Source organism: Haliotis rufescens, unplaced genomic scaffold (assembly GCF_023055435.1).
Source record: "Haliotis rufescens isolate VD_foot unplaced genomic scaffold, xgHalRufe1.0.p SCAF_14, whole genome shotgun sequence".
Taxonomy (NCBI): Eukaryota; Metazoa; Mollusca; class Gastropoda; order Lepetellida; family Haliotidae; genus Haliotis; species Haliotis rufescens.
Genome location: NW_025963824.1, coordinates 36,651,460 through 36,706,157, shown reverse-complemented (window position 1 = coordinate 36,706,157; position 54,698 = coordinate 36,651,460). Strand labels below are relative to the sequence as shown.

General features: G+C 38.5%; 1 protein-coding gene and 1 pseudogene across 3 annotated transcripts; one reads left to right on the top strand and one right to left on the bottom strand.

Annotated features, from left to right (window-relative positions):
* The first annotated feature begins 9,159 nt into the window (after nt 1-9,159).
* Nucleotides 9,160-37,201, top strand: LOC124113197. 3 transcript variants are annotated; one of them, XM_048395382.1, is made up of 13 exons: nt 19,364-19,578; nt 25,171-25,237; nt 26,433-27,516; nt 27,828-27,911; nt 28,217-28,336; nt 28,502-29,225; nt 29,339-29,520; nt 29,842-29,913; nt 30,756-30,791; nt 31,042-32,159; nt 33,180-35,045; nt 35,079-35,954; nt 36,171-37,201. In XM_048395382.1, the coding sequence occupies exons 4-13, from the start codon at nt 27,872-27,874 to the stop codon at nt 36,852-36,854; spliced, it is 5,718 nt and encodes a 1,905-aa protein (XP_048251339.1). In that variant the 5' UTR covers nt 19,364-19,578; nt 25,171-25,237; nt 26,433-27,516; nt 27,828-27,871; the 3' UTR covers nt 36,855-37,201. The 3 variants fall into 3 exon arrangements, with proteins under 3 accessions (XP_048251338.1, XP_048251339.1, XP_046329423.2); XM_048395381.1 differs by lacking the exon at nt 19,364-19,578 and adding an exon at nt 9,160-9,431 and having other exon boundaries at nt 33,180-35,954; XM_046473467.2 differs by having other exon boundaries at nt 33,180-35,954.
* Nucleotides 15,062-16,868, bottom strand: LOC125379245 (annotated as a pseudogene).
* Nucleotides 37,202-54,698: the final 17,497 nt, after the last annotated feature.

Sequence of the window (54,698 nt, the reverse complement as noted above, 5' to 3'; positions counted from 1 at the left end):
CGTTCAAGCTGTCTTTGACACAGAACTAAGGTACATCACACTTCACAGACGTTAACAACAACAACCGGCAACATCCTTATTTAACAAATGATAGGGTCAGTATGAATCAATCATTCGTATACAGATGTAATAACAACATTATTCAGGGAAACATCGAAGGATACACACCTTGTTTACTCTCTTTAATGACCTTGACAATGACTAGTGGTGCCACCTACTCGTTTTGTTGACCAATCATTACGTAAGGCCCAACATGGGTTTTGTCATGAGGTCTAATACAGGTTTCTTTACCGTGCGGAATTACCATTGTGATAAAGGACGATTGTTTTAATACTTAAAGCAATGCTCACTGCTGAATAAAGAAAGAATAAAGAAAACTGTAAACAGCCAGTTTGACTATCACACACACACACACACACACACACACACACACACACACACACACACACACACACACACACACAGGGACTCGAGAATATAACTTGAATATCGATTTATGAATGCATGGCTGATGGAAGAATTATATGTATATTAAACCAAAGGTTTACAAGTGTGGTTTCCAAGTGGCCTGGTTCAACTCATGATTCGTTCATGCTACAAAACAGCAAGATTGGGCAGTATATGGAGACTGCTGGGAATGACGGATGGCTGCTAGGCAATTCAGGGTAACAGCAAATCATTTGTGTAAATATAAGTTGTATTGTAACCACTACAGAGATATGAAAACATATAAACAAGAAGTTGATATTTTGTAACTTGGCACACAGAAGACCATACTGTAATCATAATGTGATTTTCAAATTCCAATGTTTATTTCATATTAGTCACTTTAAAATATATTGATCATAAATTGAAAGCAGCGCCCATAAAATCTAGCTTTGAGTGAAAGTGATTTCCCCTTGTTCTTAAACCCAAATTTCACAATGTAAACTGACACCAATTAAATTGTCACGAAATGAAATAACATTTGAAGTGAAATATATAAGCTGGTATTTTAAGTTGTCTTTCAATATTTAATGGTATGGTCAGTATGTTTAACAGAATTACAATTTTCCATCACACATGCATGTTGCCCATGGCTGCTTACGATAATACTCATACTTTAAAGTAAATCAGAGATATGATCTTTTTAGAATATTTCAAGTTTTACACAAATAATGTGACTAGTCTATCTTATCTGCATTCTGAACAAAGGGTAATGTTTGCGTTTATATACATTATTAGGTAAATTACATTTTTTCTCTTTCTATCATTTCAAATTTGATGTATTGCTGTACATACCAGTGAGAGTCTCTGTGGCCTTCACGTGTGAAACTGCATCAACTGTAGTAAAGAAACAAATCATTTAACTGAGACATGTGAATGTTATATTTAAAACATATCCACAGGAATATTAAGTAAACACCTCTCTCCCTATAATACATAATAAATAAACACATACAGAGATTGGAGTTTCAGGCATACAATTAATACATAAACACATACAGAGATTGGAGTTTCAGGCATACAATTAATACATAAACACATACAGAGATTGGAGTTTCAGGCATACAATTAATACATAAACACATACAGAGATTGGAGTTTCAGGCATACAATTAATACATAAACACATACAGAGATTGGAGTTTCAGGCATACAATTAATACATAAACACATACAGAGATTGGAGTTTCAGGCATACAATTAATACATAAACACATAACGAGATTGGAGTTTCAGGCATACAGTTAAAATCCATGAACTGTATTTCTAAGACCTGTGATGTTGTATACATGATTTCATCTTATCTTGTGGTAGGTATACCTGCAATAAACTATCACAGTTGCAAATCTCTCCCCACCCAGAACACTTAAAAGTTGTATTAAATTTATTGTGCAGAATTTCCATTATGTACATGGTAATACCTTGAGGAACATCATCTGCTGACATCACACTCTCTGAGTACATGTATGTAGGTGTCACAAAGGCCCCATCACAAGGCAAATTCTGCAGGGCTTGAAGAGTCACTGGAAAAACTGGAGTTGCTGGGGTAGTGTCTGTAAGTAATAAGATACATGTAGTTCCAATTTACCAATTTCTCTGCAATGAAAAAAGGCAAAATCTACAAAATGTATGGTTATTAATGGAACTATTAATTAAATTTCAAAATCAACTTTAAGTTTATACTTCATCTTTTATCTTACATGATCACAATTACCTTTACTGTATGAGATAATCTATAATATGTCTGACATATGGTCATTTACATAAACTATGAGACCGGTTAAGTTAACAACTGCACATACAGCCATTCACACAACCAATTACGCAACTTACTTTCATATTCTTCACTTTCAAGGCCACCCTCACAACCTTGAATCGAGCAGGGAAGTATGAATGATACAACCTGAAATCAATATTTCTTTCAATGCATGTTACAATGTTAATGTTCTCTGTAATAAGGAATGAAGTACTTTACCTAATAACTTATTGGTCAAAAGATGACTTGTTTGTTATAATTACAATCTAACTGCTCCTTTAAGAGCTTTTCATATAAATTGTAAAATTACAATTCAACAGCAACAATATTCATTTGTACTTGTTGAGTACTCAATATGCCCAAATATAAAAAAAACACCCAATGATATAGCATTTATAAAATTCAAGATTGAAAAAAAAACTGTAGGCTCACTCGCTGTTCCATTTCAGTGAGGTTGGATGGTGGAGGCTCCCCGCCAGTTCTCGTTGCCTCCCTCTTTTTTTCAGCTTCTTTTTTCCTTGTTTGACTCCTGATGGAACCAAATCAGTATAAATGAGCAAACACACCTCGGATTATCTATAAAAAAAGTACCAGTATAAACAATTTTAATCTATATTTAATAACAGCTAAATATGAATGTTTCACTGAACATGTATGTCAGGACAAGCACATCTTTTATACCATGCAATGAGTATTTGTTTACATAAAATAATATTATGTTCAAAATTGTTCTGTGTGTACACACATACTTGTAGTCCATCCACTTCTTTTTAACATCTTTGGTCAGTCTTTTGACACCATGCACTGTTTGCACTGATGCTGAAACAAGATCAGTGAACTTTAATAAATTGTCAAGAAAGAAAAGTAATAGAGTGAAGGGTTAGAACTCCAAAATCCCAGCAACATAATGTATCGAGAGAATGTCTCGTCCAAAATCCGGATAGAGTGGTGTCCCTTTCTAAGTGTCAAAATGGCTGCAGCGCTAGTTCAAGCTTATGTATATCCTTTGCATCAAGTTATTACCAAAGACGGGTTGATGAAGTAACACCCTGTTGACAGGTTGGTGAGATATTTACCATCAGAACGCTTTCCTCGCCCTGCAATATTCAACATTAAACATCGATGTTTTACGTGATCATTATTTACACACACACACACACACACACACACACACACACACACACACATTTCATTAAATCACTCACCTCTGTGAAATGTCCTCCCATGCTTTCTTCTTCATGCTGTTCGTCAACACTTCAATGAACCCATCCAAACTGACGTTCAATTCTTAAATATACTCGGCTATAGTACACAGGCTATTTTTAGGTGGCAGCCTAAGTTATTATTAATCTGATGTGAGTTATTCTGCTGCCTATATACAAGCCGAACGTGTACGCCCAACACAACTTCACGTTATTGACCTTTTTCACACTTTTGCCATCTTGGATCGAAAACGAGGCTTGGAGAGCATAGCTCCATGCAGTGAGAGTCGCATCAGCTCATAGGGAACAGACAGCATGTTGTGCATTTCACTGATGGACATTTTAAACAAACAAAAATAGTATCCTCTGTATCTAATACAGAAGATATTTCACATTAAATCATGAGGTCCAACTAAAATATGCCTGTAATACACTGGAATTAGCATTTTGCTGTCAGGATCCCGGAAGTGAATCGAAAGGTGCATTTCGAGATACGTATTTCAGAAATAGATTGTTTTATCATAACCTCGTCGGCATATAGAGACAATGTGACAGTACATTCAATGACAGAAGTTTTGTATCGTAAATAAACCGCATAACATGAAACACGTCAGTTTCCTTTTGCAAAATTGCTCAGTCAATGCGTGGCTTGGCGAACTCTAGATCAAGATTGAGATATGTTTTTTTCACGTTTCATAGTGGTGTTTGCTGCACAACGCACCATCGTTTTGCCATGAGTCCAGTTGACGAAAGACACTTTTTCTGCTAAGATTTTCATTTTAACATATTACAATGTTAATTATGAAAATAATTCGTGTGTCAAAATGAATATTCAGAAGGGGCGATAACTCTATGCAGTGTGTACAATGACAGATGATACTTTCAAACATCACTTACTTAACTGATTATTGCCGATTGAGATTGCACCGTGCACGTCAAAAGTAATAATGTGTGAACTGTTTAAAATAAGTTCAAGGGAAACTAAAAATTGATAAATATAAATAATGTATGAAATTGAAGAAATATAAGAATTGATACAACTACCAACTTCTTGAACACCCTCACCTAATCCTGTATGATGATAGGTAATTGTATATCAAAAGGAAGCTACTAGTACATTTATCCTGAATAGTTTGAAAATGTCTTGATCAGATATGAGTACAGATAAAATAACAAAAGATAAAAAGGAATCAACTAGTAATCAAGCCAAGATAAAATATATGTATCGGTACAAATTATGTTGATGGAACAATCTGGATTTCTCATATTTAACAAAGAGAAACAAACCAAAATTTTCATATCTTTATTTCTCACAATATAAGTTTTCAAAACTTAACATGGACTGGGTGTCTTTGTCAGTCAAAAGCACCTAATTAATTTCCAGGAGATAATAATTTTCTTCCTTGTAAACAAATGGTACAATGTGCTTTTTCAGTGTCCGATAAATATTGGCCATGTTGATTTGTGAGTGAATAAGGCTTTTCACTTCCTCGTCCTATTTAAGTGAAATATGACAGGAAGCACATTTGTTGATTAAATGATTATGGCTTTACATTTCCTCGTCCTTTGACAGGACGCACATTGTAACCATTGTGTTACTGTCAGCAGAAAGCTCCTCCAGACATCCGTCACCGGATACTAGTACTTCATTGTGTTGACTCGCTGGCCTGAAATGAATAATTCAATAATATTGTAATAATATTCCTACTTCAATAACATTTTTTATAAACAATGCATATTCACCTTCTCTCAAAATATTGCTTATTTAGAAAACAACATTCTTCTGAAATAGAGAAGTTTAAGGAAATTTAATCACAGTGTGTAACGTTGAGTTTGCACCTCCTGTAATCCATATGGATAATATAACCAAGACCTAACGAGCAAATACGTTAACGACAAGGCTACCCAGTGCTTCCTGCTATGAGTGAGTGAGTTAGGTTTAACACCGCTTTTAACATTATTCCAGTTTTATCACGGCGTGTCAGCTTAATGTGGGAGGAAAGCCCGAAGTGACGCAGGTCTCAGACGTTTACCACTTCGGTGAAACCCAAGAGCACGGATATGGTGCTGAAAAACCTAGAAACATAATCGGGGCGAACCGGGATTCGAACCCACAATCATAGGTTTCTGGTGTGCCCAAGGGAAGCAACTCTGCACAGCGAATCGCGGCGCCTTAGACGACTGGGCCACCCGTGCCCCCCTTCCTGCTATGAACTTACATGCTCCCAAGTGTGTTATCATAATTAACCTTTTACATTCTAGGAACTACAAGTTTTCGTTTGCGGTACAACCGCTTCATCTGCGATATGTGGGCTATCCCATGTCGCGGAAACCATGGTTGGTTGCTGTTCGGAGGAGCGACGAATCAAACCAGAGCAATATTGGGTAGCCGTCAACTCAAAGTGTTTTTGTCATTCCCACACAGACCGTCAGATTATATTGCTGTAACTAGTTATAGTAGAGATATTTGGTTACTTGTTATGTTACCAAATACGTTTGTACCACGTAGCATTAGTGTCAATTATTTTTGTTACATTTATCGTATTGAAATTACTGAGAGGGTTTTACAACGTCGACATGCGCCTACAGTACGCACAGATGTGTATAATAGACGCAGGTAAACACATATGTTCCGTTCCGAGAGGCACACAATAATGTTCACTGTACTAAATTCTTCACAGGAAGTTTAAAGGGCATCTAATTGTCAAATCTTACAGTATATTTATTTACACGGGTTGCAGGCTACAAAATCACCTGAGCAAAATGCCATAGATTTCATCTAGCGAAAATGGCCATTGTGGGGCAGGCGAAATGGCACCTTATATTTTGGAATTAGGATTAAAACGATTTATGAATTAGTTTGACGCTATATTCACTGGTAACATTGATTCACTTTAGTCACCACACCACAGCTACTTGATTATCTATTGATTCTATTTTTGTCACTATATTTCCTCCATATATGAGCACAGGATTCAACATTCATCACTAGACACGGCATGTAGATCTGTCCTGTCCGTCTTCGTCCATACAGCACATCGATATGACAGTACCCGGTCTGGCATTAAAAACGTTTCAGTTTGAGTAAATTGAGTAGCTATTTACAATTATTTGTGAACCTGTGAGTTTAATTCCGTTGTTGCAAATTTAGCTTTGTTTGACCATAACCATGTCTTAGTTTGAATAATTTCCTTCTTAAGTAATTGGATTGAAGTTTACCAGGACTGTTACTACATATTTGATATTTTGCCTTCAGTGCATCATATTACATCTTCCAACAGGTGCTCGTTTCCACAGAGATGAGACGCAGGTGAGTCAAGACTACAGGTTCATGTTAATTAGTTCACTTTTAGCTTGAATTTGTCAGAATACTGCCTCGTGTACTTGGCGAAGACACTGCCTTGAATCAGGCATCGTTACGTTGAGACTATATATTAGAAATTGTCCGCATACTTCAATTGTAATCGTCCATAATTGAAACGTTTTCAAGTATATCGATGTGTACCACTATAAGTATAACATTTTCCACCTCTTTGACTTATGTCAACTATTCCTGTGATTATGATGCGACACAAGGTATAGTACCCTCAGATTAAATAATTATCTCATAACTGGTAGTCATAAAAAAGACTGTCCTACATCAATTTCGATAATAAAACTCTATTGCTGTTTTTCCAAGATCTACAATGCTGAGGAAACAGATTTTACCCTGAGGTGGATCAGCTGCCACACTGAAGTCAGACGAAAGCTTAGTAAGTCCCGCATTGAAAGACGTGAGAGCAACAAGAGGGCATTTGAAACAGATTGTGATATTGAACGTGACATCAATGAGGAAGCTGGGGAGGAAACACTTGACGATGTTGAGTTTGATCGATGTTGAGGCCGAATATCAAAGTACAGCAACCCAGACAATCAAATCGGGACATATGAACATAGATGAACAAATGAGCCATTTGATATTCAAAACTATCGAAGGGTCTGCTTGCTGTTAACCGTGGATTAGAGGGTACTCACAAAATTCCACCTGGACCAGGCGCGTCATCAATTTCTAGTTCTTCATCCACACTGTACAGTTGATTGCCAACATGTATACCAAAGGAGCTCATAACACCCGACGTGTACTGTAAGTTTTAATAGGGCCCTGGCCATTCGGGGGTGGTATCCTGAAGGGTACCCTTGCTCCGATCAAAATCGTATCTTAGGGGATTGGCGTAAGAAGGCCATTACAAAGCGGAAGACCTTTTTTGGGGTAGGCGAATGTGATGACAAAACCTCGTCCATCAGATTGAATGAAACTTGATGCATCCCTCAGCATCTGTACCTTACGTGCGCCCCGTGAAGATCCGGGTTGGAATCTTGGTGGTGTTTGTGTTTACAAACATGTTTTAGCATCAGAATCTAAGCTTTCATTGTTATTGATCGCGAGAAAGCCCGCACCCTATCGCCAGGTTGCTCCTTGACAAGACAGTCGAAGGTTGTATTCAAACGTCAACCTACAACCAGCAATGGCTTTTTGTCAATGTTGAATGTCGATAGCATGCAAAGTTCAAGTAGGAATGTACACGTTACTCGACTCGTGACCCGTGAAGATCCGGGATAGAATAGGTCTTCAGCAACCCATGCTTGCCGTAAAAGGCGACTGTGCTTGTCGTAAGAGGTGACTAACGGGATTGGGTTGTCAGGCTCGCTGACTTGGTTGATGCATGTAATTGATCCCAATTGCGTGGATCGATGTTCATGATGTAAATCACTGGATTGTCTGGTCCAGACTATTATTTACAGACCGCCGTCCAAAAAAAACCACTCGCCTCCCTCGATGGATTGAAATACACTCGTTGTGATATGAATTGTATCCAAGGTTCTGATACACATGTTGGTCCTGGTAGCTTTGAAATCACGCCTGTTTTACAACATACACAAGATATTGATTGACATGTTGCGTATTGAATGCATATGTTACACTGCCTTTAAGCAGGTCACGACATGTACGTTAATCATTCGCAGTACAATGAATGAGCGATCAATGTTCAGTGTTGTGTTGGCACGCTATCAAGAAAATGTACCAGGTTTGATTTTTGTTTTACGCCGCACTCAGCAATGTTGAGGATCGATATTGGGATACGATGACGTTTAACCCTATTTCACCTCACCATAATCATATGAATTTTCATTCTCACAGTTCATTCTACGATTCCGACTATATGATAATCTTGTGTTTATGAATCACTATCAGCAAGTTGCTTGTTGGATTATTTACATTCACTTATCACGTTGTGTTAAAATACAACCCCATTTTAAAAAAAAATATTAGCTATACCGAGGCTTTCTTTATATAATTTTGCATTCATGACTCATTCATATATATATATGAGTGAGTGAGTTGGGTTTAACGCCGCTTTAAACAGTATTCCAGTTATATTTACGTCGTGTCAGCTTAATGTGGGAGGAAAGCCCGAAGTGATGCAGTTTACCACTTCGGTGAAACCCACGAGCATGGGTATGGTGCTGACAAACCTAGAAACATAATTGGGGCGAACCACAATCATAGGTTCCAGGCATGCCCATGGGACGCAACTCTGCACGGTGAATCGCGGCGCCTTAGACGACTGCCCCCCCCCGTATATATACTTGTTCTCGTCGCTATGTGGATGAAATAATGCCGATGCCACGTTATATTTTAACTCACCCACTCACTATATCGAGGCTTTGTTTACAAGGCACTCCCACAGCACAGCGGGACGATTATAACAGCGTAGAAACTGTGCACACTGCAGAGATATCATTGTCCCTTACTGGTACGGATGTAAAGTGACTCTATCGATCGCAACCCGACAACGGCAGGCGCACTGTTTATTTATAGCGACGTAAGCAGTGTGACTGCCAGCACATACGGATATCTGACACTTCCTTCTCGTAAAGAGTTGTGCGCAGATATACAGTTCAGTTACAAGTACGACTGAGGATTTTGATGTTGCCGAGAGCCACAGGTAAATTAGAAACTTTTGATTTGTACTCTTGTAGATTAATGCAGAGTCTTAAGAACCCGTTGTATTGAATACCTGCTCTATGGTGTTGTGATATAGGATGTCGGTGTTGATACAATACAGTGACTACAAGGAACTGGATGTGACGATCCGGGTTAAAGGTCTTCGTAAGAGGCGACTAACGGGCACGGTTGTAAGGCTCGCTGACTTGGTTGATGCATGTCATCGTATCCCAACTGCGTGGATCGATGCTCATGATGTCAATCACTGGATTGTCTGGTCCACCCTCGATTATTTACAGACTGCCGTCATATAGCTGGAATGTTGCTGAGTGCGGCGTTAAACAACAAACAAACGAAACGAAACGAGACGTGACGACCAAATACAACAATATAGAGAATATTCACGATATCTTACCAAACATAATTTTGTATATTGTGGTGCGTTGTCCGTTAATCCGTGCGTTGTCCATATCCGAAATTACTATTACTAGTATGAAATCTGCATCAGGTTTATGAAGAAATTATGTGGCGCAGAAAAGTTTCTGTCAATACAGGTCTTTCACGCTTCATGCTAATACATGCAAAGCTTACTCACCATATATTATGGCAACTAGCATCTATGTATCCAGAACAGAGGTCAAGTTTAACATTTTGTGTTAGAGTTTCATCACGAAACAAAACTTCCAGGGACTGTTTATTGTGTAACAAGCATGCCTTTGATTATGATAATCACATCATATTACATTGTGAAACTCTACTACAGGAAAGAAATGATCTGTTTTCAACTTTTATTGATCTGCTTGATGTTGAAACCTATGTCCAGTTAGAATTACAAGATGAAGAAGATATGTTGTCATTTTTCTTTGGTGCTGATACTCAATTCTCACAATGTATTGATATAGTTACATGGGAATCTGTTATACTGATATGTTCTGCTTATGTACTTACACTAAAGCCTTACCTTGATTATGTCATCTGATTTAACCTTTTGTACTGTGTGAATGGCATAACAGTGGTACTACTGTCTTGTATATTGTATTGTATATATGTACAGGTAATATGAGTTTGTGTGAATACGTTTGATTAATTATGTATAATCTTCGGATTAACTTCTGGAGGAAATAAAGACTCTCTCTCTCTCTCTCTCTCTCTCTCTCTCTCTCTCTCTCTCTCTCTATCGTGGTGCGTTGTCCGTTAATCCGTGCGTTGTCCATATCCGAAATTACTTTATACTACTAGTAGTATGAAATCTGCGTCAGGTTTACAATACATACTGGTATTTTTCTGATATGAGAAAACAATCCAGTAAATTTCTGGCAAGTAACATATCCCTTCATTACATTACCCTTTTCGCGAACACCTGGTGTCATCACTGATTTTCGGCGACCCATCCAATTGTGTGTTACGGCTATTTTGCCTTTTAGGTCCAATGGATAATCGAGACTTATTCTCTCCATTGACTTTTTATTAGAGTTATTAAGTTATTAGAACCCATAGTATATACCTAAATAAATAAATTCATTTGCCTAAAAATCATACAAATATATATATGTATATAAGTGATACAAATGATTTGCAAAGATATTAAAAAAATAATGTTCACGAAAATACTGCAAAAAATAATGTTGATGAACAAAACGCATGAATTTTTTTGTCTACACATCCTGACTCAGTTTTTCCTTCTCCCAAATTTGTCGGCCCTTTAATGGTTATAGCTGAAGATTTCACAAACAATATAATATGTCTAATGTAATTCAAATTCTGTGGAGTTGACGTTTTATAAAATGAAGTTACAAACTTGTCTATGTTCTATGACACAGCATGTGATAGGAATTGTTGAATACTATTTAATTCTACTACATTGTTGGGTTGGGTTCCAATCAGGATTCGAACCTACAACATCAGAGTGAGGCACCTAACCTTCAGTACACAAATTCTGCAATCTAACCAACTTAGCCACCGATGCTTTAGGAGATTGGCTAACACTTTAAATATAACGCAACTGACATATGGTTTTGGCTATGTGTGGAATGAATACAATGTTTATTCTAATTCTCTTTGTAAGGATATGTACTTCCAAAATGGTGTACAACCAAATACATATTAATGTCAGTTTTTGCTAAAAAGTTCTATACTAGGAAACATGTCCATGCATTTGTGTCATGCAAAACTAGAAAAAAACTGGTTATAGACAGGCGGTTATTGCACTGCCACCTGTTTAAATATTGCATTGTCACACCTTGCATTGAACAGTCACATTTATAGGCAGGTCAAAGTGACATCTGTAGTCAGTCACGTGTTCAACTAAGCATTCGCCACAGCCCTGACAAGTTGTATTGATTGACAAGGCATAGTCTCCGTTGTCAGCGACAACCTGCCATGGCATTGCTGTTGTATATGTCCCTGTATTTGAACACGTCTTGCGAACATGCAAATGTATATTTTGGTTTAGTAGCGAAAAGACCATAGTCTTTATCCTCATATAATTTCATGTATATGTTTTTTTGGGGTTTCGATGATGTTTAAATATTTTTTTATTGAGCAGCTCATATATTTAATATTCATGAATTCTTCAACTTTCAATCTCTTGCAGCTGGTGAATGTATTACAGGTAATGTCACTGTGACCTTACTTGTGATAACGCTGGTTTCAAAGCCTTCTGTGTGTAGTCATGCGCTCTATCGTAGCAATCGCAGTCACATGTATGAATGTCTTAAAATTCACAGCAGGACATGATTGAATTACATTTATATGGAAGGAACGCTAGAAACTGCTGACTCGAGTTAGTCTGGGTGGTAGTTAACAAGTTTCAACCTTACACTGCTGTAAGTAGGTCACATATTTCAAAGCGCCCGGGCTTCGCTTCGCAATAAAGGAGAGATCAATGTTCAAGGTTGCCGTGACTCACCATGTCTAATGATAACATATTCTGATATAGGGACAGTAACTAATTTCTACTCCTTATTTTTTTCACCTTGACGAAATGAAACCTGATTATTTTATATAAATACATATATTCTGTTTGATCGAGGCGAAAATAAATATGACCATGATGTATTTACAGGTCTATATTGTATCTGAAGGAATTAACTGACGTGACACTACTATACTCACTGGCACACGTATCTATATTTTGCTGTTCATGAACTTCGTGGATATTTTTACCAAGAAAACAGCGTTGTCACTATCCTATTGGGCACATTAGAATTTTGTTAATTTGTATCGTAGTCAATATAAACTTAAACAAGAAGTCATTTGAAGCCATAAGAAGAGATGGGCACTAGGGTCGTTTTATGACGTAAGAAAAATGATTAAATGTGAAATTAATACACCATCTCTGGCCAAAATAACTCAGTCGTGATAAGTATATTTTAGATAAATTCAGTAGGTTTTCTGATACTATGCACTTTGTAAAGAACAAGGATCAAGGGTCATAACTGTATGCTCAAAATCTAAAAAAATGTAGCAAGAGAAGTAACTCTGGGAAAAATGAATTTATGGCACCAATTCGAACTGAGTCTGGATGGGTATCTGTAAGAAGCTTGCAAAGTTTCTTTGATGTAACTTCAGTAGTTTCTGAGAAAGCTTGTCCCCATTGCAGCCGCAAAGCACTAGGTAAAGTACCATGGATCAAGGGCCGTAACTGTGTAAAGAAATAATTTACGGCCCCAATTTCATTTCTCTAACTTAAATAGGTTTTGAGAAAATTTGTCCTATTCGAGAAGCGGGTAGAAGGACAGAAGGACGGACGGACGGACGAACTAAGTTCATTGTCTCGCGTCCCACTTCACATTTGTAATCGAATTAATTGGTTGCTTTTTCAAAGTATAACTGATTTGTTAAAATCACACACAACGTTCACTCTTACACCCGATTTAGAATAAAGCATTCCTGCATCAAAAGCATTCAACTGGTCTAACTGTCACTTCGCTGACATTCCTCGGGAGTGGTCTGTCCTTCTCGTTTCCAAACGAAAGTACAAGTTGTGCTACCGCAGTTATTGTCGTGTAGGTGATTCATGTTGTATGTTTCATACAGTTTGGGTGTGACAAGGGAGGTTCTCTGTGGGGCAGGATACGCTCACCTTTTCGCGAACATCTTGTATCCTTACTATAGGATAATGATTCATAAACATATGGGTTTGATACAGTCGGAATTGTGCAATGAATACGGCGTTCAGCAGATATTTCTTATGAATATGGAAAAGGTTTTGTCGCTTTTATTCAGTTTGGTTTGAGCTTGCTATTGGTTTCGCTATTCGGGAGACTGCTGACTGGTCTTCATTAACGTTGCATAGTTTATTTCTTTATTAGTTCCATGTCCCTCCAAGTGACGTGCTACCCACAGATCTATAAATCAGCAATGTTGCTTAGTAACACGAAGAACAAGCTGCTATCATGTTGAGTTGACGGCTTGGTTGTTTTCAAGTCATTGTTCACAATCGACCCGTGAAGATCCGGGTTAGAATAGCTCTTCAGCAACTCATGCTTGTCGAGTAACGGGATCGAGTAGTCAGGCTCGCTGAACTGGTTGATGCATGTTATCGTCTGGAATATTGATGAGTGCGGCGTTAATAACGACCAAACATTGTTCACAATCATAGCTCTATGCAAATCACTATGTTTACAGCATTGGGCATGGACTACTTGTGATGGCGCGATGCAGGATCAAAATCAGGAAATAGAAGACATCAACAGTTAGTAGCCATATCAGTGATATTATCACATTGTACACCCTATTTTAAGGTCTATTAAAGGGAATATCCTAATATTGAATGAAAAACACACATTGAAATATACCCTTTCGCCACGATAGTGTAAGCCAGATGTAGTCAAAAGTGCGTTGCAATTTGTTGTAAAGTGTGATATGATGATTGAGTAGGTTTCAGACTATGGATGGCAAAGGGTGTAGGTGGAATGGGACTATCTAGCGTCTTCTGGTGGTTATAGTGATATTCACCATGCTCATGTAAAAATGAAGATAATACAAAAATAGAAATAAAAATACTATACTTAATAGTGTAACGACTAATCTATCTATCTATCTATCTATCTATCTATCTATCTATCTATCTATCTATCTATCTATCTATCTATCTATCTATCTATCTATCTATCTATCTATCTATCCATCTATCTATCTATCTATCTATCTACATGTATCTATCTATCTACCGTTAAAACAAACTACCGTTATAACAAACTCAAAGGTACCACCAATTTTAGCTCGTAATAATCGTAATTCGTTTTTAGCAAATACTCAGCATTTATATTTTGGTCGGGACTAAAACATAAGTTCGTTATATCGGTCAGCTCGTTATAAGCTCGTGTATTTGGGTGTTCTACCGACACAATGAAGCGGTGAAGCTGTGAGTAATAGACTACGAGTCAAACAGTGTACAGTCAAAGATACCGTGTTAGGCATATATATCGATATCAAACAAAACATGGAAAAATAATTACAATTGATGACATGTTAGAAGATAGATACTATGTGTGTGTCTATTTCCGGGATTTTATCGAGTAAACGTCTGAGACCTGCATCACTTCGGGCTTTCCTCCCACATTAAGCTGACACGCCGCGATATAACTGTAATACTGTTAAAAGCGGCGTTAAACCCAACTCACTCACTCACTGAAATTCCTGTGTTGATGTATATAATTTCTGATAAGCCTCTGCTAACTGTTGCTCAATTTCAGAAACGTTTGCGGACCAAAAGTTGATAGTTCTCAGAATGGGCTCTGCTAATATACTTTCATTGTTTTCGTCGTACTTTATAAGTTGGGGTTTTAACGTCAGAAACCATTTCATACCTTTTTTACTCGATAAATAATCATGTAAGATTGATTCAATGTTAACCTGTTCATCAGCTAAAAACTGAAGGATGTCAACGCTGTTTACATCTGTGGGAGTCAGTGTTATAGTTGACACACTGCCCTCAAGAGCTGACCTCTGACCTCCCCCTATCTGGTTTCGCCTGACCGGTACCGCTCCCGACGTCTCACGCAGCTGTCACATTGATCCACTTGCTGGCTGTAAAACCGCTCAGGGAGAGTTCGCCGACAATTGAGACATTCCCGACCTCTTGTCGAGCATTGCTGACAGAAGAGCTTGCCGGATAATAAACACTTGGTGTGATCACACTAGTTTCCGGTAGCTACTCGAGCCGGTGGAGAATTATCAGGTGACAGTGGTTGTAAGCAGGGACGTTTCAGTTCGGGGCAAGTCTGTGTTGACTTCCGTTTAAGGTTACAGCGGTGATTTTCCAAGTTATCCCGTCTGGTGAATGAGTGTTTACAATCTTTACAGGCGATGTTTTCATTGCCGTGAACAGTACGAATATGTCTAAGCAAACTTTGACGCTGCTTAAACGACTTCTGGCAGATGTGACAAATGTTACCTATGGACAACACTGGTGTAGATACAGATTGTGCATTCACTCTGGATGTTAACAATTCAATTCGTTTGAGATTGACTTCTGGATCATCTGTACAATTGTTAACAGTGGCCCAAGTTTCCAACTCAGACAGTGTCTTCACACTGTTCAGAAAGTTTTGTTTCGATTTCATTCTACAAACAAAATAAAATAAAAAATACCTGTAGAAGTTCTTAAAATTAACAACAGACTTTCTACTTGATAAATGCAAAGTAAGTTCGATGTTGTGGTCTCGGTTGCAAATTATACCAGTAATGTATCATAAGGATAGACTTATATTTTGTTATCTCAACCAAAAAATACTTCATCTTCATTATTTAACAATATGACAGTGTCTAAGATATAGCTTTGAAAGCAAGGTGTATGTGCTTGAATGGCATTCAATTACCTTTGTAAACACAAACCGCGAACTGTACGTGAGTCAAGGCTAAAGATGATAGCGTACTGACAAACGTCCGTCTCGGTTGCTGGCAGACAACAATTTGAAATTTCAATGCCGTTTATAAAGGTTAGAAAAGGATGAGTTCATTGTGTGCAGATGATAAACGTTTCCATGCACACATATGACATTTTCCATTGCATACATGCGAGGGGTGATAGGTGTGGTCACTATACATCCTTAGACTGAACCCCTGGCGTGTTTTATGAATGAATCACCCCTACATCATAGACTCGACTGAAAGACCCCTGACATGTCTGAGCTTGTTTAAACACTCTTCAACGGATCACTACACAGCTCTTCTATAGGTCCAACAGACGGTGAACAGATGTAAGGGCAGCGTCCCGCATACCACACTGATGAGTCACCATATCAACAAAGCAGTTTCTCTGAGCATGAAAACACTATAGATACACATTATTACAATATTTCAACTACGCAGCAGTTTGTATGTAAACTATCGCATTTACTTGAGATATGCTAGTAGTTTTATGACAAGGCGTCTTCATAACATGAATGTGAATATTTAAAAAACAAAAACAGCTTACATAGCGTGTGTCCATCTCGCTAAAGGTGAATTAATGAATCCCACACTGTCTGACTACATTTCCCAAGAAAGAAAGTTTTAAAACATACAACATAAATTGTTCATATAACATACTACATCAACCTAAATAGATATGTACACCTTTCCCCATTTGAATGTATAACCGTTGGTCTATCTTAAGCCAGGGTTTTCCCAGATTGCAACACAACCTGAAATGTACTACGCTGGTAAGCTATTTTTAGCGTGACGTCATTCAGATACCTCCGTGCTTGGGGTCAATGGGTGCGAGCCTGGGGCAGAACGCCCAATGTTCTTTCATCAATTGTGATATTGAACGTGACACCAATGGGGAAGCTGGGGAGGAAACACTTGAATAAGTTGAGTTTGATCACATTTATACTGAGCCAAACATTTTCTCTCCAGAAAGTACAGAGGCCGAATATGAAAGTACAGCAACCAAGACAATCAAATCGGGACATTTGAACATAGATGAACAAATGAGCCATTTGATATTCAAAACTATAGAAGGGTCTGCTTGCTGTTAACCGTGGATTAGAGGGTACTCACAAAATTCCACCTGGACCAGGCGCGTCATCAATTTCTAGTTCTTCATCCACACTGTACAGTTGATTGCCAACATGTATACCAAAGGAGCTCGTAACACCACACGTATACTGTAAGTTTTAATAGGGTCCTGGCCATTCTGGGGGGGTATCCTGAAGGGTACCCTGGCTCCGATCAAAATCGTATCTCAGGGGATTGGCGTAAGAAGTCCATTACAAAGCGGAAGACTTTTTTTGGGTAGGCAAATGTGATGACATAACCTCGTCCATCAGATTGAATGAAACTTGATGCATCCCTCAGCATCTTTACCTTACGTGCGCCCCGTGAAGATCCGGGTTGGAATCTTGGTGGTGTTTGTGTTTACAAACATGTTTTAGAATCAGAATCTAAGCTTTCATTGTTATTGATCGCGAGAAAGCCAGCACTCTATCGCCAGGGTGCTCCTTGACAAGGCAGTCGAAGGTTGTATTCAAACGTCAACCTACAACCAGCAACGCCTTTTTGTCAATGTTGAATGTCGATAGCATGCAAAGTTCAAGTAGGAATGTACACGTTACTCGACTCGTGACCCGTGAAGATCCGGGGTAGAATAGGTCCTCAGCAAGCCATGCTTGCCTTAAAAAGCGACTACGCTTGTCATAAGAGGTGATTAACGGGATTGGGTTGTCAGGCTCGCTGACTTGGTTGATGCATGTAATCGATCCCAATTGCGTGGATCGATGTTCACGATGTAAATCACTGGATTGTCTGGTCCAGACTATTATTTACAGACCGCCGTCATATAGCTGGAATATTGCTGAGTGCGGCGTCAAACAACAAACCAAAACAAACAAAAAAACCACTCGCCTCGCTCGATGGATTGAAATACACTCGTTGTGATATGAATGGTATCCAACGTGGACTCGTTTAGTTATCTCCATGTCAGACCGTGTTGTGTTACACATGTTGGTCCTGGTAGCTTTGAAATCACGCCTGTGTTACAACATACACAAGATTTTGATTGACATGTTGAATATCGAATGCATATGTTACACTGCCTTTAAGCAGGTCACGACATGTACGTTAATCATTCGCGGTAGTTGTGTTGTCACGAGCGACCAATGTTCAGTGTTGTGTTGGCACGCCATCTAGAACATGTATATGCAGGTATAGGCACAGAAAATGTACCAAGTTTTTTTTTTTTTTAAAGCCGCACTCAGTAATATTCGAGCTATATGACGGCGGTCTGTAAATAATCGAGTCTGGACCAGACAATCCAGTGATTGACATCATGAGGATCGATATTGGGATACGATGACGTTAAACCCTTTTTCACCCCACTATAATCATACGAATTCTCAGAGTTCATTCTACGATTCCGACTATATGATAATCTTGTGTTTATGAATCACTATCAGCAAGCTTTGTGTTACAATACAACCCCATTTTTTTAAAAACTAGCTATACCGGCGCTTTCTATATATTATTTTGCATTCATGACTCACTCGTTTATATATGAGTGAGTGAGTTGGGTTTAACGCGGGCTTTTAACAGTATTCCAGTTATATTTACGACGTGTCACCTTAATGTGGGAGGAAAGCCCGAAGTGATGCAGGTCTCAGACGTTCACCACTTCGGTGAAACCCACGAGCACGTGTATGATGGCTGACAAACCTAGAAACATAATCGGGGCGAACCGGGATTCGTACCCACAATCATAGGTTCCAGGCGTGCCCAAGGGACGCAACTCTGCACGGCGAATCGCGGCGCCTTAGACGACTGGGCCCCCCGTGCCCCCCGTATATATATATGAACTTGTTTTCGTCGCTATATGGATGAAATAATGCCGATGCGACGTTAAATTTTAACTCACTCAATCACTTACTATATCGACACTTGGTTGACAAAACACTCCCACAGCACAGCGGTACAATTATAACAGCGTGTAAACTGTGCACACTGCAGAGATATCATTGTCCCGTGCTGGTACGTTTGTAAAGTGACTCTATCGATCGCTACCCGACAACACCAGGCGCATTGTTTATTTATAGCGACGTAAGCAGTGTTGTGTGACTGCCAGCACATACGGGTATCTGACACTCCCCTGTCGTAAAGAGGTGTGCGCAGTAATACAGTTCAGTTACAAGTACGACTGAGGATTTTAATGTTGCCGAGAGCCACAGGTAAATTAGGAACTTTTGATTTGTACTCGTATAGATCAATGCAGAGTCTTAAGAACCCGCTTTGTTGAATACCTGCTCTTTGGTGTAATGATATAGGATGTCGGTGTTGAAACAATACAGTGACTACAAGGAACTTGATGTGACGATCCGGGTTAAAGGTCTTCGTAAGAGGCGACCAACGACTTGGTAGATGCATGTCATCGTATCCCAACTGCGTGGATCGATGCTCATGATGTCAATCACTGGATTGTCTGGTCCACACTCGATTATTTACAGACCGCCGTCATAGAGCTGGAATGTTGCTGAGTGCGGCGTTAAACAACAAACAAACGAAACGAAACGAGACGTGACGACCAAATACAACAATATAGAGAATATTCACGATATCTTACCAAACATAATTTTGTATATTGTGGTGCGTTGTCCGTTAATTTCCTGTCCATATCAGAAATTACTATATACTATATACTAGTATATATACAGGTTTACAATACATACTGGTATCTTTCTGATGTGAGAAAACAATCCAGTAAATTTCTGGTGAGTAACATATCCCTTCATTACATTACCCTTTTCGCGAACACCTGGTGTCATCACTGATTTTCAGCGACCCATCCAATTGTGTGTTACGGCTATATTGCCTTTTAGGTCCAATGGATAATCGAGACTTATTCTCTCCATTGACTTTTTATATTATGATAAAGTTATTAGAACCCATAGTATATACCTAAATAAATCGTTTCATTTGCCTAAAAATCATACAAATATACATATGCATATAAGTGATACAAATGATTTGCAAAGATATTTAAAAAAATAATGTTCACGAAAATACTGCAAAAAATAATTTTGATGAACAAAACGCATGAATTTTTTTGTCTACACATCCTGACTCAGTTTTTTTTCTCCCAAATATTAAATTGTCGGCCCCTTAATGGTTATAGCTGAAGATTTCACAAACAATATAATATGTCTGATGAAATTCAAATTCTGTGGAGTTGACGTTTTATATATTGAAGTTACAAAATTATCATGTTCTATGACACAACATGTGATAGGAATTGTTGAATACTATTTAATTCTACTACATTGTTGGGTTGGGTTCCAATCAGGATTCGAACCTACAACATCAGAGTGTGGCACCTAACCTTCAGTACACAAATTCTGCAATCTAACCAACTCAGCCACCGATGCTTTAGGAGATTGGCTAACACTTTAAATATAACGCAACTGACAGATGGTTTTGGCTATGTGTGGAATGAATACAATGTTAATTCTATTTCTCTTTGTAAGGATATGTACTTCCAAAATGGTGTACAACCAAATACATATTAATGTCAGTTTTTGCTAAAAAGTTCTAATACACTTATATTAGGAAACATGTCCATGCATTTGTGTCATGCAAAACTGGTTATAGACAGGCGGTTATAGGACTGCCACCTGTTTAAATATTGCATTGTCACACCTTGCATTCACATTTATAGGCAGGTCAAAGTGACATTTGTAGTCAGTCATGTATTCAACTAAGCATTCGCCACTGCCCTGACAAGTTGTATTGATTGACAAGGCCTTGTCACCGTTGTTTGCGACAACCTGCCATGGCGTTATTGCAGTTGTATATGTCCCTGTATTTGAACACGTCTTGCGAATATGCACATGTATATTTTTGTTTAGTACCGAAAAGACCATACTTTATCCTCATATAATTTCATGTATATGTCTTTTTGGTTTCGATGATGTTTAAATATTTATTTATTGAGTTTACTCGGAAAACTATGTGAAATACTGCACTTCCTCATTAATAACATCTTTGCGAAATGTGGGGGTAAGACATATAGGCATGAAGTAGGCATCACCATGGGCACCAGTTGTGCTTCCCTTCTTGCATTTGAATCGGAATTTCTGTTAGGATTTGCAATGTCACACTTAGGGATGTCAACTGAAGCTTCGAGGTATATCGATTCTCTTTCACTGATTTACAAACCTGAACTGGAACAGGACTGTATGGCACTTAAACTATTCCATACTGAGTAAACAATATGTGAAATGCTGGACCTCCTCGTTGATAACAGCTGTGTGAAAACTAAGGGTAAGACAAGAGGGATGCCTTCAACTTTCCAATTGTCAACGTTCCCTTTATGTCGCGAAGTATTCAAGCAGCTCTAGCCTATGGAGTTTACATGTCCTTTTTGGGGTACAGTCGAGTATGCTCTTTCCACCATGATTTCAAAGAGCGCCAAAAGACTCTTGCTTTTGCGTTGTTACAACATTCAAAGTAAAGCTTTTCAAACGTTTTATGGCAGACTCGTTGGGGGCATTTCGAAAATTGCTGCATGGTTAACAAATAATATGTCTCAAAATTCTCTATTTGGCGTGGTCAAGATCGTCCCGTGTGTTTTCAGGCGAACAGTTGAATTTAACAAAACTTCAACCTGAACTGAATCGTTTGACGTGTTTAAATATATGCATCAAATTTCGATTGAAAATAAATGTCACTGTTTAACCCAATCTTAGATACTGTCAACGTGTATGTTGACGGGGAATTAGCTCTTGGGGGAATAAAGGACAAAATCGACATCACTGTCCCGGAACGCTTTATGCGCAACATGTAAACAATAAACAACAATTGCACAATGAGCGGAATACCTGCTCTGACAACACAAACACAGCAATGAGCAGACTTTCCAGCTCAGGCGTACAAGAGGTGAGCGGAGCATCAGCTCACCTCAGGGCGTTTCCTACGAGCAGCATATCCTGCTCGAGGTCGTCCCTATGCCAGCACTCGGAATACCAAGCCTGACTAACACCGTAGTAACTGTGTAATGGTAGCACATATATAGTAATGAACAACAATGGACAGACAAAGAGACAACGACGTTGCTTTGGACATATGGGCGTGATTAACAAACACAGTTCATGGGATTATCAATTAGGGCAATAAATGCCATACTATAAAAAGCAGTAGTTAAAGGGAAGTGATATGGTAGTCCAGGCTGACTGACAGTCAAAATACAATGAAATGTTGGTGAGGATTAACAACGGGGATTAGCGCCTAAAACGTAATGACAATTAAGTTATGGAGACATGGCTACAGGGTAAATTGCCCTTGAAGTCAAATGTACTGCAGACAATGGTAGTCATAAATCAGTCGCTATGACAATACTACCATGTGCAAATTGCACTGTAACACCATGTTACAATCAAGTGCCTCGACTTAAAATAGAACAGATTTAGGAGAAAAGGAATCACTCTTTTGGAATCCTTGTCAATTGTGTAAGACAATTCGTCTTTCAACTATCGTATGAACTGGTTTTGTTTTTTTATTAGTTGCATGCCTACAATACTGATCTATAAATTAAAATAAATAAGTAAAATTAAATAATAGTACTCATTCACTGCTGACCCGTAAAGACCCATGTGTGTTGTAAAAGGCGACTATGCTTGTCGTAAGAGGCGACTAACGGGATCGGGTGGTCAGGCTCGCTTGGTCGATGCATGTAATGGTATCCCAATTGCGTGGATCGATGCTCATGGTGTCAATCACTGAATTGCCTGGTCCAGACTTGATTATTTACAGACCGACGTCATACAGCTTGAATATTGTGCGGCGATAAACAACAAACAAACAATCATTCACTGACACCACATAGAAACTGTAAGGAGCCCCACATGTAAATTAATATTCCACAACAGCCAGACAGTGAAAACACACATGTATATATCGACAGAACTACTATCTGCTCACTATCAGAAGCAAACAAAACGGAACGCGTGTTTATCGTCACACCCCGTGCTGGTAGTACAGATAAGAGCAGGAACAAACTGTGAGTGGTATCAGCAAGGGCTTTCTCAGGAACAAATGGGTCATAAAGCCGAGTCACATTTTAAATACTATGGACTCCTAGAAGGGACATTGTCACCTTGACGAAATGAAAACTGATTATTTTATATAAATACATATATTCTGTTTGATCGAGGCGAAAATAAATATGACCATGATGTATTTACAGGTCTATAATGTATCTGAAGGAATTAACTGACGTGACACTACTATACTCACTGGCACACGTATCTATATTTTGCAGTTCATGAACTTCGTGGATATCTTTACCAAGAAAACAGCGTTGTCACTATCCTATTGGGCACGTTAGAACTTTGTTAATTTGTATCGTAGTCAATATAAACTTAAACAAGAAGTCATTTGAAGCCATAAGAAGAGATGGGCACTAGGGTCGTTTTATGACGTCAGAAAAATGATTAAATGTGAAATCAATACACCATCTCTGGCCAAAATAACGCAGTCGTGATAAGTATATCTTCGATAAATTCAGTAGGTTTTCTGATACTATGCACTTTGTAAAGAACAAGGATCAAGGGTCATAACTGTATGCTCAAAATCTAAAAAATGTAGCAAGAGAAGTAACTCTAGGAAAAATGAATTTATGGCACCAATTCGAACTGAGTCTTGATAGATATCTCTTAGACGCTTGCCAAGTTTCTTTGATGTAACTTCAGTAGTTTCTGAGAAAGTTTGTCCCCATTGCAGCCGCAAAGCACAAGGTAAAGTAACATGGATCAAGGGCCGTAACTGTGTAAAGAAATAATTTACGGCCCCAATTTCATTTCTCTAACTTAAAAAGGTTTTGAGAAAATTTGTCCTCTTCGAGAAGCGGATAGAAGGACAGAAGGACTGACGGACGGACGAACTAAGTTCATTGTCCCCCGTCCCACTTCACATTTGTAATCGAATTAATTGGTTGCTTTTTCAAAGTATAACTGATTTGTTAAAATCACACACAGCGTTCACTCTTACACCCGATTTAGACTAAAGCATTCAAGTATCAATAGCAGTCAACTGGTCTAACTGTCACGTCGCTCACATTCCTCGGGAGTGGTCTGTCCTTCTCGTTTCCAAACGAAAGTACAAGTTGTGCTACCGCAGTTATTGTCGGGTAGTTGATTCATGTTGTATGTTTCATACAGTTTGGGTGTGACAAGGGAGGTTCTCGGTGGGGCAGGATACGCTCACCCTTTTGCGAACATCTTGTATCCTTACTATATGATAATGATTCATAAACATATGCGTTTGATACAGTCGGAATTGTGCAATGAATACGGCGTTCAGCAGATATTTCTTATGAATATGGAAATGGTTTTGTGGCTTTTATTCATTTTTGTCAGTTTGAGCTTGCTATCGGTTTCGCTATTCGGGAGACTGCTGACTCCGTATGCCACATTTGGTCTTCATTAACGTTGCATAGTTTATTTCTTTATTAGTTCCGTGTCCCCCAAGTGACGTGCTACCCACAGATCAATAAATCAGCAATGTTGCTTAGTAACGCGAAGAACAAGCTGCTATCATGTTGAGTTGACGGCTTGGTTGTTTTAAAGTCATTGTTCACAATCGGCCCGTGAAGATCCGGGTTAGAATAGCTCTTCAGCAACTCATGCTTGTCGTGTAACGGGATTGGGTAGTCAGTCTCGCTGAACTGGTTGATGCATGTTATCGTCTGGAATATCGATGAGTGCAGCGTTAATAACGACCAAACATTGTTCACAATCATAGCTCTATGCAAATCACTATGTTTACAGCATTGGGCATGGACTACTTGTGATGGCGCGATGCAGGATCAAAATCAGGAAATAGAAGACACCAACAGTAAGTAGCCATATCAGTGATATTATCACAATGTACATCCTATTTTAAGGTCTATCAAAGGGAATATCCTAATATTGAATGAAAAACACACATTGAAATATTCCCTTTCACCAGGATAGTGTAAGCCAGGTGTAGTCAAAAGTGCGTTGCAATTTATTGTAAAGTGTGTTATGATGAATGACTAGGTTTCAGAATATGGATTGCAAAGGGTGTAGGTGGAATGGGACTATCTGTCTGTCTGTCTGTCTGTCTGTCTGTCTGTATGTCTGTCTATCTATCTATCTACCGTTATAACAAACTACCGTTATAACAAACTCAAAGGTACCACCAATTTTAGCTCGTAATAATCGTAATTCGTTTTTAGCAAATACTCAGCATTTATATTTTGGCCGTGACTAAAACAAAAGTTTGTTATATCGGTCAGTTTCTTATAAGCTCGTGTATTGGGGTGTTCTACCGGCACAATAAAGCGGTGAAACTGTGAGTTATAGACTACGAGTCAAACAGTTTACAGTCAAAGATACCGTGTTAGGCTTATATATCTAACAAAACATGGAAAAATAATTACAATTCATGACATGCTGGATACTGAATTAACTTCAGGAAAGCAACTGGGATAGCGCTGCAACCTTCTTTATACTAGAATGTCATTGCATAAGAAATCTTGTGGCGTGACGTCATAGCAGTGTATGGCGTCATCCATAGAATGTCGTTGCGGGTTAGAAGGAAGTACGTAAATGTTTAAAATTTGTTCGATTTGAACGTGATAGATAAACGTGTTATCCATATGTGGTTAAAAATGAAATAAATTCTTTGATCATCCTTTGATGCAGAACTATTTAAAAGGTGCATTTTTTGACTCAATGGTTAAACATTACAGTGTTCCTAGCGCAATAAAATGCACACAAACTCCAACATTTGTTTTCATTTGGGCAGTGAGACTAAACATCACATATTTTAGAAAATGTTAAATACTTATTTGTACGGAGCTGTGGACATACTTTAAGTTTTATTGCAAAGAACAAGGACATTTACAACATGGTCGTTTAGGTAATGTCGTCTAATCTTGATTCATGTATTGATAGTGTATTGTAGGCCTCTATGACTGCATTTTGAAGTTCATGAATAATTATTGCCTTCCATTCAACCACTATGACTGTATGATTCTTAAGACATGTTTATGTTTTTTTTGCAGACTGTCAAACGTGCTCTGCCCTTTTGGATAGAAAGGAAGATTTTGATCTACCAGAGGACAATGCTCTGCCTATTGATGTAAATGTTGATTTAATAAACAAACCTCATGCAAAGTTGAGTAATTTGCAGAAGAAGGAACAACGAGATCAGAGGACTGACTTTGTTAACAAGCTGAAGAAGTACATATCAGCTCTGCGAAACACAGGAGGTGGTATAGTGCTGGTTCACATAAATGGAATAGCAGATGGGGACACATGTCTAGACTACTTCAATGAATTAGTTGATGTGAGACTGAATGATATGATCGAAGATGGCAGTCTCTTTGTGCAAAGTTATCAGAAGGATTGGCTTCTAGACACCGAATCAAACAGTGTAGAGAACAGATGTTTCAAAGGATTTGTTGTCATCCATGTAACTGGTTCTAGTATAGTGACAACATTTAACTTCAATTCAAAACAACCACTTGATAATGCTATAATTGATGTGCAAAGTAATGCAGTCATCAGATTTCTCAAACAGAAAAACAGTTTTCAAAACAAAAGTACATCAATTCGTGGAATACCACAGATCAACGAAAGGCGAAACATTCAAGTGAAAAGTTTCCGTCCTGAAACTCTACCTCCTGGGTTATTGCAAAATGCTGCCACATTCAATGACTATCTTTGGGAAAAGTGTGGTTTAGCAGGATATATAAGTGCCTTTTCTAAATTAGATGCTGGTGGCTCATTCTTCCTTGGCATCAACGAAGACGAAACACAATACCCGAAGGAGACTTACAAGTCAAAGACATTTACAGGAGTGGGCATACAATTCAGAGATTTGCAATTTCGTGAAGATACTAAAACCGCCATCTTGCAGTCTCTACAGAACAACACTGTTATCGTGACATACAGTGGAGAGCCACAGAACACACCTAGAGACACGATTAAAGTCGCATTCCATCACGTAGAGGCAGACAAGTTTGTGCTGGAGGTAGCTGTTGCAGCAGTCGACGGTTTGCTGTGTTTCGATAAGGAAGGACCAGAAGCTTACGAGTTTGAAAATAACGAACTGAAGAGGTTAACGATAAAAGAGTGGTACGAAGGGTAAGTTAAATTTGGTTGTCGATATCAAATTGAAGTTGTCTGTAAATATAATCGAGTCCTTATAAGGCAACAGTATCCAGCTGCTGTCCAGATTTTGTTCAAGAGGTTCAAATCCGATTTTCCATATTGTCAAAATTAAGGTTTCAATTTTTTGTATACACATAATTTCTACATAATCGAGTGTACTATTCCGAATATATCGTGAGCATGTGTCTACGAATCCCTATCAAATAGTGATTGTACCAGGCGTTCGTGAAAAGGTATTCGTGTTCGTTGCTTTATTAGGTATCGGAATATAATATTGATTTCAGTTTGTGTATCAAAGACGAGACTGACACCCAGGCTGAAAGCAGAGATGGCACTACTTGAAAAAGACAGCAACCCTCGTTTAGATGGTATGTTGGTTCTCTGATTAGAAATTTATTGTTAAAGTTCAGATGAGGTAAAATGGGGTTTATTGTCGCCTTCAAGGTTATTGCACTTACATTTTGACGTATTGTAGCATTGAATATTGTTCAAATATAAGTTTTGTGGAAACAGATTTTAAGATATAAATACAGCACTAAACACACAGTAATCACACTTTTCATTTGACTTACTGATTTACTGACATTTTGACAGTAACTTACATAAAGAATAAACTCCAGCAATGATTTAACGGATCATAGTATGTTAAAGAAAGTATATGTTCTGGTAACAGAGAACCTGACACACCGTCCTGTTGGGAGGGTGGACATAAGGAGTCTGTATCAGCGGAGGCCTCCCTGCATGCAGATAGAGAGGAGTCTGGAGGATATAGAGGCCACAGTTTTACATGGAGGTACAGCAAACGTTTTACAACTTGTTGGCACCGAGTTAGAAGTGGTTTATAGCTATATATTCCTTGTATGACTGAACTAAAGTAAATAAGATTTTGTGACGTGACTGATTGTATTTAGTGATTCCTAATATTCTGTGTTATATTTATTCCGCATTTCTTTCACAGGACTAAATACAATCAAGACATTTCCCACGACTTTCCCAGCAGGAGGGGCATATGTTAATTTGAAGACGAGGCTGAATGAGCTCTCAACAATGGAGAATGTTGGTCTGGCATACATCGCTAAATCTCTCCCTGCTACTGCTAATATGGACATTAAGTACAGGACTCCTGGAGATGTTATTTTGGACATATGTCTTATCAGACAGGGCAGTCCTGCAGTTGTTCTTTCTGTTGTGACAGACATGCCTGTGGATATGAAACTTGCTCAACGATACACCTCTGCTGTCTCTAAAGAACTTACAAAGAATGTTCGCAGATTTACGACTGTGACCTTCAACTCTATATACGGGTTACTTCATGAGAAGGACCTCGCATCAAAGGAATCATTTGAATCATCTCTATCAAGGATAGAGAAGGAAAGGTCTCGCCTCTGTGTTCCTGATTCTTTGAGCATGAACAGGGAAAAGTATAAACATGTTGTCCGCGCTTTCCTCTCTTCTGTTGCAGTAACAACGCTTGTTAGTAACAAAAACGAAGAAACTCTATGGTTTTTGACACACAAACAGTTCTGTATCCTGACACACAACATTGATCACACTGAAGTGCATGTAGATACCTGCCCAGCAAGCGGTGGTGGAGTCCTGTCTCTCACAGTTGCTCAACGTCTACAGAAACTTGGACCGACATTGCTGATATCAGATGACCCCACACTAGTCGAGCGTGCAAGGTAACATTTTATGACATTTTTTCTTATTAAAACTATTTTTAATTGATGAATGTGTTTATGTAGGCAGATGCCGACAACATATGATGAATGTGCTGCCTCTGTCCTCCTCACAGAAAGCAGAATATTGATTCCAAGACATTCAATGACATCAAGCAAAGTGAACTGATGGCAGATAAAGAAGATATCATGAACGTTGTTATATACCATGTTGGAGGACCATGCTCATCTGAGACTCCACAGTTACCCCAGCTTTTGTCGGGTGCACATAGGCGCTGGGTTTTCCACAGACAGAAAGGTATTTGTGATCAGCGTGATTCAACATTGTTAACCTCACACCCCTGGGTACGGTGACAAGAATCATTGCTAACGGGATGCTATTATGACAAGACAAACAACTTTATATATTGTTGAAGTAAAGAAAGACCATGTTGATATGATTAGCATCTGGACTAGTTTTCCTATATAACTTGCAAGTTATGATTAACAACAGAAGTATGAAATTTGTGCTAATTCAAGGGAAAATCTGTCTGGGAACATTCCGAGTGTCAGTGATCAAAGATGGACTGTTCGCCTTCTATTTACTATATAGCATAATAGCATGAGTGATGTGTTCCAGGAATGCTTGCGGATGAAGATGGGCAACAAAGGCAAAGCCTTTTGCCAGAACCAGCAACAGTTAGTGACTATGGTGAGTATATAGGGTCAGCATAAACATAATATAAAAAATTTTATACTTTGGATTACACTTTCTCAGTAACGTACAGATTCTCGTACTTGTTTTGGCTAAGTCCCGTCAGGGATTCGAACCCACACTGCCAGACTTAGGCACCTAATCGCCAGTACACAAAGTCAGCGATCTAACCCACTCAGCCACCGAGGCTTCAACAAATGAAAGTCCAACAACTGGCGGTCGTGTACCGTCTGCTTCAAGTAAGCTAATGAACGTGCATAATATCGTTTTTATGTCGTCTGTTAAATGTGTATTTACACAGCTATTGAACAACACGATTTTGTTAATATTGTATAACGTCATCAAAAATGGATGGTTACATGATAATGCGTGCAGTAGGCGACTTGAAACATTATTGAAGGATAGGTGACATGGAAAATTAAAATATATGTGATATAAAACGACCTGTCCCTGTTTATCTTCATGCACACTGGGTGCAACTTGGGAAATAGATTCTGTTCATACTTAAAAAAAGACTCATAGACAATCATTCAATCACAGTCTGGTTGATGAAAGATGCACTTACATTTGGTAACTGCAAATGATATTGTTTTGTTTGTTGTTTAACGCCGCACGCAGCAATATTTAGGCTATATGACGGCGGTCCGTAAAAAATCGAGTGTGGACCAGACAATCCAGTGTTTGATATCATGGGCATCTATCCACGCAATTGGGATACGATGACGTGCATCAACGACGTCAGCGTGCCTGACCACCCGTTCCCGTTGGTCGCCTCTTACGAAATACTCACATGTCATTTTATGCATTGGCAGTTTATAATACATATGTATATTTTACAGATGCGTATACCATGGAAAGAATTCATAATCTTTTAGGTAAGTGGAAGATAAAATACAACCATTCTGATGTGTTGTGCTTTAAACTTGATTCAGTAAAGACTGCTCTATTTAATATGATTAAATATCTAGGAAAAATTGCAATGATGTCTGTTGTTTTCTGTTATTTATAATGAAGCTCGGTCAGTGTGAAGTATACACCATATGCCATCAGAACAAAGTGCCTCAAGTTGTCAAAATGTGCATGGTATACTACATGTAGCATACTGCACTTCATTTTTGTTCCCAGATGCTACCTCTGCCGAAACAGCAATGGCCATCAAGGACAGCTTCAGAACATCAGCTGTTGATGATGTCATCAAACTGCTGGAAGGGGACAATCGGTGGATCACAATCACTGGTCTGCCAGGGGAAGGAAAAACCACTCTTGGGTACATGGTTCTGGAGACGATGAAAGCCAAAGGAGCAACAGTTTGTGTCATTGACAATCCAAACAATTATGCTCTTTTCACAGACAATGCAGTAACTATGCATGTGTTTTTGTTCAAGGATGTTTTGAGCTATGCTACCTGTGACCTAGAAATCAGGACACAATGGATTCACTTTATCAATAACTTACATAGACAGATAGTCAAGGGTGAGCATGTCAACAATGTCTATGCTGTCTTCATATGCAACAAACATGATGAGGAATGGAAATATTTCGGTGGATATGATGAGGAAATATTCCACAGAAATGTTTTCAACCTGAGTGAGCACTTCAGAGAAACCCATAGTGAACGAACCACAGTTCTTGAATACTTTCTGCAGAAATACCAGATTCCAGTACAAAGACTGGGCACAAGCATTGCCTGCATCACGCATGGATTTCTACATTGCTGTAAACTCTTTTGTGAATGGCAAAAGACAAATCAGACAAAACTGTCTCTTTTTTTCTCAGATCCTCTTTTTTATGTAATGAATATAGTCAGTGCCCACATACACGATGTAAGTACCATGACATTTCTACGCAATATGCTACAGAATGATAGATTCATCTCCACAAAAGAAGTTGTTCTTCCAAAGCCTTTGTCTCAAATGCCTGGTGTATTCCTTCAGGAGGACAAACAGATGCTAACGTTCAGTCATCCATCTGTTCGCATGGTAGTAGCATTGGTTGTCGGAAAGGAAGATCCGCTATTTGTCCTTCAGAACTGTAATTCAACCTTTGTCATTCCACGGCTGAAGATCCATACAGCAAAAGAAGATACAGGATTCTTATACGTCAATATGGACAACCCTGAGGTGTTGCAAAAAGTCATATCGACCTTCAAACATGCTTTGCAAGAGGGATTCTTTGATGTAATAGGACATGAAATGTGCCTTGAAGAAACATTCTGTCGAAAGCTGCTGACAGATGTTTCAAACGTAAGCATGGAATACTTGAATATCACATTCTATGAAATTATTTCATGTTCTTTGATGATGAAAGTGCAGTTGCGTCACAATATTAATAGTTATGGTGTCTTTAGTTGCCGTTAACAGTGTCATATTAGGTTAGCAGAAAAATATATGGTGAGGCGTCATTTATTTTGCCGAAAGGTTTACACTATTTGGTATCTTTGCCTTTGTATCTTTCCAAATGAAAACTTGACACTTACAACAGTATAAACGACAGGACCAGTACATATGTTTCTGATACAACGCTTTAATATAACCATAAACATTAACAATTTAATATATAATGCACTAAATGTGAACGTTTAAAGTACTACAGGTAAAATGGATAGAATTATCATAAAAATGCCTGAATGTTTACAGAAATCTGTGAAATCATTTTCCTAACGACGGATTGCTGTCTATTCTATTGCTATGTCTAGTCATTGGCGTCACGTTTCTTGTTTGTGACGTCATCCTATATTATGTTCTATGACGTTGCTATTTGTAACACAGTGACCTCCACTGTAAGCTTTTTTTCTCTATAATGTTTATTATTAAAGACACGAAGGGGGTCTCTTTAAAAATTCATATCTTTGCTCATCACAACTGATGATATTAAAACACAAAACAGTGTCGAATAAGGATTTTCTGTACCAGAATTTTCATGTGAGATATGTGTTGGAAAATCCAAAATGGCTGTTACTGACGGTATACGGCCTCATATTAGGTCAGTAACAACCATCTTGGATTTTTACTGACGGTACACGGGCTCATATGGGATTAGCAGTTCTGTGTGTTGATTGGTCAATCTCACTTTGAGGCATAATAAAGGGTAAGATAAGGAGGGTTGAACAGGAAAAATCTGAACATTAATAAAAGTAGCCTTAATCTAGTCCACAACTGAAAACTGCATATTGATGTTTGGTCAGCCAGAATCTGATAATGATAACGGTTTCATTACCTGTCCAAACATTTGGAGATTGTTTATTTGGAGATTGTGCTTTTCAGACATCTTCAACATTTCTAAACGAAGTGAACATGGATGGGTATTCGTTACTTCATGTAGCCCTGAGACATGGCAACAAAGTTGCTGTACGTGTCCTTCTTGACATGAAAGTGAATGTGAAAGCCAAATGTCATGGTAAAACGGTGCTACACATCTTCTGTGAAGACATTAAATTCGACGAAGATCTCTTCTTACTATTTCTTGAGAATGGTGCCGATGTCAGTGCAGTTGATGAAGAAGGACAAACTATTCTTCACCATTTATGCATGCTGTCGGGAAATGACCCTGCAATCCCATTGGTATTAGGTAAGGGCTGTGACACTACGGTTACAGATAAGAGTGGGAAAACAGCACTACATTATTTATGTGCAAACAGACACATTGATGAAGACTTGGTCACAAGACTAATTCAGTCAGGCTGTGATGTGAATATGTTTGACAAATGGGGAAAGAACGCTCTGCACTATTTGTGTGAAAGTTCTGTGTTTGATCAGAAACTTTTTCATATCATAGTCAAACATTGTGCTGATGTTAGTGCAACCGATCACTTTGGTAACATGGCACTGCATTATGCTGCTGAAAGGGCCCATCCGCTCTATACCATAGATTTTCTCATTAAAAATGGATCAAATATCAATTGGAAAACTAAATCCGGAGACACAGTACCACTCCTGCTTTGTAAGTTGAATAAATTACAAAGCCAACTTTTGGACTATTTAATTGGACATGGTGCTGATCTAAATGTGGCGGATGAGGATGGAAAGACGATCCTCATTATTCTTGCCGAAAATGGGACTCTAAATCTTGACATGTTACGCTTGTTAATATCAGCTGGTTGTGATGTCAACAAGCAGGATGATTTGGGTAGCACACCTCTCCATTACTGCTGTATCAGAGGTAATATGGATAAAACTATTTTCCGGATGCTGCGGTACTATGGTACAAATGTAAACCACCCAAATCAGTTTCTGAAGACCCCACTTCACTATGCTTGTGAACACAAGTACATTTATCCGCAGGTCATTAAACATCTAATCCTATCTGGTGCTGACACAAATGCCACTGACCTGCATGAAATGACCCCACTGATATATCTGTGTGAGAACACACGTACAAGTATGGATGATTTCTCTTTGAGTTTGGATATGTTGTTACAGGGAAAATGTGATTTGAACAAATCAGACAAAGATAGAAAAACGGCTCTGCATTATGTCTGTGAAAGGCAGAAAAATACAAAAATCATATGTGAGTTGATTCGAAAGTGTGAAGAAGTCAACATGAGCGATAGCCACGGGAGTACACCACTGCACTATCTTTGTATGAGGGAAGACCTAAAGGATCTATCAGGGATGGTGAATATGCTGACTCAAAAAGATTCAGACCCGAACATATGCGATGAGTGGAGGCGAGCACCACTACATCTCTTGTGCAACAGAAAGCATATTGACAAGGATATTATCAGGATCTTATTGACCGCTGGTGCAAACGTAAATGTGAGGGATGTTTTCAAAAAGACCCCACTTCACTATGCTTGTGATCATACAACTGTTAACAGAGATGCTATAACTTTGTTGATACGTGGGCGTGCTGATGTGAACATTTCAGACGGCAATGAACGAACACCTCTGCATCTATTATGCAGGCAGAAGCATATAGATATAGAAGCTGTGAAAATTCTTTTGAAACATAACACCCTTGTAAACAACACTGATGAGCACGGAAATACTGTCCTTCATTATGTGAGTCAAAATGAGGCGTCAACCAAAGATATTGTGACTCTTTTAATAGAACATGGTGCTGATTTAGACAAGACCAATGGTTTAGGCATATCAGTCTCAGAATGCCTTTTAAAGCGGACAGATTTGAAACCAATTGTACAGCGAGCCATCTGGAAACATATGCCAGCAGGCAGTACAATGCAAGCAGCAGAAGACTACAACCTCAGGTTTCAACTACCAAATGGAGCACAAGAATTGTTCAAAGAAATCGGTAGGACTGGGACCATTGACAGAAAAGACAAACATGGGAAGACATTTCTGCATTATGCCTGTGCTATGAAATATGATAGCATCATTGAACAAATATTGAAGCTCAACTGTGATATTAATCTGAAAGATTCTGATCACATGACGGCATTGCATATCATTTGCAAACGAACTGATGGGAACATTCAGAAATTCATAGCACTTTTGTTGGAGCATGGTGCTGAAGTTGACATGACTGACAGGTATGGACATACACCACTGCATTATCTTGGCATGACCACAATTAACGCTGAACAAAATGCTACTCACCTGGAACTGCTGTTGAACGGGGGCGCAGATGTCAGCAGGGCTGATGGTAATGGCATACATTTAGTTCACTATCTGGCTATTGCGGGAATATGCGATAAAATAAAAGTTGCACTGGATAAAGAGACAAGAGACGTTGATGTGACCGTTAAACATGATGTCAGTACAGTCATGCATAAAGGACAGACAGCGCTTCATTTAGCATGCATTTCATCTGAAGCTGGAACAGGTGTTGTCAGAGAGTTGCTGAAGTTTAAGGCTAATATATGTGCCACTGACAGAAGAGGAAGAACACCTTTACACTACCTATGTCTGAGTCCGTGCAAAATTGCATATAATGCAAAAACAAATGAACTGACCGTTGAACCTACAACAGACAGTAAAGGGCGGAAAGAACTTGTGGAGCTTTTACTTGCCCATCATATGAAGAAGAAGAGGAAACAAAGGGAACAATGGCTGGTTGATGAGGACAGCACTTCTGACTCGGTAAGTACCACAGTTAGTTACAACATTGACTGAAAGGTAGAAATAAACTAATGATACACAAAATTAATACAGAAACAGCATACTGTTACATTTATTTACATTTAGCGTTCAGATCCGAAATAAAGCTTACTTATACGTAATATAATCTAATTTCAATGTTACATTGACATGTAAATATACATTGTTTGTGGTACGGCTTTTTGTTTGCTGTTTTAGGGTCTTGGAGATTTAAGTGATTGTTCAAAAACAACGAAGAATGCAAGTGTCCCTGTTCCTCCTGCTGTCAAAGATTATGTTAACATGACGGACGACAGGGGAAGATCTGCGTTCCAGTATCTTTGTTCAAGTGGCACCATAGACAATGAACTTTTCCAATACATGATCTCACTGGACCCAACTCTAAAGGCGTGGTTAGTCAACAACAGTGACTACAATGGTCTAACAGTCCTACATTCGCTTGTGCTATCAGGATCACATCTTACCGAGAAGATAATCGGTGACATAAAATATATCAACGGTACCCTTTTTGATAGAGCTAAGGATGCATTCTTTGTTATTTCGCCTGGTCAAACGGCCCTACATTTAGCTTGTAGAACTATTAATGCTGATCTGAAGATTGTGCAACTATTGCTTCAGCACAAGGCTAACGTCAACGTAATTGACTGCAATGGCAGGACACCACTGTTCTACATCTGTGAAGACGCGCAGAACATCTCATGGGACCAGGGCAGCCACGAATTTGTCATAAAGTCTGATAGCAAGCCCTCAGAAGCCCTTCAGGATATCCGATATAACATTGCCTTAGCCCTTATACATGTAGGGGCTTCGACAGACAAACCCAGTGATGATGGTGTCCAAGCTCTCCATGGCCAGTTTAGAACCATGATTAGTAGTACATGAGTCTTTACTTGACCAATGTGTCCACGGATGATGCACATAGTGTTCCTGAAGTCTCCATTCTTATCCAATTTCTGAGGAGGTTGTGAATATTTCACTTAAGTCTGTACTTATTTGCCCAAGATCATGTACATGCTGTCATTTCGGCCATAGCTTGCATCAATGTGGCCAGGACGTTGTATATAATGCCATTCAAGTCTCTACTTAACCAATACCCCAGGGATGGTGGCTATTGTTTCATTTTAGTCACTTCATAAACAGTGTGCCCGGGATGTTCTATATAATTCCTCTTTAGTATCCACATGTCCAGTGTTTGATGTAAATGGTCTCGACAGGATGTAGTGCATCAGTCCACATTTGCCAAGGATCTTGTGTAAAGTTTACCGAATTCTTTCATGCAACATTTTTCCAAAATGTTGTTTATAATGCCATAATGGTCTGTACATCAGTTTGTATAGGGATTGACGTTTGGCGTTGCTAATTCATCTACCTAACGAATTTACCCAGAGTGGTTTCAATTTTAGTTCTTGATAAATATAATTGCTTGGGATGTCGTTTATCATGTCATTCAAGAATTTTCTTAATCAATTCGCTCAGGATGTTGTACATTGTGTCATTGAAATCTCTACTTTACTTTGTATAGAATGTTTTTTTACGTCTCTGAAGTATCTATTCAACACGTTCCCTTCGGGATGTTGTATGTCATGTCACTTGGGGTCCCGCCATTTAGTATTCTAGGGGAGTGGGTGGTGATAGGATGTTTGTTTGCAATAGGATAAATAGAGGATATTTCATGTGTCGAGAGATGCGCCACTCCTGAAAATGAGATGAGATATTTCACGAGACACATGGAATAACCTATTTATTATATACGCTTTTTGTAGTTGTAGTTGTCAACCGGAAAATATAATTATTTCATATCAAAAGTAAAACCAGGAAACATAAATTGTCCCTACATAACACACAGAGACGCGTCACCATCCCCTTGTATTTGCGACCCGAAAAGTAGTTTCCCGTTTGCAAAATCATAAAAATATAAACAAAATTAACAAAAAATAATTAGGGTCACGAAAATGCTGTATCATACAAACTTTTACAAAAAATATTCTTGAAAACTTTGAGACCACTTTTGGAAGCGAATGATTACACTCATGTCAAGTAACAAAAATGGTGCGAAACGAACGGTCTCGATTGAAGAATTGAATGCAAAATGTCCTGTTTATAACGGAACATTTTCAAGAGAATAACAAACGCAATGAAGAGATATTTACTCCATAAATGACCATCTGTCATTATTTGGCCTTGTCAATGTGGAACTAACGTAAACGGATGTCAACAATTTTTGAACAGGCCAGACACTTACGAAAAGGGAGGCAATTTGAATATAGTTCCTTTAAAGTGTTATGTTCAGTGCGGTGAAATATCAACTGTTATGTTCAGTGCGGTGAAATATCAATTGTTATGTTCAGTGCGGTGAAATATCAATTGTTATGTTCAGTGGGGTGAAATATCATTTGTTATGTTCACTGCAATGAAAATACCACTCTTCTCAACTTCGGAAAACTCAGTCTTTCACACTTAAGTATGTGATAATAGTTTGTTCATTGCTTCAAGACTGTTATTTTACAAACGTGTTTCAGGACGCACTAAGTATCAAATAGCCGGTCCCTTAACTATCTACTTTACCAATTTGCCAAGGGTTGCTTTAAGTCTCTGCTCGAATAAAGTTTGCCAGGATGATGTATGTACTGCCACTCAAATCTGTACATAACTAATTTGTCCAGGATGTTGTGTATGATGTCACTTGAGTCAGGATGTTGTTTCAAATACTACTTATCTACTTAAATATCTAATCAACCAATTTGCGGATAATGTTGCAAAAAGTGACTATTTGGTCAGTTCTTGACCAATATGTCCAATATATATGTAGTGTCATAAGTAGTATAGGTAATGGGGGTTCTGCCGCAACTCCACTGGAGCAGGATTCATATACCTATACTGCTACTACAGGAGGAATTTTTTATGCCAAAATGATGATGCGATTTAATGATAGTCATAAGATTAAGTTAAATTGGCTCTAGGTGGAGTCAATGATATAAATTTTTATAGGTAATGATGGTTCTGGACCACTACCAATACCTGGGGCCAATCATTGCTTTAGATGAGTCTAAATGGTAATAAAAATATTCTTTATTATTTTTATCGATAAAGCGATATTCAACATTTTTATTAAGTTCTTCGTTCATTTTACTAGGAGACCAGACTATATAACTACACTCTTTTTGTAAATTGATAAGAAACAATTGATAACCGTATTTGGTTGGTTTGACATCACTGATATAATAAAAACCTTGTGGTAATTCTTTCCATTGAATAGCTTTCTCCATTATTATATATTTATGTTAGCATTTGTCTAAATGTAATCACACGATAGTAAACAATCTATTTTTAATCTCCAACCAGTTCTTTGGTTTTGGCACGGAATAATTGACGCGCTTGTTGCCTCCCCTCTTCTATGAACTTTTTTTTCTCGTCTTCGTTAATACCACTGGTCTTACGAGATTTTGATCGAATCTCCTGCTTCATTTTATTGTATTTGTTGAGCTCCAACAGCACTAAACGAAACTCATCCTCGGATATCTTACAATCAGCCATTGCTGTCGAAATATGATCCTCAATGCTGTTCAACTTTGCTTCGGCGAGTATCCGAATACTATCGTGTTTTAATGCTTTCTTTTGTAACCTACGAGAAATGAATTTTATCGCTATTCCTGCCAGTCCCGAGACTCCAGCGGTTATTTCCATGCCGAGCACGATAGGCGCGGCGATTATAGTTGATAGTAAACCGATACCCGCTACACCGAGTCCCATGCCAGATACTACAAGAGCGGTGTCAACTCCGTCCAGAGCATTCACGGCTCTGCGATACTTTTTATACAATCCAAGTCTCAACTCCCTATCCTTCCCTATTCGATGTTTTATGTCGCTTATTTGATGTAATCGAAATCCATCAACGGTATCCATCTTTTCAAATGCTTCATTGAGCGCCGGATATAAACTCATAGTGTATATAACGATCATATAATAGTCTTTAATTGGTCTTGCTTAAATGTTTTGAGACTATACATCAACCTGATCAAATGTATATTATACGGCAAGAATATCTTAGTAAGAGAAATACTGTCACTTTTAATAATTTGGACCCCCTCGAGGGTTGCAACGGGCGATGCTCCGATATGAATAATACTGCAACGTTGACGCTCGTGATTCTTGAACCATTTAATCGATAGACCTGGTAATATATCGAAGGCATCTTCCGGTGCATCTCCGAACAAGACTTCAATAATAAGCGTAGAAAGATTAGGTATTGCACTCAAGTTATCTTTAATATCTTCGAATTCAGTAACCAAATTTAAAGTAACATTTTTTAAGGCCGGACGACTATATATCATATGACCTGGGTTTTCTGGCAGGGGGGTAACTAACACACTTTTTCGTTTTGATGGGATATAAGCCGCGAGTACGATGCCACTATTTATTATCTTAGTTAAATTATGTCCCTTACCCATCATCACATAAGGTGGGGTAATGACGATATTCAGTAGCCACTCGATGTTTGCTTCAACCATAGTCCATTTATTATCGTCGTTGCGAGTAATATTGTACGAAGTGTTTTTAAGGAGTCTACTAACATCGACATCGCTTAAATCTCCTAGATTACCCGTGAATGTGACTTCTTTCCGCTTGTATACATTATCGTGTAAGTGTAAAGCGTATAACTTACCATCGGTGCCGGGTTTACCAAATCGTTCCGTGTCTCCGAGATCGGAAAGCGCAATTGTATTACATTGTCTTACTGTTCCAGGGCCTGATGCATCAACCATTATTTTTAATATGGAGTGTTACACTTAAGTATCCTATATGTACAGGTTAATGTTCAAATCTTATACAGAAATTTTAGGTCTGAAATAATTCCCCGCTTTAATTTTTTGTATTGTAGTGACGAGAAAGATTCCGTTCTACCGCTATTATATTTTTCATTTTTCACTGGAATAGATCTGAGCAAAGTTGAAGGACTTTCTAGTTGAATATTATTTGTCGTACTGATTTGATCAAGATGGATACACAACTCTTTATAGGGAACTAAATCGGACAATGTCTCTTCATCAAATGTTGCCTTGAATATTGATAAAATTCCGCGTGTAAATCCAAGTGTAGCTGATAAGTTCCCTACAATCCGTACACCTTTTTCTCCAGTGTCGAATTTCAACATTCCATTGGACTCATTTTGTGTTAGACTAATTCCATTAGACTTAAAAATTTCATCATTGAGTGAGCATACGCTGTAATACCCATCAGGTATAATAATGAATTTTTCAATAATATTTTGTTCATCTAATATCCATATCTTATTATTACCTCTCACAGCACTTATATTGGTCCACAGTGGGTAATACGTTACATCGCATAGAGCGACTTCGAGTTGTCCATCCGAGTTATCGATAGTACGAAGCAGTTGAATAGACTGACCATTTGTTATTCCCAGGAGTGTAACATACATATCAAACATACAATGATACTATATCATAACTTAAATATGGAATTAACCATTATATAATATGGAGTGTTACACTTAAGTATCCTATATGTACAGGTTGGTGTTTTACATCTAATACAGAAATTTTGTGGTCTGAAATAATACCACGCTTCAATTTTTTATATTGTAATGTCGAGAATGATTCCGTTCTACCGTATTATATTTTTCATTTTTCACTGGAACACTTCTGAGTAGAGTTGAAGGACTTTCTAGTTGAATATTATCCGTCGTGCTTATTTGATCAAGATGGATGAACAACTCTTTATAGGGAACTAAATCGGGTAATTTAATTCCCTGTCGTGGTTTGTTAGAATTTATAATTCCTATTCTATGATGAAATCCAAGTGTAACTTCTAAGTATGGGATAAGAACTACAGCGTTTTCTCCAGAGTCGATTTTCACTGTCCCATTCGACTCATTTTGTGTTAGACTAGCTCCATTAGGCTTAAAAAATTCATCATTGAGTGAGCATACGCTGTAATACCCATCAGGTATAGTAATGAATTTATCAATACCATTGTTTTCACCTATTATATGTATCTCATTATTATCTCTCGCAGCACTTATATTGGTCCACAGTGGGTAATACGTTACATCACATACAGCTACTTCGAGCTGACCATCCGAGTTATCGATAGTATGAAGCAGTTCAATAGACTGACCATTTGTTATTCCCGGGAGTGTAACATACATATTAAATATACAATGATACTATATCATAACTTAAATATGAAATCGAGATACATTACTAATCAATCGATTATAGTAACTGCCTCTGGTGCTGAATTTTTTGTTAAATTCCCAGATATCTTTGAAAATTACAGGGTCACGGCAACTAGCGATAAAATGGTGCACGATTGGTTTCACAATCCTATGCAATTTTGGCAGAATCAGTTAAACTTTGCCATATGGTGTGCCACAACGGGATGTGGCATATCTGTTAATGCCCCAGGATTTATGCTAAATAAGTCTGTTTTATTATTTCACGTGTATTATCAGATTAGACGTATACTTAAAGAAATTCATGCTCCATTACCGCAGGATCGAGCGTGGAATTCCACAAATAATAATTATGATAGGTCCGCGTATGAGCGTATTTGTCATGAATTTAATGTTTCTACGAGTAAAGATTGGCGTATTAAAGGAGCAAACCATGGTCTAGGTGTTCCGTACAGTGGACAAAGAACTGTTAAAGAAGTCAGCGATGATTTAGTTAAAAAAACTCATCGACCATTCGATCCATTTAAATTCTTACAGAAAGACAATCTTTTTGTAAGATTGCATAATCTTAATCATGGCTGGGAACTTTCGAGTAACGATTGGAGAGGTTCCCTTATGAGTTTTAAGGGTGGTTTGGCTTATATTGTTACAAAATTTATACAAATGAACGATACCGCAAACGCTTGGAATGAATTTCTTAATGATAAAACGGAAAATAATTTTACTAACCCAGGATTTGTTAGATTTAATGAATCGATAAGAACTTATGTATGGGCAATTCTCGGTGCACAATCGCAAACACGAACATCCATTATCGGTACTGGGACGGCGCTCGATGCACAAAAACAGTTTGTCGCAAACGTGGAGGACGCCATTAATTCACCAGTTGACATACCATCGTCTATAAAGCGTTTTCAAGATGCATTACAGTACGCTCAATCCAAAGTGGACTTCGTTTATGCGCCGGGACTATACATGTCTCCGAGTAATATGGAACTTAAGATCGGTCAAGTGATAGGCTATAATAATAAAATTGTTATCGCTACCGATCAACAAAAACCAGGTATAAATTCAGATATTAACGTCGAATTAATAACGCAAACGATCACGGGCGAAAAGGGAATAGTCAAGCCACAAACACCAACTATCGCTCAACCATCTTTTATCGATCAACCATCTACAAACGCACAAGTACCACCGCATATTGAGGCTAAAAATCAACAACATATCGATGAAAAAACAGCGCTCGTAGTGGGTGGAGTCTCGGTTGGCTTACTCATGATTTGGTTAAATAGTTCTTAGCGAACTGATTTGGTAGTTAAATAGTTCTTAGCGGATACGTACAACAGCCCTGCAATTGCTACGATCAACCCCCACAAGTTTTGACTAAGCCAAGTGGTGGTCTTAGCTAATAAATTCAATAGCCAGGAAACAACACTCCCTATTATACCGGGAAGTGCGGCCGCGGCTTTCTCAGCGAGCTTTCAAAGTGCTGAACCTAATGCTTTTAAATGCTTTTTTATCCACTCTTTTATACCATTTTTATCGCTGGGCGGTGATCCGCCTCCACCTGTACTGCCACCTGTTAATGAGAGAGTCAAAGTCGATATAATAAAACCCAACGCGGTTAAAATACTGGCAATTGTTATTCCCTGTTCTCTGAACAATGTTTTAATTTTATCGGCCAGTGTAGTGTCATCGTTGAGGACTTGATCGATAGTTTCTCGAATACGACTGATTTGCGAACGAAGTGCCTTTCTATTACTGGAAGCTGCTTCGAGGCGGGCCGATCTTTCGTCTTCTAAGTTACGCAATCTTTCCGCTACGCGGCGTCTACTGAACTCATCGCCCGCCTGTTCGAGTTTTGTTTTCTCTTTAGCTATATGCTTGTCGATTTCGGATATCTTGGCTGTATTATTGATGAGTTCTCCCCGCATTGTTCGCATTGCCTTGTCAAGACCTCGTAATTCCCTAATACTGAACTCTGAATATGGTACCTGTAACGTGGAATTATCGTAATAGGTATCTAAGATTTCTCCGAGTCCGTTCGAGGCCACGTTAGAGGCTTCTTCCAAATTTTCTGTGTTACTGAGTTCTTCCCGCACGGTTCGAAGAACCTTAGTAGTCTTAGCGGGAAGTTTTGCTCGTCCGTATTCTACAAAACCTAATTTATCACGAACAAACTCGCGGCTATGTTTACCAGCTATAGTAGACAAGGCTAGGGGCTTACGAGTACTATAATGCATAAGATCAATATGCGGAGAGTCACGCAGTCGTAATATTCCTTTACTATCTAGCATAAACTTTGAATAGTCACGACCTATTGGGATAACATAATTTTTATCATCTTTTAATGCATCGTAATAATCATTGACGGTTGATTGTAAAAGTTCATCGTTAAGACTACCAAAGTTGGTTTCATCAGTACCCTCTTCGATTGGGTTATCAAAGTCATCAAAGGTACTTAGATCAAAGTCATTATGTTCAAAATTAGCCATTTTTATATTAAACATAGGGTACATAATTTCAATATAAACAATGTCTTCACAATACGGACGCAAGTTAAACCCACAACGTAGACTTCGAGATCCATTAGGGGTCAAAGCAATTCGTCAGTCTGTAACTATAACTAATAACCCTAGTACCATAGATCAGAATCAAACGCTTCTGGTTCGCTTTCCTAATCTCGGCGCACACGATGTGTTAGTTCCGGGAACTGTCCGACTAGCATTTAGGATTAGTTTGACTTCTACAGACGTTAACAGGGAGCCCGTTCAGAACATAGGTCGTGCTATCGTTAAGAAAATCGCTATTAAAATTAGCGGTAATGAGGTTTTGAGTATCGACGATAGCGATGTATACTATTGCTACATGGATCTCTGGAGAACGGATAAAGAGCGGGAAAACTTACAGTACCAAGGTATTTGTAATAAGAACACATTGAGACTGCGCGTGGGTGCTGAAAATGGTGATGATAACTTCGTAAAAGATAAGGCTGTTGCCGACGCATTAGGTAACAGATTCTATGTTCCCTTAGACTTTGAATTACTAGATTCCCACATGCCCTTTTATCAAGCATCCCTAGGCGATAGGTTAGAATACGAACTCACTTTTAATGACTACGGTAGAGTAATCAGATCTGCTAATGATGATGCTAGCTATTCCATTGATAATATATCGCTGGAGTACGATATGATAACGGATCCCGAATTAGCCAGACAAATTCGTAACCAGTATTCGGGAAGTTTAGCCATTTTGTACGATCGCGTGCTGCGACACCGAAAGATCACGAGGGACAAAAAAGATACGATGTGGAATATCAATCTAAACGTGCCCACGAGATCGTTGAAGGGTATTTTAATGTTGTTCGAGGACCCCTCCGATGCGTTTAAAAGAAATAACGAGAAGTTCTACAATCCCAAGATTACAAAAGTAGAATTGACTATCGAGGGCGTTCCTAATCAACTATATAGCCAAGGAATGCTAGCGTATCACCAGTGGGATGAGATTAAAAAACTTCCTTCTATAAAACGTTCTCCGGAAGTTAACGCGGTCGTGAAAGATCTGTCTCTCGGGAGTGTATCGATGGGTGAATACCTCACCACGAAGTACGCGCTATGGCTCGACATGCGAACAACGGACGATGACCAATTACACGGCAGTGGGAGGAGAATAGAAAATGCTAGCGAGGGTGCCACCATACAGATAACGAAGCTTCAGGAAACGGCTGGTAAATTAAACATTTATTTGTACGTGATTATGGATGCGCAACTTAATATACAGAATGGGAGATTCGTGCAAGCAATCTATTGATAATCTTTTACCTAAAGATCCGCACTGCGCTATCATATGCGGTCAAACGGGCCGCGGAAAAACAGCTTTTATTCTAGATATTTTGGAAAGTCATTATCGGGATGTTTTCGATCATATCATTATTCTGTGCCCGACTATAAGCGTTAATAAAACCTACTTATCGAGAGATTGGGTAATGAATGACGACGGGGTACACAGAGTCGATCCGGGCGATCGTTTACAAGACTGCCTCCGAGTATGTCACGAAAGATACAAAGAAGAATCAACCCTTTTCATAATAGACGATTGTAGCGCGAGTAAAGAACTCACAAAAAAGAAAGATATGCTTTCGTATTTAGCATTCTCCGGTCGGCATACTCAACATAGCGTTTGGGTACTTACTCAAAAATACAACTCTGTACTGAAAGATCTCAGAGAGCAGACCAAATGGGTAGCACTGTTTCATTGCAAAGATCGAGATTCATTCGAGGAATGTTTACGCGAAAATGATGTCATTTATACCAAGGGGGAACGAGATAAAGTCAGAAAAGTGTTAGCGGCAACGAAGCACTGTAAACTTGTATTAAAAACCGATCAACCAGCTGCTTATGCAATTGCTTAGCAAATTATAGCAAATTGTAGCAAAATTATAGCAAAAATGTAGCAAATTATAGCAAAATGTAGCAAATTATAGCAAATTGAACATTAGCGGTTAATATTACATAAAATGTGGTTCGAAATCCTCATTCTTTCACAACAGTTCATTATTGCGGGTTGTATTGGATATGTCATATTATATTATGTTAGACTTAAATATCTCCTTAGGTATTACATTATGGAATGCGACGAACTCATCGAACAAATGCTCAAAGAATCTGATGCAGATCAACATGCTGATAAATCTTTAGATAAATCTTTAGATAAACATAGAGAAAGACTCGCCGCTTTGGTAGCCGGTGGAAAATGTTCCCAATATTTGGGGGAAAATTATACCATCGAAAAAATTGATAACATGACAGACGAAGAAATTAAAAAACTGTACGCTCGTTACGAGTCTAGACTGGGAGCTACCATGACTAAAACGATAGGGTCTTCTATATTACAACTATACACAGTCGTAGCTAGTACATTTCTCCCTATCCCGGCAGAACATCGCCTGTATTTATGCGAATCTCTCGAGAAAGACCCATTCATCGAACACGCTATAAGCGCAGTGAGCTGTGAGTTTTATCGTAGATACGGAATGTTTTTAGCTCCGTTCACCACAGCTTTAATAACGGCTAGGTATTGTCAATTTAAACATACGTGCCCACTTAATAATATAAATGGAGACACAGGTGACACCACAGATTGTGAACGAGGAACCACAGATTGTGAACACACAACAACAAGTGATTGAGGAACCACCACCAGTGAATGTGAATGCACCACATGTGAATGAGAAAACAAAAAAACAACCCAGAGTGACAAAGAATCCTTTAAAAATAGCCGCAGGAAGAAAGGGTGGGCTGGCGCGCAAAGCAAAATTAATAAATAATTCAAATATTAATCCGATTAAAACATGGGCACTAGTAGGAGTTGCTGGTATAGCGGTTGTATGGTTCTTTTATAAGACCGGAGAAGAAAAAACGTCACCCCCGCCGCAACAACAAGTTCAATTAGAGGTTAGTCCTCATATAATGCTATAAGAAGCATGACTACTCCAGCTACAGACGGTAAAATGTTGGTAAACGCGACGTATCATTCAGCGGTGGTCACCGGCTTGGCCATTGGCTATGCCCATATGGCTAAAATGATTACTAAAGCCACACCTCCCAAGCTAGATTTTAATGGATATGACATACCAATGATGGTTCTGGATATTGGATTAGCTATGGCAACGAAGGATATGCTCATCAAACAAGGACTTATCCCGGAAGACGTAATGAAGTAATTAAACATTTGAATATTTTATATTATTATACATATGGCATCAATTGCGATGATGGTTGGTGGAGCTATTGTTAATGCTCTAGCTTTTTCGGGGAGTAATTTTTTATTTTCTAGTATGAGAGGTTCGGAGCAGAAAAGACATAACGAAGCTTTAGAACAATACCAAGCAGCCCAGTTACAATATACACAGCAGAGAATGAAGAGATTAGACTTTATTCATGAACAACTGATTAAGGAAGGACATTCAATTCAAACGTTTAAGGATGTCGAATCTGCCATGCACGAATACTTCCTCGTTTATGGGAAAAAACTAGACCCAATACCAAGACCAATAATGAGTCAGTTTTATACACCGTCAGAGGAACAAAAGAACCGAGAGATCACATTTATCATGTTGGGATTGACTTCTGTATATATACCATGAATAACTGCAAGTTTACACTCATGGGAAAGACTACCCTTTGTAACCTACGCTGTGTTGATTTTTTTTACTGCGGGATACACAACTATTACATCAGGCGCGGAAACATCAACTATACGTGTTCTGTATGCGGGATAGGGGTCAAAGGTCGTTATTGTTTATGTAAGGAACACGGTGCTGATAGGGTCAGGAACCAGATTATTTATGCTAGGAAGAGAGATTACATCAATGAGAGGAATAGGTTGGGGAGAATATGTATTTAGATATATGAAAACAACCAATTAGACATTTGTCTCATTTTGCATATACCATTCAACCACAATGGTTTTTGTCAGAGAATTAAAAGCTATGGCAAAGCAAAGTGGACTGCGTGGATATTCTCGTATGAGAAAAGCTGAATTGATGGATTTACTCGGTTTTGAATACAACAGACCCCAGACTGTTAGAGAACTCAAAGTTCGAGCGAGAAACGGTGGGCTGAGAGGTTATTCTCGAATGAGAAGAGCTGAATTGATCGCTTTACTAGATAATAATCAACCTATTGATGATGATATTCAACCTAATAATGTTGATAATCGACATAATAATGATAATGATAATCAACATCAAGAATTAATATTTGTACCCACATCCGCCGGCGTTGGTAAATATCTAAGAGGTTGGAAGATGGATATTAATTCCAACATGGATGTTAACGATATTAAGCCCATCATATCGAGTAAAATTAACGAGGAATTAGATGATTTACATAGTATAAAATACCAGCTGACGATTAAAATGACATTGAGTAAAAGTAACACAGACGATAGCACCGAATATACCGAACCATATTTCCGTAGCAATCAAGAAGTTATAACCGAATCCGATACTATAAACTCATCATTAGATACATCAATTCAGAGAATACAGGAAACTTTAGAACGCTGGACTAATAGAGGTTCTGGTTGGGGTGTTGATAAAATCGATAGTTTATATTTAGATATAGCAAATTATATGCCTTTCAAAGGTGGATCTTATATAGATTTACCCCCGTATTATAAGAAGAAAAAAGCCATAATTAACGTAAAAAATAAATCCGATGACTGTTTAAGAATGATGATAAGATCTGCATTGTTCCCCGTAGATTCTAAAATTGCAAATAGACCTTCTAGCTATCCCCAAAACGATGGACTCAACTTCGATGGTATAGACGAACCTACACCAATATCACAAATTGATAAGGTGGAAAAGCAAAATAATTTAGCTATAAATGTTTTTGGACATTCTAAAGGAATTGTTGTACACAGGATAAGCTCCTCTCCGGAAAATATCCCCAGAATCAATTCATTTCTGATCGAAAAAGATGGTAAATATCATTATACGTGGATAAAGAGTTTAAACAGGCTGCTATACGATCAAACAAAACATAAAGAAAAGAAATATTTCTGCGAAAGATGCCTGCATGGGTACAGCAGACAAGATCTATTAGAAGCGCATAAAGAAGACTGTAGAGGTGTTGGACAGAATTCTATCAGGATCGATATGCCTAAAGAAGGAAAAAATATATTAAAATTTGAACATTATTGTAATCAAATGCCAGTACCGTACGTAATTTACGCCGACTTCGAAGCGCTTATCAAACCCATAGAAAATAATCAAGATAATAATCAAGATAATAGTTTTACGTACAAAACTCAAGAACATATTCCTTGTGGGTTTGGATATATAGTTGTAAGGTATGATGGGAAAACAAACACTCCCGTGATTTACAGAGGTCCCGATGCAGCGGGAAAGTTCCTAGAATATCTACAAAATGAAGAGAGAATAATCAGGGAAAAATTATCGTGTAAGAAACCCATGCGTATGACGAGGGATGATTGGAGGGCTCATAAGAAGTCAACGAGTTGTCACGTTTGTAATAAACGCCTTGATGGGGATTCAGTAAGAGATCATTGTCACGTCATGGGTAATTATCGGGGAGCCGCTCATAACGAGTGTAACTTGAAACTAAAAATGAACTCTCAAACAATACCCATCCCCGTTGTGTTTCATAACCTTAGGGGATACGATTCACATCTCATTATGCAAGCTATCTCGAAGACCGACGGCGGTTTAACGTGCATTCCTAATAATATGGAAAAATACATATCGTTCTCGTTGACTAAACCTATACATTATAGGGACAAGGATGGGAAATCTAGAACAAAGCAAAGTAATGGGCTTAGATTCATAGACTCCGTACAGTTTCTGTTATCTTCCCTTGACAATTTAGCTAATGCGAACAATCCCGATGACTTCGCGATAACAAATAAATATACCGATAAGATAACACGTCATTTGTTGCTGAGAAAAGGTGTATATCCTTACGAATATATGGATGATTGGTCTAGATTCGAAGAAACTGAATTACCAACCCTCGAATCATTCTATAGTAACTTAACAGAATCTAGAATAACAGATGCCGATTATGAACACGCTCTGACGGTCTGGGATAAATTAGGTTGTAAGAATTTAGGCGATTATCACGATCTGTACTTAAAAACCGATGTACTGTTACTCGCCGATATATTCGAGATATTTAGAAAGACATGTTTCAAACAATATGGCTTGGACCCGGCATGGTACTATTCCAGTCCCGGACTATCGTGGGATGCATTGTTGAAGAAGACCGGCGTAGAACTAAAATTACTCACAGATTACGATATGCACTTGTTTATTGAGAAAGGATTAAGAGGTGGTATATCGATGGCAGCTAAAAGGTATTCTAAGGCTAATAATAAATTAGTGGAAGGATACGATCCCAGTAAACCCGACACCCACATATTATATCTCGACGCTAACAACTTGTACGGATGGGCTATGAGTCAACCTTTACCCATGGGTGGTTTTGAATGGGTCGATGATATCAATGTGAATAATATCCATAATATCGAAGTGAATAAAGGGTACATACTAGAAGTTGACTTGGAATATCCAAGTTCGTTACATAAAGACCATAACAGTTATCCGCTAGCTCCCGAAAGATTAATGGTTAATAAAGATTGGATGTCGGAATATCAACGCTCCTTGATGGGTAATAGTAGGTTAGCTAACGTAGAAAAACTCGTACCAAATTTGATGGATAAAACAAAATATATAGTTCACTACAGAAATCTCCAGTTGTATCTATCGTTAGGTATGAAACTTAAGAAAATACACAGCATTCTAAAGTTTGATCAAAGCCCTTGGATGGAGCCCTATATAAGGTTGAACACAGATTTAAGAAAGATAGCTACCAGCGATTTCGAAAAGAATCTATATAAGCTCATGAATAACTCGGTATTTGGTAAAACTATGGAGAATCTAAGGAAGCGTGTTGATGTTAAATTAGTCAGATCTAATGAGGAAGAAAGACTCAGGAAACTTATAGCCAGTCCGGCTTTTAACAGAAGCAAGATATTCGATAACGACTTAGCCGCGTTGCATATGCAGAAGAGTAATATAAAATTCAACAGACCGGTGTACGTCGGTATGAGTATTCTCGACTTGTCAAAACATTTAATGTATGACTTTTATTACAACGAACTTAAGAAGCAATACGGCGATAGATGTGAGGTGTTATATACCGACACAGATTCTTTGTTGATGGAAATACAAACCGAGGATGTGTATAAAGATATGGCAGAAAAAATAGATATGTACGACACGAGCGATTACCCAAAAGATAATCCACTGCACAGCGTTGTAAATAAAAAGGTGTTAGGTAAGATGAAGGATGAATGTGCTGGGACCCCTATAGCGGAGTATGTAGGATTAAGACCTAAGATGTATTCTATAAAGAAGTCCGATAATGGGGAGATAAGAAAAGCTAAGGGCGTTAAGAAGTACGTTGTAAAAAAGCATATCAAACACGAACAGTATAAAGAATCATTATTCAACGGTAGAACGTTCAAACACGAGATGAACTCTTTAAGAAGTTACGATCATAGGATATATGGATTAGGAATGAACAAGACATCATTATCCCCCTTAGATACAAAGAGATGGATTGATAATGATGGTGTAAATACCTATGCTTATGGTTATGGTGGTAATACCGTACCTTCGGGAACTATGAACAACTCTTCTCGTACAAATGCCCTACCCGGTCCATCTTGAAGATAATAAAGAATAGGCTCTCCTTCTTTCGTAACCAATCGACTAATGTTATACGTCTTAAGGGACCATATGGGATCGGTTGCGCGACGTAGGCCTCCTTCGAGTTCACCGGCCTGGTATAAATATCTTACCCTTACTCTATCCGGAAGTTTTCGTTCTTTGCCTCTCCTCGGTGCTGAAGATTCGGAAGTCACGGATATCATTTTAATACCATCGGATGGTTTCTTCCCTATTAATCTCGTTACTTCATTATTCAGCGCTGATACAACGGCTGATAATCGTGTCACCCATTCGGTTGATCTCAATCGCTCGGATTTCATTTCGATCCCATACTGATAGCCAAACAAACGTTCCGCTAATGTCCTGTTAAATCTTTCGACGATAGCTTGACTGCGGTGGGCCTCTCTTTCACCACGGACGATTTTGACATCGTGCTTTGTTAACAGTTTAGTTACCGATCCCATAAACTCGCGACCGGGATCTACTTGAAATAACTTAGGCCATTTTAGCGGTCCACGTTTATATATGCGACTCAGTGCATTAGCTACCTCTGTTGATTCTTTCGATGTTAATGGCTCAGCCTCTTTGTATCGACTAGCCACATCCACTACCGTTAAAGCGTATTTATACGTTTTGCGTTTTACCTTATCGTGGGGAAGAAACAAGAGGTCAGCCTGATGAACTTCATTCGTTGTAAAAATATCAAACTTCTTCCTCGGTATATAACGCGGTGCCGGTAAATATATCTGCCACATCGCTTGTTTCTTTAACCAATCCTTGGCCACATCTTGAGATACCTTAGCCGCGGTGGCTAATTTTTTTATTGCTCCTACACCTTTCCAATATCCTCGTGGGCTATAGTAAATTTTATCCATTATTAATTAATATTGATATTTCTTTTAAAACGACTTTCGTTGAATCACATCATCATTTTTATACTAATAGAAGCAATGATTGGTCCCCAGGTATTGGTGAGCTAGAGCCAATTTAACTTAATCTTATGACTATCATTAAATCGCATCATCATTTTGGCATAAAAAATTCCTCCTGTAGTAGCAGTATAGGTATATGAATCCTGCTCCAGTGGAGTTGCGGCAGAACCCCCATTACCTATACTACTTCATATAAGTCATTACTCGAGTATCTTTACTGTGTATAGGGGTTGTCGGGTAGCCTAGTGGTTAGTGGTTAAAGCATTCGCTCGTCAGACGAAGACCCGGGTTCGATTTCTGAAATGGGTACACTGTGTGAAGCTCATGATATTGCTGGAACATTGCTCAAAGCGGCGTAAAACAATACTCACTCACGTATATGGTAAAAAGAGTGGCTTTAGGTTGTTTTTGTGGGTGGGTGATGGAATGTTTGTTAGAGATGGGTTATCGTTTTGTCGACTGCTTCCTTTGAAGGGAGGGGTCGGGTAATTAAGGGACCGAAAATTGATATTTAGTTGGGCCCAGGAACACTTTTGAAAACCCCAGTAATTGTTCCACCAAAGAGTAAAATGATTTTCGCTCAGGATTTACCATTCAAAATAATTTTTCACTGGACATGCTGCAAAGATTTCGTTCTAACGCGAAGATAAGACATCACAATCGTATATAGAGAACGCTAAATAGTGATAGGCTCTCTGTTGTCCTCAAAACTTGGAATGCATTCATTTTGTGGATTTCTGTCGCGTTGTCTGCACGATATGTATTGCCACACATCCTCTGAATATTGTAGTAACTCCATGTTTGTATTTCGTAGCCGATAATTGTACACATACTTACATGAATATGCCTACCGACAATTACGTAAAAGAAGTACTATTCTAAAAGTATTAGCTTTCTCGGTGATGCGACCGTCACATCGACCGTTTCAGTCAGAGGTGGTTTATCGTGATAGGAAACCTGTGACTGACAAATCAAACTCGAGTATTTTCCAATTGACCAATGTGCCCTGAATGTGCATAGTGTCACTTAAATCTTGACTTCTTCAATGTGCCCTGAATGCTGTATATGGTGTCACTTAAATCTTGACTTCTTCACTTTGCCCTGAATGTTGTATATAGTGTTACTGAAATCTTGACTTCTTCAGTTTTCCCTGAATGCTGTATATAGTGTCACTGAAATCTTGACTTCTTCACTTTGCCCTGAATGTTGTATATAGTGTTACTGAAATCTTGACTTCTTCAATTTGCCCTGACTATTGTATATAGTGTTACTGAAATCTTGACTTCTTCAGTTTGCCCTGAATGTTGTATATAGTGTCACTGAAATCTTGACTTCTT

Coding starts and splice junctions, on each gene's coding strand:
- LOC124113197 (XM_048395381.1), top strand. CDS start 27,872: ATGGCACTACTTGAAAAAGACAGCAACCCTCGTTTAGATG. Junction 29,521..29,841: donor GGTTTTCCACAGACAGAAAG/GTATTTGTGATC, acceptor GATGTGTTCCAG/GAATGCTTGCGGATGAAGAT. Junction 32,160..33,179: donor TGCTGACAGATGTTTCAAAC/GTAAGCATGGAA, acceptor TGTGCTTTTCAG/ACATCTTCAACATTTCTAAA.